This window comes from Mytilus galloprovincialis, chromosome 2 (genome assembly GCF_965363235.1).
Source record: "Mytilus galloprovincialis chromosome 2, xbMytGall1.hap1.1, whole genome shotgun sequence".
Taxonomy (NCBI): Eukaryota; Metazoa; Mollusca; class Bivalvia; order Mytilida; family Mytilidae; genus Mytilus; species Mytilus galloprovincialis.
The window spans coordinates 42,286,998-42,347,945 of NC_134839.1; the positions used below are offsets into that span (position 1 = coordinate 42,286,998).

Genomic DNA, 60,948 nt, shown 5'->3' on the forward strand with positions numbered 1-60,948 from the left:
TGATATTGTGAATTTTTACTTTTCAAAGTAAAATTGTCAAAACATAAAGTATTACGTAAAGTATTACATAACTTTAAACTATTTACAACATATAAAAGATAAGTGAAAAATGTTCTTAATTAACATAAGTAAATTACATTACAATAAAATTTTCCCATACCATTAGGTAGCATTAACTCTTGGCCTAGAATGGGGTCACATATGCCCCAGCTAAAGCAGAGTAGAAGCTCATAATAAACTATGAAGAGGAAAAAAATTAAAACTATACTAATAAGATAAAAACATTAAATAGTTACTGTGTAACGATATGTTACAATATCCTTATAACAACAAAATCATAATCAGAATAAGCACATGAAGTCTTAACTATGTTAAAACAAAAAAGAAGATAGGAAATGATGGGGAAGGAGGGCGGTAAAATCAGAGAGATCAACAATTACTTATTGATTACAAATAGTATCGATCCTCTTTCTGTCTAAATAATTGATTATGGAATATCAAAATATAGTTGACCAATCAAAACTCTTCGTCTTGGCTTAAAATAAGAGGCTCTCAAAAGGGTATCGGTAAAAATGGAAATTATATGCTAATCTAATTTATAAAAAGATTTCAACCGTCAGCATAAAAATAGTTATGTAAATAACTTGCCTTTATTCCCTCCTCCTGCAATCCACAACAGACGCTAAACTAAACCATCTCTTTAGAGTATAAGTAATTAAGTCATGAAAATAAAGGATAGCAAACACAGCAATGATAATGTGAATTTTTAATTTTCAAAGTAAAATTGTCAAAACATAAAGTATTACGTAAAGTATTACATAACTTTAAACTATTTGCAACATATAAAAGATAAGTGAAAAATGTTCTTAATTAACATAAGTTAATTACATAACAATAAAATTGTCACATACCATTATGTAACATAAACTCTTGGCCTAGAATGGGGACACATATGTCACCAGGAAAGATGATATGCAATAACATTTATCCTACCCCCACCTAGGCCAAACAATTGGAAACCATAAAAACAGAACTGACCCAAGCAAGTAGTACTGAAATTTTTCATATGAAGTTACAGTTCACTGTAAATACGCTATATTGAGGAATGGATCATTCATACCAAAAGTGAAAACTATAGTTCCAAAAATACATGTAATAAAAATTAAGATGTAACAACAAGGAAAACTATACGTAAAAAAAACCAACAAACATTGTCACTTTAGTTTAAAAACTTGAAACAAACAGATATGTAGCATACTAATGTTAAATGTAATGCTGAGTTCACACGTAATTCGAATTCGATTCGCATTAACTTATTCGAATTAGTTTAATTCGCATTCGAAACGTTTAACGCGTCAATTCTAATTCGAATTGCAATGCGCGTCAAATTCGCTTTACTGTCCTAACGACGTTAACCTTTAATTCGTATTAACAATAACGTATTGCTAATGCGAATTAGTTAATTCGAATTAGCCAATTCGAATCTATTCGAATTAAAAAAGAAGAGTGTGTGAACGCGATGAGCTAATTCGATTCGCATTCGATTCGAATTCAATTCGAATTAAATGTCCGTGTGAACGAAGCATAACTTAAAATTACCTAACGGCCCAAGCAGTTAAGTTTTACATAATAATAAACTCACCATACATCAAATTATACTTATTATTGATAGGTACTTTACAAATTGCTTTCAATTGAAAAAATTCTGTTAATTTGACGCCTTACAGCAATGTGTATAAATGTGTCAAAACATGTAATAGCATGTTAAAAGGATATAAGCATTGATACCAGCCCAAGCAAGTATCAATAACATTATGTTAATTGGTATGGGGTCTTATGTACTTTTGGAAAGCATTGGGTTTCCAACGACCCATTGTGCGAATTTGTGAATCAGACATGCATCGTTCAGCAGCATATGTAGCTGCTCCTATCCTAAAACTATGGCCTTTATATCTAGTGCTGTCTAAACCACACGATTGTAAACATTTGTGTAACATTTTTGTCAAAATATGAACGTTGTAAAGGGATGCTGGTAATAGAACAAAACATGGAGTGTCTAATGGGGTATGTGGTCTAACTTGTAGATAATTTACGATAGCTCCTACTGCTGATTCAATTGCAGGTCCATTTGAAAATTTAATGATTTTAAATAGGCCTTTAATATTATGTTTAAAATTACGAAAACACACTTCCACCTCTGTAGCTTTGATTTCAACATAAATTAACGATAGATCCCGTAATTGCAATACAGGCTCTTCTGCCACATTTTTTGTTAAAAATTAATTCTCCTATTCTAGCAAAGACTGAGAAGGCTAATAAAAAAATTGCTTTAAATAATATCCGTTCATATGAACTCATTAGCACAATAGAAATATTCAAAAGTAATTTATTCAGTACTGGAACTGTTTTTGGTAGCCGACTATCAACTGTACTAGATAATATAAATGTTCCTGTTATCAGCTTATCAACCAAGAAAGATTGAGTATTGTCTGGTAGAGCTAACATTTTATGTACATATGCTATTGCTGAAAGATATGTTGAATACGTTGATGGGGCAAATGATTTTTTAAACATATATGCAATGAATGATGATATAGTAGCCACAGATAATAGAGATGAATTGATAAGTTCATTTCTAAAAGGAAAAGTTCTAACTGTTTCCATGCCCGTTTGTAGGTGGCCTGAGTTGATGGTGCTAACGCTGCTTGTGTTCAAATGTTAATGTATTCCAGAATTTCTGTGGAAGGAACTGTTCTGGTACTGACGTTGGCATGCGTTAAGTACTCGGAGCAGACTTTAAGAAATGTTCTACCTGTAAACGAGAAAGGTAATCAGCCTGAATGTTCTTTTTCCCAGCAATGTGTTTTGCTTTAAAAAGAATGTTGTGTTGTAAGCATTTCAAAACCAAGAATCGCACCATTTTCATAACCATACATTCTTATGACAGTTCATTCGTTTTTGATGTGTTTTGTCATTTGATTTTGCCATATGATTATGGACTTTTCGATTAAATTTTCCTCTGAGTTCAGTATTTTTGTGATTTAACTTTTTTCTTAATGATAACATAAACAAGAGCTTCATTTTCTGTAAAAAATAAATTGAGTGGTTTTTCCATAGAGAACCCCATATTTGAATGGCCAAAATAATTGGATAAAACTCATAATGTTTAAAGTTTTCCATTCCTCTGGAAAGAATCCATAAAACCATTTTGAACTGCAAATGCCTGCATAACCTTTGGACTGTGCTGCATCAGTGTGTAATTTCAATGTATTGCTATATAGAAAATTTTCATTCAGGAATATAGAAATTCCATTGAAGTTGTCTAAGAAATGAAGCCTCAGCTTCATGTCATTTTTAACTTCCTTGTTCAAATGGATGGGCTGTTGCGACTCAGATACCTTCATAGTTAGATTAATCAATCTTCTTTAAAAGGGGCGACCAGGTTGCACAACTGAACATGCAAAATTCAAAAGACCTATTAAACTTTGAAGCACTCTAAAAGTACAAACGTCCATGTTCATAAACAGTTTATCAGTGAACACAGTCCTTTTCTGAATCTTGATATCTTTATCTTAAACGGGAAACTTAATACCAAAATTTATGATAAAAGAGATGATTTTTCATTTCCTATTGTTAATTATCCATTATTTCCAAGCTTTAAATCATTTTCCTTTGAACTTTCTAAAGGTGAATTATCTGGATCGTTAAGATCGAAATTGAAATCTGGTATCCCAGTGGATGGAATTAACTTTTATTTCAGCTATTCTATTTTTCACGAACACATTTAGTTCTTTCTTAGTAGAAATCCTCTCGAGAACGCACAGAGAATCACTCCATAAGTGCATTTCCTCAATGGAAATATTTAATTAACTTTTCATAAATATTAAACTCCTAACTATAATCAAGACGGCCATAAGCTCTAGTCGGGGTACACATCTCCTTCACTGGTGCTAATCTAGACTTTGATAATATGAGATCACTTCTAGAAGATTATTCACAAGTTTGATGAAGGTACACCACTGCTGAATAAGCTCTTGCAGATGCATCACAGAAACACAGAAGTTTGCAATTTTTAAATTTTAGTCTGAATGCAAATACACACATCTAAGAATTAAAACTTCAGAGACTCGTTTCAGCTCACCTTCTGATGTTAATCTAAGTTCTGCGTTTAGTTGTCTTTCTTGGACAAAATATAAATTTTGAAAGTTTCACTGCTACTTTATCATCGACGACATTCCAGATGTGATCCAGAATCCTTACTTGTAAAACATCGGTCTTATCACTGCCTTGCAATAACTCATTATAGAACTACTGTTTGATATGCATTCCCATAAATTCATTGCCGCTTCCTTAAAGATATATTTTGCCTCAGAAAAGAATTTCAATGATTCTTGAACTGATTCACATCCCGAAATGAGATTATCTACATATATATCATTCTTGATTTTATCTGCTTTTGGTATATTATACATATCAACATGATGTTCTATTGTTGCTTCCAATAGAAATGAACTGGAAATTATACCCAATGGCACTCTACAGAATCTGTATTTCTGTATATTTTTCCTCTCTACACACGAATTAACAAAATCTTTCAGTCACATGCATGAATCGTTCAACATCTCTATTAACTTCTTGTTATACTACTTGTAGGAACATTTTCTCTATGTCATCGACCATAGCAATCTTGTGTAGTCTGTATCTCATGATATCCCACATAAATTGTTCAGAAGAACGGGACCTCGGTATAAACATTCATTTAAACTTGGAATTTCCTTGTTGATTTTTGCCGATGCATCGTATACTATTCTAACTTTGGTTGTTGATTTCTGTGGGGTTATCACTTCATGATTTGGAATATAATGTTTTCTTCTGTCAGTCTTAAACTCATTCACTTCTTCAACAATACCTTTCTGTATCTGATCCTCTATGATAGTGTCATACTTTGTTCACAGGTCAGGTTTCACTCTCAATCGTGCTACACATGACTTCAATCTACCAAGAGCTAGTTCACGATTGTCTGGAAGTTCTGGCGTATTTTCCTTCCATAGCCATTTTACTTAATACCTACCATTTTTGAATTTTAATGTTTCTTTGAAATATTCCATGGCTTTCTTGTCACTAGATGCCTCCGTATTTTCAGTAATCTCTATTGTCTCGAGGTTCTATAAATCACATATACCGGTTTGGGCAACAAGACTGATCTGGGTTTTCAATGTCCGATATTTCGAACGAGCTAGTGTTGGAAAGAATAGGTTAAGTAATTTCCGATTTCTCTTCATATGTTTCACGAGTATTACCAGTTACAATCATCCCAATTTTGAAGCTAGAAGATAAGTCCTGGTTGAATTTTTACTGTGTTCGAAAGAATCAAATCAAGGTAATAGTCATTTTCAATTGAAAGTTCAATAGACGATGATTCATTCTGAAATGCAATTCATCTGCAAGTGCTACCTCTTTCACAAAGTGTTTTAATTGTTCCATTGCTGAAGCATCTAGACTTTTCCTATGTACACATCCACCTATCACTGAAACAATGTTCGCTACAAAACTGAAATTATTTCCGTTATTTAATTTCAGATTCAGCTTTGATGCAAGACTTTGGGAAATATAAGTTTTCTGTGATCCCAGGTCAAACAAAATTCTTGTCTACAGCATTTACTTATTCTTTGGATTGAACACATCTGTTTTTGTCGTTTGCAGAAGTACCATTTCACTTGATGAAACTAACATATTCTCTGTAGGGTCTTCATTACTTCCCATATTTACAAAATATCTTCCTGATTTGATTCGACTGTCATACAAGTGAGAGGTTTAGAGCTATAAAACCAGGTTTAATCCACCATTTTCTTCATTTGAAAATGCCTGTACCAAGTTAGGAATATGACATTCGTTTGATGCGTTTTATCATTTGATTTTGCCATTTGATTAGGGACTTTCCGTTTTCCTCAGAGTTCAGTATTTTTCTGATTTTACTTATTTTAGTAAAGGAAATGTTACCTTCTAATGATTCTTTTTCGTTATAATTTTTTAGTAATTTAGACGTGAAAGATGGCAATTCCCTTGATAAGTTTAATCTTTTAAGCCAGTCTTGTCTTTTGTAAAGTTTCTCATCTCATAAAATATGTTAGATTGTTTTAATGTTTCTTTTTGATTTTCTACTACAGTATTTTCATCAATAACTAGTTTTTTAGTACTTTTATTGACAAAGTTTTGTGTTTCTAAATTACAAAAGAAATAAGAATGCCTATCTCCTTCTTCAATTCATTGGATTCTTTGCCTAACATATTGACCATCAACCTTGTTTTGTCTTGACATTTTTTGACATTTCTATTTCACCAAGTGTGTCCTCTGTACTTACGCGAGAAGGAAGACGTAGACACTCTTTCCGAATGAATTAAGACTGTGAGATCGTTGATACAAATCAGAATGAAGAAACTGAATGGGTCTACCAATGTCCATGCTACGTCAATCTTTAAAGACCCAAATGTTGCAAAACACTTATCCTACCTCCATGACAAATATGCTGTTGTCCCCGCAGATAAAGCCCCAAACAACATCGTTTTTGTGTGTAAAACTCATTACATTAAATGCTTGATAAAAGAATTAGGTATTGACAATTCAATTGGAAACTTAACATATACCCTCACGACACTTACCAAAGAGGAAATCCTGGATAATCATTGGTCTGTTCTATGTTCCTTTGGAATTTCAACCAAAGATGAAGAACTGGATCTTCCATCACTGTATTGGATACCTAAACTACTTAAGTGTCCTTACAAACAACGGTTTATTGCTGGATTTTACAAGTGCTCCACGAAACCTCTTTCTAAATTATTAACATCTATTTTATCAGGAATTAAAGCTAGGCTTCAAAGTTATTGTGAAACTGCCTATTCTAGAGGTGGCGTGAATCAGATGTGGATACTAAAAAATTCCAAAGATCTTTTAGAGTACATACAATCTAACTCTCTGTCATCTTGCAATAGTAGTAAAACATTTGACTTTTCTACACTTTACACAAGTATTCCACATTTCAAACTAAAAGACAAATTGAAAGAGTTGGTATTGCTTTGTTTCATAAAAAAGAATGGCCAACGTAGATACAAGTATCTTGTCTTAGGGAGGGATAAATCGAACTTTGTAAAGGATCACTCTGGTTCAAACAAAAAATTCTCTGAAACTGACATTATCAAGAAGCTTGATTTCTTGATTGATAACATATTTGTTACGTTCGGAGGACGTGTTTTTCAAGAGACTGTCGGCATTCCAATGGGAACCAATTGTGCCCCTCTTTTTCCCCCTTTATTATCATGAGACTGACTTCATACAGGAACTTCTTATGAAGAAAGATAAGAAGTTGGCAATATCCTTTAACTTAACTTTCCGCTATATAGATGATGTTCTCTCACTAAATAATTCAAAATTTGGTGAGCGCATATATCCCATCGAACTAGAGATAAAGGATACAACAGATACAGTTAAGTCGGCCTCATATCTTGACCTACATCTAGAAATTGACAATGAAGGTCGGTTGAAAACAAAGCTTTACGACAAAAGAGATGATTTTAGCTTTCCAATTGTGAACTTTCTATTTCTGAGTACAGTGAGTAGCAACATTCCAGTAGCACCTGCATACGTGTTGTATATCTCCCAATTGATACGGTTTTCCCGTGCTTGTATTTCCTATCATGATTTTCTTGATAGAGGGTTGCTGCTCACAAGGAAGCTATTAAACCAAGAGTTCCAAATAGTGAAGTTGAAATCATACCTTCGTACAATTTACGGACGCCATCACGAGTTGGTTGACCGTCATGGAATAACCGTTTCACAGATGATATCGGATATGTTCCATACGTCATAACTACAATCCCCTTCCCTTTCATGAATGTGAACTACCGAATTAGACTATTTACCGGATTTGTTATAACATAAGCAACACGACGGGTGCCACATATGGAGCAGGATCTGCTTACCCTTCCGGAGCACCTGAGATCACCCCTAGTTTTTCAGGGGTTCGTCTTGCTTGTTCTTTAGTTTTCTATGTTGTGTCATGTGTACTATTGTTTGTCTGTTTGACTTTTTCATTTTTAGCCATGGCGTTGTCAGTCATTTTTGATTTATGAGTTTGACTGTCCCTCTGGTATCTTTCGTCCCTCTTTTGCCTTATTTTCTAAATTTTGTATCTCCTCAGTCAGCTGGATTTCCTGTTTTGTTCTTTCTCTTTTATAAATGCTGAATAAGAAATAGTCTTACCTCTAATCCCCAAAAAGGGTCTCAAAAATAATTATTCATTAATTGCAAATTCAATATGTAAATTATCAATACCACGTAAAGCATTCTCTCTATGCACTGGCATTACATGATGCGCAACTGTGTTAGTTATTTGTTGTGTTATTTGTTTTACATATTCGGGATCTTGAAGAAGAGAGTTATTGCATTTCTAGAGGCCTCTGCCTTATAAATTCATTTATTTTTTAAGTCAAATTCACCGGTGAATGATCTGACCTCTAGCTATTACCAATGTTTATTTCACAAATGTCATCTATAAGGCTTTCTGAAATCAAAAAGTAATCTAATCTAGATTGTTTAAAAGAGTTTTCCCTTCTCCATTGTAAATCGTTTAAGATCAGTTTATAATTCCCTGAACGGGTCGATGAGATTCTTATATTCTTTAATTTCTAAAATGTTCTCTCTAGATCTCTAGAACAAGATTAAAGTCCCCACAAATATTTTATTGATTTCCAAAGAGATCTATAATTTCTGGTATTTTGTCAAAAATATGTATTTTATAGTCAAAACTATTTTTAAACAGAATAGCAACTCCTCGTTTATTTGAACTAAACGAAGCCTTTCCATTGGTATGTTATCAAAACTTCATCTTGTTCTACAAAGTGTGTATCCTGGAGACAATATATATCTAAATCTTTTGAATAAAGATACTGAAAAAATATCTCCGCGTTTTTTCTTTCATGTGTCACGTATAGACAATATTGTGATGGTAAAGATATTTTTTCATTCTTGAATGTAATTATTATTGATTACCACTCAAGTTTCAATTGACGAAAAAGCGTAATTAAAGTGTTTTCTTTTGATGAAAAAGCGCATTTCAATGTGTACAACAACAGTTGACAATATGTTTGTATGTTAACTTCTTTAAATTTTTATTTTTCAGTCAATTGCCAAAACAATGAAAATAAACAGCTGCGCCACGAGCGCATGATACGCCCGTCGTCTTGTGTGTGAGGTTTTATGCGATAGTCATAAATCGTTTCTGAGATACGGCGCGATATGTGAAAACCCCCCTTTTTAATAAAAAAAATCAATAACTCTAAAATAAAATTTTGAATCATCACAAAAAGGTATACAGATCTTTAGATTGATATAATTAAGAAGTGTGTAAAGTTTTATGCAATAGTCATAAATGATTTTTGAGATACGGCGCGACATGTGACCCCCCTCTCTTTTCACAAAAAACTCAATAACTCTAAAATAAAATTTTGAATCATCACCAAAAAGTATACAGACCTTTAGATTAATATAACTAACAAGTGTGTAAAGTCTTAAGCAATAATCTTTAATCTTTTTTTAGATACGGCGCGACATTTGACCCACCCTCCCCATTTCTTTTTACAAAAAAAAAAAACCCAATAACTCTAAAACTTTGACTATCATAAGAAACAAGTTCTCAAGTTACAGTGCGGCATGTGGACGCCGGACAGACAGACGGACGCTGGACATTTGTATACCATAATACGTCCCGTCAAAATTTTGACGAGCGTATAAAAACATTTCATTCTTATAAATGATGTCATTATTGCTATATCATTTGCTGCTTCCGAAACTATCAATCTCAAGAAATAGGTGCAAAAACCATTTGTGTGGCAAGCTCAGCTAATCTTACCACAACAAGCGATATTGTGAGCTGCTCTTTCGCCAATTTACATAGTTTGAGAACTGACCACACATTTCGATTGAATTACTGCATTGTGTATTATATACATGTCAGTGGCTGATAATTATCATAAGGTGGGGACAATGTCTGTCAAAGACGGACGGACAGACAGACGGACGCCGGACATTTGTATACCCTAATACGTCCCGTCAAAATTTTGACGGGCGTATTAAATCATCTCATTCTTATGAATGATGTCATTATTGCCATATTGTTTGCTTCTTCCGAAACTATCAATCTCGGGGAAATAGATGCAAAACCATTTTTATGGTAAGCTCAGCTAATCTTATCACAACAAGCGATATTGTGATCTGCTCTTTCGTATTTTACATAGCTTGAGAACTGACCACATATTTCGATAGAATTACTGCATTGTGTATTATATACATGTCAGTGGCTGATCATTATCATAAGGTGGGGGCAATGACTGTCAAAGAGGGGACCCACTGGAAAACCCTATAAAACTACCACTGCATGTTACTGTAGCCGGTTTCAATCATTATAAATGCAAACGTTAGTCTGTGTGTTATAAATTATCCGCTGCAAGCATCTTTTTAGAATTGTACTAACATTACATTTGTAAATGAGAAGGCGTCAATTTGAACCAATTCCATGTCAAACCAAACTCTATTGTATTTGCTGCTTCTCCATGGCACCAAGCATGCGACTTTCTGGAATAAGAGCAAAGACTAGTCAGCTCGAAGTCAGAATAATGTGTCAAAATAAGGTTTTACTGTTGAATGTTTCATTGTGAACTACATAAAAATAAGAAAATGTGGTACGATTGCTACAACTCTCCGCCAGTGACCAAATTACGTAGAGGTTAACGATTAACTAAATGTCACCGAACGGCCTTCAACAATGAGCAAAAGCCATACCGCATAGTAAGCTCCAAAAGGTCCCAAAATAAAAAAACGTAAAAAATAATGGAAACGAGAAAACTAGTATATATAACGGCTAGATTCATGTTCAAAACAATAAATTACGAACATTAAATTAAACGACAACCACTGAAGTACATGTTCCTGACTTATAATAGGCATATACATGTACACTAGCACGTTAAAAATACAGATCAGCGTGTCGGTCAAGTACAAAGTGGAGTTAATATTCATATCGCACCAAGATGTTCTCGTCAAAAATATGTATTAAATATGCAACTGGACGTTAAACAGCTATCCATCATCATCATTGTGTCATCTCCAACTTATATGTCTTATGTACTAGTATATGATTAATGCATGCTTTATACGTCAGTTAAAGCATTGTAGTGTTAGACTGTTTTTTTTTTATTTTTCATTTCCTCAAAACAAATAGGTGTATTTGAAATAAATATGTCAGTCAGCAGATAATGTTGAAATACCTAAAATCAAGCCAAGCAAAAGATGAGTTTCTTCTAAGTTCACATATGTATGTGATCAGTTGTTACAAATATAATTCAGCAACTCTACTTACATAAGAGCAATCCTATGCCTTTTAACAAATGTTATAAGTCTCTACATAGCAATGGGTGGTTTTGCTTTTAAAGAGACAGGATTGCATACTGCCGATTTTGAAACTAGACAGCTAACCTCTTATGTGCGAGTAAAAAAAGAGTTAGATATGTACATGAAGCTAAAATAGACAAAAAGAAAAAGGTTTTAAGCACAAAGGCTTTAAACTTTGTATTGAACTTGATGATGGACTCAATTTTTTCTAAAACGTTCACGTAAATTAATGACGTCATGTGTTAAAACAGTTATTGGCCAATCAAATCGGTATATAGAATTTAATCTGCACGCGCTCAGGATGACCCTTTAACCCGAACTCCTACGTCGTTCGGGTTAATAAGGGTCACCTGAGCTGTGCAGATTAAATTCTATATACCGACTTGCTTGGTCAATAACTATAACATAATTGATGCAAGCTATACTTTATTGTAGTTTTAACACATGACATGGGTAAACTCTCTTTGTTCTTACTGTGCAAAAATCTAGATAATGCACAGCAATTAAGGTGTGCATTAACTACCTCATATATACTGCACAGTTCAAATCTATTTTTACCTTTAGGAGCGGTTCCTGGATTTTGAAAGGGGCGTTATTCTAAAAAAAAAAAAATATCACAGAGTGTAGCGAGACTAAAAACAATATTGACGATTTTATGCTAAAACACGATACTTTGTCCACTCCAAGGGTGAACGACCTATTCGCCCCCACCCCCGTATCCGCCATCTGCCTTAAAGTTACGACAAAGTTTAACTTTGTACAAACATCGTAGTTTCAAAATAGGAAAAAGAAAGGTTTAATTCTCATTCCTTTACTTTTTATCTAAGGCCACACCAATTTAATTTCTTGTTCTACGGATTTTTGGACTCCAAAATTTGGGGCGAGCGAGCGATTTGAAAATTTTAATAAAAAAATATTTAATTTGCAAATTTTTGAGGCGAAGCTTGAAAAGTAAAGGCGAGCGATTATATTTTTTTTTTGTAAACATAAAATAATAGGTTTTGACAATATTAAAACTTGATTTATCACTTGTACTTTGACATTTCTTTAATTTCTGAAGTATTTTTTCCCTGTTCACCAAGAAATAATTAAATATGGTCTATGTATGTGTGACTGACAATGAGACAATTCTCCATCCAAATCATAATCAGTTTGGGGGCAACCCCTTAATGTTATAAATATCCCTTTTACATGTTTTATGAGGGATCAATATAAGTTATAATATATTTGTTTGTACAAAAGGGCTCATATTTTCTCATAGAACTATATATCTATCTGGTATTTAAAAAAAAAATGGTCAAAACATGTCCAAGAATTTAGTAATATTCCTGGACTTTAACCATGTTAACACATTTACTTTAACAGTTTAATATTATTCAAAATAAGTGGACCCCTCTTTAGAAAAATTTGTTTAAAATATGATGTAACTCTCCTCTTTTTGAGTACAAAATTCTAAGTGTTCAAAGGTTTTGTATAGAAGAACTATACAAATCCTTGGTATTTCTATTTTCTTTTCTACATCAGTAAAATGACCCCTTGTCTGAGGGAGGCAGCAACCATTTGATTTTCTGGGGGGGGGGGGGGGGGGGGGGGGCTATGGTTTTTTTTGGAAAAAAAGTTTGTTTCCAGTTTTTGGAGAAAAAAATAATTTGTTTTTGATTCTGAGAAAAAAAAATTGTTTGTTTCACCCTCAGCTGCCACTATATATAATGCTAAAATCGAAAGAAAAAAATTGTTTTCGACTTGTCGCGAAAAAAATAGATTGTCCAGAAGAAAAAAAACCATAGCCCCCCCCCCCCCCCCCCCCCTTGCTGCCTTACACAGGGCTTTGATACAGACCAAACAGCAAGCTATAAAGGACCCCAAAATTATTAGCGTACACAATTCGAACAGGAAAACCAACGATCTAATTTATATATCCAAACGAAAAAATACCAATGAACAACATCAACAAACGATATAACTGCTGAACGACATGCTCCTGAATCAATCAGGACAGGTGCATAAACATGCAGCGGCTGTGGATAGTTTTGTTTCGCCAGCATACAATATAATTGCAGTTGAAGGCAAATCCTTCAGAAGTTCTTTGTACTTTATTCTAACAACGATCATTTTTTGATAGAAAATATAAGTAAGGGGGAAAGAAACCAATTTTTTGTTCTTCACGGAAATACCCGCTGTTAAAACTTTTTATCGGAGCACTCCAGGTTTCATGCTGAAACAAATATTCTCACAGATATTTACACAGTGTGGTGGGGTGCTTTTATGTTTAAAATCGTTATATACAGGTTAGATTGTGATAAATTTAACAAATGTTGATATCTTTTTATAATATTTACAAAAAAAAAACGGTGCGGGAAATGGACATGATTACAATTCCGGATGCGGGAAGCGGGAATATAAAAAAAATAAAAAAATTCTGTTTTGAAAAAAATAGGTGCGGGCGGGTCCGTCGAACAAGGGATCAAATTGGTGTGGCCTAAGCTGGGACATAAAATATTTCATCATATTTTGTGTACAACGTAAATCTTAAATTAGTGTTTTAAAGTCAGAAAGATAGTTAAAACATTTTTTTGTAATTTCTGGCAAAAAAGAAAGATATCCGAATAACAGAAATATGATTTGGATTAGTTTTAGACTCAATAGAATTTATAACGACTTTTTGAATATCTATTCATATAAAATGACTATTTTGGATCGAATTTAATGAGGATTATATTAAAAGTTTGTTTCAAGCGGGATTAGCTGGAGATAAATCAGACTTCATTTAGATGGACGTGTCTTAAAAATTAATACAGTAAATAAAAAGAACTTGGTGGGGTTGAGGAAGTAATAGATTGGAAAGAGAAATGTATTTTCTGTTTATTTAACATTTTGAATTTGGTTAATATAACATCTTCCTAGGTTCATCGTTCTCTAGGCATATCATTGAGAGGAAACAAATCGCTGAGCAATTAATCCAAACTCAATAACCCTTTCAGTTATGATTTTTCCATACACCGATTTGAAAGTAAACAATTTGTCAAAGTCTTAATCGTCTCTAATTAAATAAAAAGTGGGAATAAATTTAACAGAAACGATAAAAAAAAAATCTACCATTAAATCGCAATTTTAGAATAAGTCTGAAAAGTTATTAATTCAAAACTTACCAAAGTCGTATTTCCCCCTTTCTTTTCCGCCCTACAAGAAACTTTCCTAGGATTCGTGGATTGCGGAATACCGTCCTCATTTCTCAAACGTTCACGTAAATTGATTGCGTCATGTGTTAAAACAGTTATTGGCCAATCAAATCGGTATATAGGATTTAATTGCACGGCTCCTACGTCGTTCGGGTTAATTAGGGTCACACGAGCCGTGCAATTAAATTCTATATACCGACTTGCTTGTTCAATAACTATAACTTAACATGGGTAGACATCATATTCGTGATTATTTTTGCCCGAGCGATAGTGAGGGCTAAAATAACACGAATATAATGCCTATCCATGTTAAAACTACAATAAAGTATAGCTTGCATCAATTATTTCGATTTTGAATAGGACAATTGAGGTAATTTATATGTCCGATAAGTGTAAGTGTAAAAGCGTGTGTGTAGGCTCTTCCATGAACCTCACTGTTTTGTTTGTAAAGAAGCAAACGGCTGGCGCTGTGATTTTTCAGAGGGAGGTGTGTGAACAGCCAGCATGAACGGTTGTCGTATCTAGGTCAAATATGTCAATTTCGGAATGCAACACATTACAGTCATAATAAATGAATTAGTAACATTATGTGCACCGTTTAAGAGTTTGAAAGTGTTTTAAAGTTAAGGAAATATAGTAAGTGCATGATAATTTGATAATATTCATAATTCTGAAGAAGTCAATATACGCATGTGCAAACCAATTATATATGGGTTTGTTCACAAAGCGAAAGAAGCACGTCATATTAGAATTTCAATTTAGTCTTGTTTATATATATATATATATATATATATATATATATATATATATATATATATATATACATATAAAGTATTTCACTTTATCTTCTTTTGATTTGCAGAACGAGTTTGCATCAGTTTAAGTTGGAGATTCAACCTCTGTACACGTGGTTCAACACGAGACTTTTGCACCAAAATCATATAAAACAAGTGTTAGCGTTCATCCAAAAGTACCTACATCTACAAACACGGTTAACGAACTGGATAAAACAATTGAAGAATTAACAATTCAGAACAAAATATCGGAACTGGATCTGTTGTTGGCTGAACAAAACGCGAACCTTGTGGCTAAGAAAGCTTTCGGTGTCTGCACGCTTGTAAAAACAGCTTTATGTTTTTGTTTGTCTTTGAATAATAGATATGGAAAATCGGTACCTTTAATTTTGGCTTGGCCCTTATTCCTATCATCTGATTTATCACATGAAGTCTATACTATATATATATAATGCCTTGTTCACACGTATATTTAATTCGAATTGAATTTGAATCAATGTAGCAGTGTTTGAACACTTGAAGATTTGACTATCAAACACTTAAACGCTTGAATTCCATTCATGATATAATAATCCAGATTCATTTCAAGCTTTTGAACTGTGCTGGTATAATAACTTGCTCTGGAATCAAATGCATCTTGTACTTTTTCGCCTCAAACTTCTTCCGTATTTGGACTGAATAAATCCACATGCATGTACAGTTTGTCTTTCAATTGGAATACTTACTAAACATAAATGGTATTTTGACTAATTCTTCTCACCTAATCTATTCAAAATCACTACACAAATTAATATTATTATCATTTCTTTTCGGGAGTTCCTTACACGGACTGGTTGTGCAAGCCATTACGGTAAATAAACAAAAACCATCACATCAAATTTGAAACCGATAAATATGATATCCTAAAATGTATATCGTGAGAGGCTTGGTAAACAATTTAAGTAGGAGAATTTAATAAATTTTGAGACCTGATTTAAAAAAAAAAAAAAAAAAAAAATATATTTCCTTTCCTAAAATAATTGATGCCGTTAGATCTACGACAGTTGTCAAGGATCTAAACTTCTTTATGATATTGATTTATTGTTACACTATTGCACGTCTTAATTCAGGAGGGGAGGGCGCAGAAAAGTCCTTACTCGAGTCGAATCTGTAATTTTACCAAACAAATATGTGTTGCATCAGCGTGTCAGCCTTGTAAACCTTGATTTGATTGATAGTGTTGAAAAACTAAATAAAATTGTTCGCGTTTTGCGAAAAAAAAATCTGACTCGGACAAAAACAAACATAACTCAACCCCAACACCCCCCCCCCCCTTGAAGTTAAATGGTTGCTACTTAGTCGTATTATGTAATAGTATGAGTAAGGTGAGGCGCAAAAGAAATATTCAATTGAATTAACTGTTTTAATTGATAGTGTTAATTATATATATTCAATACATTTGTCATGATTTTTTCGAGAACAAAAACTATCACAGGGATGCTCTTGATTTTTTGTTTTTTCATTATTCTTTTTTTCTCGTCTTCTATAAACAGTTTATAAACCTGTTTAAATCGAAAACGGTTTCGCGATGCATTGTCTTTGAAAACCGTTCAATCATTTTTTATCCAAACATGTTACTATAGTACAGCCACCTTTATTATTAAATATACACTTCAACTGTATTGTTTTTTAGAATTGAAATGTTTGCTTAATTCCATATTTTTATTATTTTTAGAATTGAAATGTTTGCTTAATTTTGTATTTTTAAAGGCAGCATAATTATGTCAATTGTCCAGATTGCTTAAAGCGTCTGTAATAATATCAAACATGTTATCTATTAAATCCTGGTTATAACACACGATTTTCCCTCATCGAACCTCGTGATCCTAATACAATTAGTTGCAAGCTGTTCATTCATTATTTTATCAAAACGATAACCAGATGGACATCATGACCACCGTAAACGGAAATGAACATGTTAAGTAAGTACAGTATTTGAATTTTGAAATGGTTCACTAATACATAAAACTGCAATGTATAATATAAAATATGTCTAAAGATACAAATTGTCATGTTCCACATGTTCCACTTTGAGTGGAATGAATGCATTGAGAGAAAAAGATGTTGTTTACAAAAAAAAGCACCATTTACGTAACAGTTTCTGTAAATATTATATACTATTATATTAATGTGTGAATATTTAGGGAAATTAAATTTATTCTCGGGAAACCTATTTAGACGATAGTTGAATTAATTAACTACATATCGATAGACTACAGTAATTAGAGTTTTGTAGGGTGCTTTTAGATCCCATTTAAAGAACAGAAAATAATTGACAAAAATTTTCAACAATGACCAACAATGTACTTGTATTTATCACATATATGGTAAAGGAAACAATCGGTTGGGCAGTCAAAGCCTGAGGTATCTGGTCACCTCATTTTTATTTCGCTAGTTTAATATAATTTACATAGATCATTATTTCTGAATTTTGGTTTCGTATTTTCCATTTTTTGTAATGTTTTTTTTTTCAGTTTTATAAATTGCAATTACATATTTTGAAGAGTGTGTACATATTGGTTATTTGTCTGGAAATCCGGTACACATGTTTGTTTACAATTCAAGCTTTATTAGTAAACAACACTGAGTTTGACCAATCAAATACGAGATAAAAGGCAACACCTTCGATTTATGAAAACACGTGGCTATTCGATCGATTGTGTGATTGTAAATACAATTTTTTCCATGATTTCATCATACTTCTTATCCGGCTTCAGCCAGACTGAATAGTGTATGCAGGGGCTACATACAGGGTGTTTAAACAAAGGGGGAGATGTTTATTTTTTTAACGATCGTTTTGCATAAGAAATGTCCATCTGGCGTACAAAATGTACATGGTATCTATGCTGAGTTTATTCTTAACTTAGTTTAAACAGTATTAATTAGTGTAAAATTACATGAATAAAGTATTACAATGTTATATGAAGTTAAACATTCTTATCTTCTTGAACTTTCACTAAAAATGAGACAAATTATTTTGATACTTAAAAAGTTTGTCAAATCTATGCATGAGTGTCGATGATGTCTAAGTGATAAGTCATACATTTGCATAAGAATAACAAACACACCTATAGATGTCTATGATCAACCTTAAACAAGCAGAAAACAAAACAATAACATAATGATGATTGTCAACGCCAATTAGCATTTCATTTGCGTCTCATGGAATATTATATTTCGCCAATATTTGTTTAGGTATATCTTTGTTTATGCCAATAAAAAATATATGGACAAATGATCTGGTAAAAACTTGCAAAACATAAGACGTAAATACAATACATTTTTTTTATAATTTTATTGCCATATAAATCACAAGATTTGTGACAGTAACATACACATGACAAATATAACATATAAACATTACATGAATGAAAACATAACGTGACACAAATACAAAAACAAAGCCATAGTCATATCTCATAAAACATTCTTGGCTTGGGGGGGGGGGGGGGGGGGCGGGGCGGGGCGGCACTTCAATATTTTTTTGGTAGGGATGAGCAGCTGAGAGATCCAGTACCCCACCCTTTTCATATATTTTGCTTTTCACAAATATATACCTTGTCATATTAGATCAATTAACAAACAAACAAAAAACAGACCTATAGATATATTTGCATATTTTTCATCTTCTGGTACAGTTTAGCATAGAGATTTTTTTGGTCCCGCTCATCAGGTTTATGTTCAATAATCACAACTTGCTTTTCCCGGCCAATGAATTAGTCGCATCTTATTTATAAACAGTTTCCATTTGCCCCGTTAATAACTTTCATTATGAAGAGACAATAAACTATGTTTGGTCAGATAAATTTAATACCACATGCTCCCCCCCCCCCCCCCTTCCCCCGAGATTCTTGACTTTAAAACATTACTTTGTCTAGTGTAAAATGTAATTTAATGAAAGAAAATATCCTATATTCTCATTAAATCACCAAAATATATTACTACGATGATAAAAATTAAACATTTTCAATTTAATGCAAATTTTCTGTTCGGAAAACGTTCTACCACACGTTTCCAGTATTAAATTTCTTTATTAAAAGGTTTACAGTTATCTCTATCTATAATTAACTTGGTCAAAAAGATTCAGAGGAGAGGATTTTTGGTAAAAAAAATATAAATTGCGTTGCTTATGATCCGCTATCCTTAACATAAAAATACAGTTATTAAGCTGCTCAGATTGTAATATGTTCAACAGCAATTAAAACTCTAGACGTATATATCCGAGCATCACGAGACAGCATAATGTAAAAGTTAACGGACGACGACGACTGACAACGACTACTGTCTTGAGTGATGAGAAAAGCTCTCTTGATCCTTTGGGGCCTCGGAGCTAAAAAAAAGTAAAAAAGGGTGATTTTACAGTTTTTGGACAATATGTTTAAAGTGCTTTGAGGATTTTTCATGAAACTTTGGTGACTGCTTTATATAGATTATGTTAACCTTCATTTTATTTTTTTTTTTTTTTATAAATTTTTGATATGACATTGAGAAATTATTTATAGGCTTCATAACGAGTGAGAATGGATATCGCTTATTATCAACTCGAGTTATCTAATTTCAATATAATAATAAACGAGCCTCCGGCGAGTTTATTATTACTATTGGAATAAAATAACGAGAGGAAATTAGTTACTTACTTATCTATACTTACTTATTTGAATTAAATAACGAGAGTTGATATCTTGGAAGCGATATCCCATTCTCACAAGTTGTTAAACCTATTTGTCTAAAGTATGGTCAACTATCGTTGGTCTAGTATTTTGCACATGAATTGTACATCGTCGTAACCGTTGATGGTCATCAATGACCTAACGAATAGCCAATGGAAATGTCGAACGTTATGTCGTCCAATGATGCTGATTAAGCTACTATTTTGTATCACACTCCGTGCAGTGTGATATGAGAAATGTCTACATGGTCTATGCATGCAAGAAATATATAATAAGCCACAACCATAATAGAATGACATTTTCTTTGAAAACGCGACTGGCGTATATCATGCACCCATGGCGCAGCTGTTTAATTTAAAAAAAAAACGGAGTAAGAAACCTGCTGGCATGGACAGCAGAGAAGCATCAGAAAAATGCTATATTTAAAAAAAATATTCTACTAAAAGTGGTATACCTACCCCCACAAAAAAAATCATTAATAACAAAAAAACATTCACACACTTAATCCGACCAGGTTTTATTCCCATTGACAATACAATCTAAATTAAATTTCATATATACACTCCGCCATAAGTTAAGCACCACCCATTTTTTATCAATAAGAAATTTTCAAATCCCAAAATTCAGTAATTTTGAATAAGAGTTAATCGTGTTGACATTGGTTGAATAAAATGTAAATATTGTGCAGTATAAAAAAAATAAAAGGTAGGGTTTTTTATGCTTCCTGCTGTGTGAAGGGAACTTTCAATTTTACGTTAAAAACAACAAGTTAAAATCCCTATAAAATGTTTTAATTTGTTGATCATTTTCATTAATTTCAAATAATAATACAGTTTTGAACTTTTTGGAAAACAATCCAGTATACATTTACTGTCAATAAAGGTTCATAAAGTCAATATCGTGTATAGCTTCCGCGCTTCCGGTAGAGATTCAATACAGGTCTCCTCATTCCTGGCACAAGTCGTCGTAGCCTATGCTGTGGAAATATCTACCATTCCTGTACCAAAGTGACCCTCAACTCTGGTATTGTTACACATTTTGGTTATTGGGTTCATGTCAGGTGACATGGCCGGCCAAGGTAAAGTGTCTATTGATTCCGACGTCAGGTATGCGTTGACAATTCGTGCGCGATGAGGTCTCGCATTGTCATCTTGAAAGACCAGTCTATCAGCTAACGCGTGATTGTCAAAATGAGGCGATACAATGGTGTTCAGGATGTCACCCCGGTACCTTTGTCCATTCAGGGTATCGTGAAGAACATGCATATCAAGCATACAGTCATGGGAAAAACATCCCCATACTGTTACACCGCCGCCACCGAAAGCTGTTGTACCAAGAATGTTATTGTCCCGATATGCGGTGTTTCTTTCCCTCCAAACACGTGTTCTGCCGTCGACGGGCTTCAGCAAGAAACGACTTTCATAGGACCAGTGAATTATTCTCCAGCTGCGTAAAGCCCATCGGCGATGGTTCCTAGCCCACTGTTGTCTTGCTCTACGGTGTCTTAAGATTAATTCCGGGCGCTTTATTGGCCTCCGAGCCCTAAGACGGAAACTATGCAACCTACGTATCACAGTCCGCACACTTACTCTACCCCAATAGGCCAAAGTCTACGAAGCTGGTCAGCAGACGAGAAAGATTTCAATCATGCTTGCCGGGAAAGATTTCTGTCTTCTCTGGGAGTAGTTTTACGTGGTCTGCCTACTCTAGGGCGGTCTTCAACTGACCCTGTCTGTCGATATCTCTGCACGAGCCTGATAATCACAGTGTGGTTAACACCAAAATGGACCGCTATTCTACGGCAACTTAGACCTGTATTTGCCATACCTACAACTTTCCAGAATTCAGCAATACTCAGTTTTCGTCTTGCCATCTTAAAAGTTTGATATCAATGGCTAATTCAAGTGCGAAATGCACGTGCTAAAATCATTTGTGTTTAGTCAAAAACAGTAACAAAAGTAACGCGAAAAACACACAAGACAGGTTGTTAAAACGGGTTTTGAACAATCAAAATGTAATCGATTGACATTTTACCTGTATCCAAAAGTTACCTATTGTTTACAGGTTTTAATATATAGTATTTCTTTTATAAAAAAAATAATTAAGAAAATAATTATTTCCAAATTAAATTGGGTGGTGCTTAACTTATGGTGGAGTGTATAGTTAACAATGAAATAAATAATCACTCGCACTTGTCTCAGAAAAAAAATCATATCTCTATACCTGAAAGTTAGGCTAAGGTACATAGATATAATTATTTTTACCAAGAAAAGATCCTGTGTGATTGGTGAATAAATTACAGGGAATTCAACCTCACCATAAAAACTATTATATTGTAGTGTTATCAATATATCAATAAACTCTGGTTTGTTGTTATATATAATATTAATATTAATATTTGAATAACAGTTATATATAATGTTTATCCATTTGTATAATTCGTTTTTTTCTAATAGATTTGATTTGATTTGTTGCAAAAACTTTCTTGAGATATTCTTCTGCATGCTTTTACACAAAATTTCGGTATTCTTGATTTTCTGTCTGTCTGTCTGTCTGGCCGACCAGCCGGCCGACAAAATCAGTGTTCCAGACTGTTTTTCTTCATGCTTTTTTATATTGATTTGATATTTGGTGTATTATTTAATAATGACAAGTTACAGGTCAAGTTCCATTTTCACGATTTTAGCTTATCTCCTTGTTCAGTTAAAGCCCTTTCCTTAGAATTAAATTTTTTGATGAAATACATATTAATTACTTGATTTTTGTTCAAAGGGAAATAACTCAATTTTAACTCACCTGACCTGAAAGGTCAAGTGAGCTTTTCTCATCACTTGGCGTCCGTCGTCCGTCGTCTGTCGTCCGTAAACTTTTACGAAAATCTTCTCCTCTGAAACTACTAGGCTAAATTTAACCAAACTTGGCCACAATCATCATTGGGGTATCTAGTTTAAAAAATGTGTGGCGTGACCCAACCAAGACGGCCGCCATGGCTAAAAATAGAACATAGGGGTAAAATGTAGATTTTGGCTTATAACTCTGAAACCAAAGCATTTAGAGCAAATCTGACGCGGGGTAAAATTTGTTATTAGGTCAAGATCTATTTGCCCTGAAATTTGCAGACAAATCGGACAACCGGTTGTTGGGTTGCTGCCCCAAATTAGTAATTTTAAGGAAATTTTGCAGTTTTTAGTTATTATCTTGAATATTATTATAGATAGAGATAGACTGTAAACAGCAATATTGTTCAGCAAAGTAACATCTACAAATAAGTCAACATGACCAAAAATTGTCAAGTGACCCATTAAGGAGTTATTGCCCTTTATAGTAAAATTGAGAATGGAAATGGGGAATGTGCCAAAGAGACAACAACCCGACCATAGAAAAAAACACCAACAGGTCTTCAATGTAGCGAAAAATTCCCGCACCCGGAGGCGTCCTTCCGCTGGCCCCTAAACAAATATATACTAGTTCAGTGATAATGAACGCCATACTAATTTCCAAATTGTACACAAGAAACTAAAATTAAAATAATACAAGACTAACAAAGGCCAGAGGCTCCTGACTTGAAACAGGCGCAAAAATGCGGCGGGGTTAAACATGTTTATGAGATCTCAACCCTCCCCCTATACCTCTAGCCAATGTAGAAAAGTAAACGCATAACAATACGCAAATTAAAATTCAGTTCAAGAGAAGTCCGAGTCTGATGTCAGAAGATGTAACCAAAGAAAATAAACAAAGTGACAATAATACATAAATAACAACAGACTACTAGCAGTTAACTGACATGCCAGCTCCAGACTTTAATTAAACTTACTGAAAGATTATGATTTCACCATATGAACATCAGGCACAATCCTTCCCGTTAGGGGTTTAGTATCATACCATCATAACATATATGAGAAGAACACAACCCGTGTCATGCCAACAACTGGTTTTTGAGTAAAAATGTGTTTAGTTCCAATGCAAAGACCCTATAATCAATTTTTAACCATTTTTCTAAAATTAGTATTCTTTTAAAAAATCTTCTTCTCTGAAACTACCGAGCCAAATTTAACCAAACTTGGCCACAATCATCATTGGGGTATCTAGTTTAAAAAATGTGTGGCGTGACCCTGCCAACCAACCAAGATGGCCGCCATGGCTTATTATCGAACATAGAGGTAAAATGTAGATTTTGGCTTATAACTCTGAAACCAAAGCATTTAGAGCAAATCTGACGGGGTTAAATTGTATATCACATCAAGATCTAACTGCCCTGAAATTTTCAGACAAAACAGACAAACCGTTGTTGGGTTGCTGCCCCAGAATTAGTAATTTTAAGGAAATTTTGCAGTTTTTATACGACCGCAAAAATTGAAAAAATGTTGGTCGTATATTGGTATGACGTTGACGTCGTCGTCTGCGTCGTCGTCGTCGTCCGAATACTTTTAGTTTTCCCACTCTAACTTTAGTAAAAGTGAATAGCAATCTATGAAATTTTAACACAGGTTTATGACCACAAAAGGAAGGTGGGGATTGGTTTTTGGAGTTTTGGTCCCAGCATTTTAGGAGTTAGGGGCCAAAAAGAGCCCAAATAAGCATTTTCTTGGTTTTCGCACTATAACTTTAGTTTAAGTAAATAAAAATCTATGAAATTTTGACACAAGGTTTATGACCACAAAAGGAAGGTTGGGATTGATTTTGGGAGTTTTGGTTCCACCAGTTTAGGAATTAGGGGCCAAAAAAGGGCCCAAATAAGCATTATTCTGGGTTTTCGCACAATAACTTTAGCATATTAGTAAATAGAAATCAATGAAATTTAAACATAAAGTTTATGACCACAAAAGGAAGGTTGGGATTGATTTTGGGAGTTGAGGTCCGAACAGTTTAGGAGTTAGGGGCCAAAAAGGGGCCCAAATAAGCATTTTTCTTGGTTTTCGCACCATAACTTTAGTATAAGTAAATAGAAATCTATGAAATTTAAACACAAGGTTTATGACTATAAAAGGAAGGTTGGGATTGATTTTGGGAGTTTAGGAATAAGGGGCCCAAAGGGTCCAAAATCAGGGATGATTCCACTATATAGTTTAGGCCTGAAATCGGCTAGCGGCCCCCAAAAAATATTTGTGAATATAAATTCCCAATCTATGAAAAGAAAATAAAAATCGGTATTTCCGAAAAAGTTTAGGACTTTGTCTCACTGAATACGACAATGGACCAGTTCAATTTTAAATTCATTTTAATCAAGGTAAACTTATAAAGATGACCTGTTGAAAAAATACCAAATAGATGATTTTTTCATTGGTTTATATAGCAAGCCATTTTGCTATTTCATTTAATTTCAAGATATCTTGTATAGTTTATAAGATATTATATGAAATATCTTACAGATTAAATAAGATATCTTATAAAGTTTATGAAATTTGAAATTTTTAAAATAATTTCATGAAATATAAGAGATATCTAATAGTTGATATAACATATCTTATAGATTATATAAGATATCTTATAAACTATATGAGATATCTTATTAACTATATAAGATATTTTATAAACTATAATATGTATTGTTTTTAAGATATATCTTATATGAAAGATATCTTATTAACTATATAAGATATTTTATAAACTATATGTATTGTTTATAAGATATCTTATATGAAAGATATCTTAATTACTTTAGGAGATATCTTTAAAAGTATATGATATATCTTATAAAATTTAAGTTTATAAGATATCTTATATAATTTTCTTTACAAGATATCCAATAAACTATATAAGATATCTTAGAAACTATATGAGATGTCTTATCAACTATATAAGATATCTTGTAAGTTATGAAAGATATCTTGTAAATTATAAAAGATATCTTGTAAATTAGATATTTATAAGATCTCATATACTTTCAGAGATCTCTAATAAACTTATGAGATATTTTAAATAATATATAAGATATCTCATATAATATATAAGACATCTTATGTAAATGAAACTATAGAAGATATCTTATATATTAAATGGGATATCTTATATATTACACGAGATATCTTGACATTTGATTAAATAGTAAGACAGCTTGCCATAGATTAATGTTAGCTGGTATATTATGTTTATGTATATGTAATATGCTTAGGTTACTTCGAAGTAAGGCGTTGAAGAAAAAAATATATAATAGCCTTTCAAGACGTAATAATCATTTGTACTAGTGCATCATGTGCAGTGATATTCATGTAATACCACTTCCCTGGTCCAAATCCAATAACTTTCAAGTAATCTGGTGATCATATCTATGAGGTCAGAATCATATATATCATAATCAGTAGCCCATCCATAATTATTCAAAATGTTACAACTTCTTAAATCAGTGTAGTCTTAAGAGGTTAAACAAAATTCCCAATTTGATGTTCAAGGGACACCCATTTGAAAACACCTGGAATCATCCCTGAAAATTAAATTTTGTTTGATTTTATCAAAAATTAAATAATTGGGGTCCAAAGGGTCCAAAATTAAACTTAGTTTGATTTTAACAAAAATTGAATCCTTGGGGTTCTTTGATATGCTGAATCTAAAAATGTACTTAGATTTTTGACTATTGGCCCAGTTTTCAAGTTGGTCCAAATCGGGGTCCAAAATTAAACTTTGTTTGATTTCATCAAAAATTGAATAATTAGGGTTCTTTGATATGCCGAATCTAACTGTGTATGTAGATTCTTAATTTTTGGTCCCGTTTTCAAATTGGTCTACATTAAGGTCCAAAGGGTCTAAAATTAAACTTAGTTTGATTTTAACAAAAATTGAATCCTTGGGGTTCTTTGATATGCTGAATCTAAAAATGTACTCAGATTTTTTTATTATTGGCCCAGTTTTCAAGTTAGTCCAAATCGGGGTCCAAATTAAACTTTGTTTGATTTCATTAAAAAATGAATAATTGGGGTTCTTTGATATGCCAAATCTAACTGTGTATGTAGATTCTTAATTTTTGGTCCCGTTTTCAAATTGGTCTACATTAAAGTCCAAAGGGTCCAAAATTAAACTAAGTTTGATTTTAACAAAAATTGAATTCTTGGGCTTCTTTGATATGCTGAATCTAAACATGTACTTAGATTTTTGTTTATGGGCCCAGTTTTCAAGTTGGTCAAAATCAGGATCCAAAATTATCATATTAAGTATTGTGCAATAGCAAGAAATTTTCAATTGCACAGTATTCAGCAATAGCAAGAAATCTTCAATTGCACAGTATTGTGCAATAGCAAGAAATTTTCAATTGCACAGTATTGCGCAATAGCAAGAAATCTTCAATTGGACAGTATTGTGCAATGGCAAGTATTTTCAATTGCACAGTATTGAGCAATAGCAAGAAATATCTAATTGCACAATATTGCGCAACAGCAAGACATTTTCAATTGGAGTTATCTTTCTTTGTGCAGAATAGTATATATACAATGTATATTCACTTTTACTACCAACTGATAAATTAAAACAATCTTTACCATTCAGTGATAACAAGCACTTTTTTTACATTTTAATATTTTATGATGTATTTAAATGAGTAGTTATTGTTAGGGGTAATTAGAAATTTGAATTGAGATCAGTTTTGGAATAAGGGAAAGGGGGATGTGAAAAAAAAAGGGGGGGGGGCAATTTTTCTCATTTAAGATTTCATAAATAAAAAGAAAATTTCTTCAAACATTTTTTTGAGAGGATTAATATTCAACAGCATAGTGAATTGCTCAAAGGCAAAACAAAAAGTGTCAGAAACCTATGCTTTGTCAACTATTTAATCACAATCCAAATTTAGAACTGAATCCAGCTTGAATGTTGTGTCCATACTTGCCCCAACCGTCCAGGGTTCAACCTCTGTGGTCGTATAAAGCTGCGCCCTGTGGAGCATCTGGTTGGTTATTATCTTGAATATTATTATAGATACAGATAAACTGTAAACAGCAATAATGTTCAGCAAAATAAGATCTACAAATAAGTCAACATGACCAAAATTGTCAGTTAAGGAGTTATTGCCCTTTATAGTAATTTTTTTTAACAATTTTTGTAAATTTTTGTAAATTTTTAGAAAATATTTTCCACTGTAATTACTGTGCCAAGTTATAGATAGAGATAATTGTAGCAACAAGAATGTTCAGTAAAGTAAGATTTACAAACACATCACGATCACCAAAACACAATTTTGTCATGAATTTATCTGTGTCCATTGTTATCTTATCTTATCTTATCTTAATATGCACCAAGGTGAGCGACACAGGCTCTTGAGAGCCTCTAGTTTAACTTTCTCTAGAATTAAATTTTTTAATTATTAAATTTCTGTTCAAATGGAAATAATAAATTTTTAAAAAAGATATGTGAAAGATATTGTATAAAGATAAATGCCATTTTGATTTTCCCCCCTTTTCTTTAGTAAATTGTTTGAAGAATAAAGTGGTAGGTTTGTTTGTTATTTTATGTAGTGTACATCATGTACATAATGACAAGTTATAGATCAAGACACAATTTCTTTCCATTACAATGATTTTTAACCGGTAGTGAACTATGTAATGCCATGCAATACTCACAGAATGCTTGTTAATAAATACATTTCTCATGACAAAACATTTTCATATCAATTACCTAAATGAATGTTCTTAAAAATTATTTTCATTAATAGTTATTGATGAAATCATAATATAACAAGCGACAAGGAATGTTATTTTGCTCAAGTTATTTGGCACTCGATAATAACCGCGTAATTATACGAATTACTCGGTTATCAGTCAAAAACGCAAGTCACATGGGTAAAAATGGCTCTCAGCAACAACAAAAAACACCGGATTGCCTCACGATCATCCGCTGTAAACATTGGTGTTTGAATATAAATACCCATAAAAATAGGGTAATTGTATTTAACCAGGCAGGTTTGCATATATATCAAACATAAATTTTATTTCGATGTCATCACACATTTATTATGCTTAACCCTTAAGAATACATTTTAGTGCAATAATAAGGCTTATTGCGGGACAAAACATGTATAAAAAGATGAAAAGCCCAATTGAATTATCTTGTTTTCTTTTTGTCATTATCATTCAATAAGAAAGAACAACAAGCATTAGCCTTTCAAAAAGGGCTAGTCGACTCTTAGCTGATGAAATGGAAAGTGCTCTCGCTTTGTAGATTAATTCATTTACTAGAATAGCGACGTGCATCAATCAACAAATTTTACCACACACGTGAGGTCACACGTTATGAAGTAGTATATATATCGTTTAACGTTGTTGTTTACGAAACTCCAGAAGATTCGGCTATTTATAGATAAAAGTTACCTGTGTACCAATATCATGAATGTGCATGATTAATGACCAGGCAAAATCTAATTGCTAAAATAGAGAGGACAAATCCGATACTCTACGGGATTGAAGGACATTTACTAGGTTTGGATTGTCCTAACCAATCAATAAACTTTGATTATTCACGTCTCGTAATATCTTCCAATCAGGTAGCAAGAAAAATTCACGCACTAACTGTCCATCGTTCAATTCTTATTATCGACTCCTAGGAGTCGATAAAATAAGAAAGAAAAATGATACGGTAAGGAAAAGTACATAATACGTATTTACCTTATTTTTTCAGACACGGACTAGTCCCAATGAAAAACAGCAAACTTTTGCAGTTGAAAGTCGATCATCTATATCATATTGCTCTTGACACGGAACAACATGACCTGCAAACAATGTTTGGTGATGTTAAGGTATAGATAGTTTTCACTAAAAGAACTACTTTTTGAAGAAAAAGATTGATGTCAAGCCATTGCTCACATATTCCACCCGTTCACAACTGTATGCTCCAAGGTTCAGTTTGGCTTACAGGGATTATTGAATACATAAATAAAAAAACGATGTTCAGGTTTTAAGATTGGATTGTGATTTTCTATGTTCTGATGACACATTTTATCTATAATAAGTACAAAATGTATGCCATAAGATAATAGAACGGTGACTAGTAAAGTAAATTCAAAAGTTTAATGGAACGAAATACCTAACGGCCTTTGACTAAGGCATGTTATAGAGTGCAAAAGTGGTGCAGATTTTTGAAAACTGCGGTTAAAGTCAAATGAGGTGATTTTCAAAAATCGCAACTTTTGGATATTTTGCACAACTTCTTGGTATCCCTCATGCTAACTGAGATTTTTTTACTATGTAAGCATGCTCTTGGAATGCTCCACGAACTCGGCTTGTCATATTTATGACTGTCACTGATAGCCAGATATTAATGATGTATAACTTCGCTTCCAACATGGAAGAAAATGGAAAAAACAAACTTTAATTATGGAAATTATCGATTTGATATTTAGCTATGCAACATATTATGTTTGTTTTAACATACAATCCAGCCTTTACTAACCTTTCACGTTTGATCCATGCCAATTGGCAGAGTATTAACAAAACCAAAAATTATCCAAAATCTTTCCCAAACCTAATGTTTTAGCTTTTTGCAGACCAGCAAGTCTAAAAACCTTATTTGTGAGAGATGACTCTAACAAAAGCTGTTTAACTGCGGGATGGTACAAGTCGTGTGGTAACAGACGATGTCTGACTTGCCAACAAATACTGAATACTCAAATATTTACTTGTCACTCCACTAGCTCTGTGTACACTGTAACTTGCAAAACCCAGAATGTTGTATACCTTCTTCAGTGTTGATGTGTCATGCAGTATGTTGGCGAGACAGAACAACCGTTCAACAAATACATGAATGGTCATCGAAGTGACTTCACCTATAGTTCAGACAATCGTCGGCTCGGAGACAAACCGGCTAAAACATTTTGGTCTACCAATTTAATATAATAGCAAAGATATAAGATAGATACATCACATTCATTTTGTGTATGTGATCTTAATGTCATGTTTTATGCACATTTCACCAAAAAATGTACCTCTTTAGTTTTTATCCTTAACTTTTAAAAAGAGTATAATAAATTTTTGAAGAAGTCTCGCTCTTTACTCGGTAGTCTTCAGCGATAACATTCATTATAGTTGACCGTTTTGCAACGATGGACCATTTTTTCTATAAATACTCAATACTATTTAAAAAGTAAGTAAACAATTTCAAAAAAAGTAATTTGTAGATTACTGAGGTAGATTATATTTACAAATTATTGTGAAACCACTGATTCAAAGGACAAGGTTCACTTATTGCCCAAAATGGCATTAAATATACTTTATACCATAAAACTCCAAAAAGTTCTCAATTTGGTTCGTAAATGGGTCTGTTTCAAAAGTCTTAATGCTCAATAAATCAGTTCTTTTCATAAAAGTACATTTTATGTTCCAAATTAAGCCCATTTTGAACATTTTGTCAAAATGTGATGATTTTGGGCAATTTTCAGACCTGAAAGCTTTAGGAATAAAGATTTGACCGCCACCTACGATCCAAAATGTTTTGTAACTAAAAGAATCCAAATCTGATATATAATTCATCAATATAAAAACTTTTGGATCTTGGATGCATCCAAGGTTAATTATGCCAAAAACAATTAAAGTTTTGGACAAAACAGACCTAAAATACAAATAATGTATAATCAACCTATAGCTGTACAATGTAACCTATGAGAATGAAACAAGAGTATAAATCTCAATAACCGAAAATTATACCATAGTTATCTTTGGTATAATTTTCACAATTATACCATGGTTTTGTTGTGTATGATTTTCGGAAAGAAAAATAAAGATGGCAAGACCTGAACGAGGCTGCCTGATTATTTTAAGTGACATATGAACAACAGAGTCAGTGTGGGGCCACTAAGCTAAACTGCCCGCTTTGCACCAGCCAATATAAATGAATGCCTAGGGTGGGAATCGAACCCACATACACCAACTCCGTTGTCCCTATATGTTTAAATGTATAAAAAATTGTCAGAACAAATTTAAAAAAAATGTATAAACAATGATTAATGTGTTGAAATTTAATTATCAAATTATACATGAAAATACAAGTTGATTTTCGGTGATGCAGATGTCTACTTAGATTGTAGTCCCATAGGCTCCACTGTACAGTTACATGAATATACAGCGTAAAGGGGTTTCAAATTGCCGAGGCAGATTTTTTTAGGGAAGGCACGTCCTTTTCAAGGAGCTTCATGTATGGTAAATGTGTAGTCCTTTTTTTATATAGTTTTACCCCAAATGTTGACTTGCTAGACCCCTCCACTTTAAAAATCCTAGATTCTCATCCGATTTGATATAAATCTAAACTGTTAACGAGGTTGCTGAAGTACATTTTTGTAATAACAATTATGTTTGAGAATTAAAAATAGATAGGTTCCTTTAAATGTAGCCGATTCAAGTAAATTGAGTAACATTATGTCCACATAAGTTTCAGATTCAATATTTAAACCCACATTGACAGAAACAAGTGCCTGTGTACCGACTATGCCACTATCTAGTCCAAATAATTATGACGTCTGTGACGAAGTAAGGCGTCAAAGAAAAAAATTATAATAGCCTTTCAAGACGTCATAATTATTTGGACTAGCCGAAGTAAGGCGTCAAAGAAAAAAATTATAATAGCCTTTCAAGACGTCATAATTATTTGGACTAGCCAAGTAAGGCGTCAAAGAAAAAAATTATAATAGCCTTTCAAGACGTCATAATTATTTGGACTAGCCGAAGTAAGGCGTCAAAGAAAAAAATTATAATAGCCTTTCAAGACGTCATAATTATTTGGACTAGCCGAAGTAAGGCGTCAAAGAAAAAAATTATAATAGCCTTTCAAGACGTCATAATTATTTGGACTAGCCACTATCATGCATTGTCAGGTATTCCTAGAGGATTGATTTTATTATATGTTGTTCCTATGGCTATTATCTACAAAAGGGTGTCTCAGATTTCAGATAGAATGTATAGAACAAATTTTACACCTAATTAAACATTATCTTCTTTTATGTGGTTAGAATGTTCACACTAATTAGAGATTTATGAGAGAATGAAATACCGTAGGGACAATTTGAGACACCCTTTTGAAGCCCATGGTGTGTTGATTAAGATTTCGTTAAAACTTTCTGTATAGTTAAAGAGATGAAAGAGCTAAATTCGTTCAAGTGAACTGACCGAGATTTTGCCACTAATTACATAATAATTGATTACATAATGATTTAATATTTTGTATGCATTTATAAGAAAGTTACAGCATTTTAAAGGTTAGGGATTGGAAGTAAAAAAATCTTTGTTTTGCGCATTGTAGTTGTTAACAATATTTATAATATTGTTGACAGCTGACCTTAATTTAGACATCTCAAAAGGCTAGTACAAGAAATAAATCATATATTTTATTTCGCCCGACATAATAATGCATATATTATGTGGGGTTAAACAAAGGGAATTGTTTAATAATGCATTAAGTTGAATATCATACGAAATGATCCAGTATCACGAAACACATTTTTCAGGAGAAAAAAGAGTTATAGTTCAAGTTGTCTTTAAAAACAACCTAATATGTTTTAGTGGACAAAACCATAAGTCTCCCCTCCATTTAAAACTTTTTCCGTTAAAGGAAGGATTTAGGGGTTTAATTATGAACATTTGTTTATATATTTGAACAATTATGTTATGATATGAGAGGGTCGATGTAAGTCTTCAAGAAACAAAACCGTTAGTGCATTGTAAAGGTTATATGTGGTTATTAGGTCTTTCCACTTTTCTCTGGAAAGACATATAGTATTTGTTCTGATTATTATTTTTCTTCTTCCTCAAAAACCCTTTTCTTGCGGTATAAAGTTGTTTATTATCATGATTATATTGAACAGTTATTGCGCTTTTTAAACTCATCTTGTTAAGCCGAAGACTTTTTTTATTGTGAGAGTTATCTCCCCCAAACACTGTTTTTTCTTGTTAGTGTATCTCCTACGTAACCAAAACAGATAACAAATTTTTTTTTTAATTTTTGTTCGTTATATCGTCAGGAATTTTGGGGTGATTTAAATCGAAGCGATCTTGTGAAATATTTAAGGAATATTTATATGAATGTAACTCATGAACCGTAAGTGAAAGAAAGTTAGGGTATCTTGATTTGAGGTCTTAATTAAAAAAAGAAAAAAAATAACTGAAAGGTTAAGGTCAAACTTTAAGGTCAAGGTCATATTCTAAATCAAGTTTTTGGTTTATTCTCAAATCTTTTTAGAAGCATAAAAGATACTGACAACATGTTCTATTAAATTGTCATTTGTGACACGGCGTAGTTCACAAATTTTGATTGAAAGAATGTGTAGACATTAAATAGGAGTTTTGCCCCTCTTATAAAGTGTTGAGAATTGTGTGTAAAATGATATAACTCATTAACCATGCATATAACAGATATATATTATGGTCTTTTTGATTTGAGGTTCTTGGTTTATGACCTTGAAATTGATGTCAAGTTCATACGTAAATTTGATGTTCTATATTTTAACCTTTGCTTAAAATTCATTTTTATGCATCATATAGCCATAGGACTTATGCATTAGTTTGAAAACCATATGACCTTGAAAAATCAAACCAGAAGTGACCCTGTTTAAACCGGAAGTAGCTATGTTTTGTACTTATTTTCATGTAAAATTATATAGAACTATATTTTTTTTGAAAGCAAAAACAAATACCTAACTTATTTCAAACAAAATTGATTAGAAACCGTATATTTTTAAAATCCGCAATCATTTGATACTAGAACTTACATTTTAAACCAACTTTTGATATTTTGATATCAAAATATATCGTTAGAGGTGGAAATACCTTCAATTGTTGCCTGAATTCTTATCAAACTTCTTAAATTAAAAAAAAAATAATTTTGAAGTCAAAATTTTAGCTGAATGAAAACAACCGTTTGCATAATTTGGGTCGGAGCTCTTAGTTTTATTCCATTTTTTTCTCTGTTTTCTTGGCGTAAGAATGTTTTCTGCAGCCCTGGATGTTTGAATATTTATGACGGATTCAATAATATTCTCGTATATATTACAAGTAAGCCCCAGAGATAGTAATGATAAACAACGTTTGCCTTCTCCGTAGCTGAAAATGTCGGAGCCCCGCTTGACAGTCTCCCAATGGTATAACAGTTTAATATTGTATTAGCATATTTATTATCGACTTTTAGTTGTTTTTATTTCGACTTATGACATCGTAACTGTTAGGTCTATCCTGATACCATCATAAGACACCTACTTCTCTATCCCAACTTTAGGACCAAATTTATGACATATATTATTTTAGGAGAACTTCGTTAACCTGACTTAGGACTAAGATGTGCCCTAAGACCATCCAAAGACACGTCCTAGTTCTAGCACAGCTTCGCTGACACTGCACATGATTATTTGTTCACATATGTAATTAGTTTAAAAACGTACTTTGGATTTTTTCAATTTTTATGTGTCGTAATTGAGAATCCAAGTCTAAAATATTAACATGATATCAAGCACGTACATGCTTTTGCTTTATCTGAAGAAAATAACGCGTGGTGAATAAAAATCAACATTAAAAAGTGATTCAAATTAGTTTCAACACCCATTTTTATTACAGTTTGTTTGCTTTGGTGGACAGGTTTCTCGTATGGAAAGGTTTACAAGTTTTGTTATTCAGGAATTAGGATTACAGCCGGGCACGGGCGATACACCTACAAATTATGCAGCTGGGACTGATCGATATGCCCTTTACAAAGCTGGACCGGTTCTGGCTGTCAGCGTAAGTATAGTGTATTTACATAAATTAAACAATAAACAATTGAACAATAAACGGTTTTACCGATCTCTTGCAAGATCAAATCCAATTTACCGTAAGCCTTTCCCGGTCAGTTGTTGCATTTAGTGATATCACGAATATAAAACGTATAAAAACTGATGAGAAGATGTTCGCTAACTTCAATTTAAAGTCATGCCCATGCATTTACGACGTACGTTATTTTTTGTTGTAAAAGTAAACTCATCATAGATACCAGGATTGAAATTTTGGTTTTGCGCCAGACGCTATAAAGATTGATTTAATAACTTGTTCAGACGAGTGATTGTCTATTTATTTTTTTCAATTCAATTCAAATCTTTATTGCCATAAAACTACATATTTATAGTATGTAACACAACATAACAAAATGAAAATAAAAAATAACAACAAGATCATTAATATACACAATAAAAGTAAATATTTTAAGAGTCCCCTGTCCTCAGTTCAATAGACTGTTCCTAGCTTAATTACCTGAATTTGTGAAATTGGGTTGAGTATATATGTTATTTTATCTATGTCATTTAAATTTATAAAGTGGATATTCTCATTTATCAGAAAATCAAAATAAACTTTTCTATTATTAAGGTTTCTATTACAATATAAAAAGAAATGAATTTCATCTTCAATTTGTTTACAGTTTTTGCATAATCTTTCTTCTCTTGGTTTAATAAACAGTTAAAATAAAAAGGTCGTGACATTTCTACAATTTATGTGCAGAGCGGCCATAATTGAAGAAAAGAAAATCATTTGCAATATAGTACATGACATATGTACTAGAACATGTCTTTAAAGCTAAACAATTTATTAGAAAAATGATCTGGGATGACACTATACTCCAAAACGTAAACTTAAGTTTGCGTTTTATGGAAATGTTTTTGTCATTTCGAATCTTTCTCATTTGCTGCACATCAAAGTCCGAAATCGACCAATTCTAGCTTGCTAGCACAAATAATATGATCTATTATATAGTTACATTTCTTACGCTTAGTCATTACATTTTACAGATGCCATTGAAATAGAAACTCTACAAGGTGGATACGTAGCAGTGTTAAAATAAGTATGTTTGATCGAATTTGTAGTTGTTCTATATTAGGAAGATTTATTTTCAGCATGGAATTGGAATCCCTTCCTTATCGGTGGTATTCAATGAAATATTAAAGCTTGTACATTATGCTAAATGTACTGATGTCACATTCTTTAGAATAGGAACTTGTGGCGGAGTAGGTAAGTATACTATGTGGAGTAGATTTGTGTTTTATTTGAAATTTAAACTTTACAATATGCTGAATCTAATAAGCTGAATCTAATAATGTTTTTAGAGTTCGGATTTTCGGTTCAATTTTCAAATTCAATTTTGTCCACATCAGGGTCCAAAATTAATCTTTTTTTTTTTATTTCAACAAAAATTGTATACATGACTTTGTACTCGGGGTTTTTGTTATCCTGAATTGCTTATATATTAGGCATTTTTTGGTTCAAAAATTATATTTAGATATTTAGATTGAATTAGATAGTGAAAGCTTGTGTAGTTGTATTTTATTTGCGAAAGAATACTATTATAAATGGAAACAATGATAATGTTATTACACTGTCCCCTCTCCGCACAACGCATTGCGGGTGATATAGAAACGCTGGGCGTTCGTCTGTTCGTCAGTATGCCAGGGCTTGTTTTAGCACTCACACGTGTACAATTCTAGCCAGATTTTATAAAACCTATATCATTGGTTTATATCAGCAATGTATTTGACAAGTTCGAACATCAGTGATTATCATTTATTTTTAAAAGTTACAATGTATGTCCCTAAGAAACATTAGTATATGGGAAATTACATTGTTTCCTATCTCGTGTGTACAACATTTTATGAAACTTAAATCATAAGTTTAAACTAGTAATGTCTTTGCCAAGTCTGAAAATCAATGACGATCAATAATTTCGAAAAGAGGTAAGCCGCTTGGAAATATTGATTATATCATGGAAAATTGCATTGTGCTAGCGTTCTCACGTGTACAATAACTGACCGAATTTGATGAAACTTTAAGTTATATTTATATCAGCACGTCCTTAAATAAGTGTTAAACAAATCTATTAATGAGACATGCCCTTGGGAATCTATAATACTAAAATTACGAGGTCCAATTTGTCAGCCGTCATCACGTAAAAACGATGAATCAAAGAATTCAACTTTATATATAACTGATATAGTACAATGGTGTTGATTAAAAATTACACCACTCTAGGCCCATTTGTTTTCCACGTAATTAATATTGCCAATAATTATGAAGTTCTGGATCGAGTCCGACACCGATACCAATAGTATATTCACCTGTTACCTATTACCTTATCTGTACGTTCCGCATCAGACAGGCGCACCACCTAACAGTGTATTTAGAATTTTGCTGTATACTGTTATTACCAATAATTGATAGGTTCCAGGTCGACGGGTTCAAACAGAAAGATTTTGAAAGCAGAGAAAACTGTGCACCTTATACATGTTATAATCGGCATGACTTTATCAGATGACAATACCAATACTAAAATAAGGCATACGCATAGTTATATATCAGTCACGGACCAGCGATATCACGGGTGTGTTCTAGTATGTATTATAATCGAAATCACATGGCATTAATTTTTGCTCTGTATATTAAAAAGAAGATGTGGAATGATTGCCAATGACACAACTCTCCAAAAGAGACCAAATGACATACAAAAATAAACAACTATAGGTCACTGTATGGCCTTCAGTAACAAACAAAGCCCATACAGCATAGTCCGCTATAAAATGACAAATGTAAAACAATTCAAACGAGAAAAACTAACGGCTAAATTAATGTACAAAATAATAAACTAAAATCAAATATGTAACGCAGCAACAAACGACAACTACTGAATTACAAGAGCCTTATTTGGGACAGCACATACAGAATGTTACGGTGTTAAACATGTAAGTGGGCGCCCCTAACCCGAAACAGTGACGCAACAGTTCAAAAATAAGAATCAATTGAAGCCTTCATTTCTCTACGATATTATTTTAATATATGCAAGGTATTTTGTTTACATTAGGAGTTACCTCCTTTACAATATTTTAGCTAATCATTTATGTCATATGTGATATATCCAAAAAAGAAGCTGTCAATTTATTTTCAAATGTTACTAAGAATACTTTTTCTGATCCAGATATATAAATTTTTAGTGATTATTGTTCATGCATTGTTCTATTTAGCTCACCGGACCTGAGAGGTCGGGGTCCGCTCGACAGTCCGACAGTTCTATAGTCCGACGGTTTAATAGTCCGACAGTTCTATAGTCCGACGGTCCTATAGTCCGACATATATACAACCAGATATGATATAGACTAATCACAGACACAAGACCACGGGTGTCATTCGGTTTAACAAGAGAAATTATCGTGAAAGAATATCTAACGGTGGTCAAGTATTGCGAGACGATCGTGAAAGCTCTGGTACCGGATCGTGAAAGACATTTAATCGAGGAGACATATGAAAGGTCATTAAATAATCTAATTTGATTAATTACACAGACAATTTTACAACAAAATAAAACTGTTTGTCAAAATGGTTCAACATCATGATCAGTATGTGAGAAAATCAAGTTTTAAAAGTACATAGTTTTTACAAAGCAACAAAAGGCAGATTGCTTCTCGACATTTCAATGACATAAAAATGTAAACAAACATGATTTTTTCCTAATTTGAATAAAATAAACGACTTTTCTCCAAATAAGGGCATTCCATTTGAATGAATCAAATAGTTCTCATAGTTATTTTGTATCAACATAATCTAAAACTTGTTAAAAAAAGAAATATTTACACAAAATTGATTTTTCGGATCGTGAAAGATCAAGTACCGCATTTTGGGGAAAGACGGCTTGAAGCCGTCAATCCCCTATGTGGTTGGCCAGACTGACAAGCCTTCACGTCAATCATTTTGTTTTTATAGCTTGGAAAACCCCCAATTTTTTTTTACTGAGATTGATGAGAAGGACACACAAAAATGAATAGATTGAATTTAAACACTTTGCACACATTTCCCTTCTGTTTCTTGTGAAATTGTCGTATTTTGAGGTCTCCTTAACACTATTTACGTTTCTTTTACAATCCGGAAAACTCTATATTTAGAAATGTTCTAAATATATCCAACCTATATTGTAATGACGTCAGTGTTGGAATGTCCCACTAAGAAGAAGCAGGGATATCCTTTACTGATTATTAAAATCCTTCTCAGAATTCGTGCACTAATTTAAAATCGGTATTTGTTTAAACGTAATTGTTTGCTGTAGATGACTCAAACATCAACATGATGCAATGATTTAATTTCTAGTTCTTTCTGTAAAGTCTGTTTTGATAATCTTCCTCCAATACAGGAGCACCTCAATTGATGAGTAATTAACCACTAAAATGTACCAACATAATCATTGTAATGGTGAAAAATAAAAGAAATTAAAAATGTTTCATTTTGTAGTTTTAACTTCACACAGCCTATATCAATCATTTTGGTTTTTAGAAGTACATAGGTATAGGAAGATGTGGTATGAGTGCCAATGAATCAACTCTCCATCCAAATAACAATTTATAAAAGTAAACCATTATAGGTCAAGGTACGGCCTTCAACACGGAGCCTTGACTCACACAGAACAACAAGCTATAAAGGGCCCCAAAATTACAAGTGTAAAACCATTCAAACGGGAAAACCAACGGTCTAATCTATATAAAAAAACGGGAAACGAGAAACATGTATAAACTACACAAACAAACGACAATTACTGTACATCAGATTCCTGACTTAAGACAGGTGCAAACATTTGCAGCGGGATTAAACGTTTTAATGGAACCAAACCTTCTCCCTTTTACTGAGACAATATAGTATTACATCATAACATAGAAAACACACGATAAAATATCAATTGGAAGGCTTAACTCAATCAAAAAACGTAAATCAACACACTATGCACGAATAAATTTGAGATGCGATACCTGAATGCATATACATAGTGTATCCCTGTGTCCCTGTGATGAAAGTTGTAACTGGGAACTTTATCAATGGAAATTTTAAAACTGAATAGATTTTTCAATCCTCACTTTCTTCAGAAAAAAATATTGTCAACCTTTCTACATGTTCTAGCTGTTCTTTTGTTCATTCTTTGAATGTAGACTCAAAAGATACCCCCCCCCCCCCCAAAAAAAAAAAAAAAAAAAAAGAAGAAACAATGGCCGTCTTTCCCATCAGAGCTCTTCATCTCTTTGATAGAAGATCGTGAAAGGGATCGTGAAAGATCCGTTGCTACGAAGACGTTCAAATTATTTTCAATTATATATATTTTTTATTGGTATTGAGAAAAACTAGATTGGTCAAGATCCTCAATAAATTTGAGCATTTTAAAGTATTAATATTATCAGAAAATGAAAATAAAAAGAAATAACAACTACGGCAATAAGAAAAGACAATGGTCAACAAAACGCCGAAAAAAAATCCATACAATAGTTTATTCTCTATCTAAAGACCAGCAGAATTCGCTCATCTTTATATTTTTAAATGAATCAGTTATCAAAATAAATCTTACCTGTAATGATAAATCGGTGCCACGCAACTTCTGATATAACTGTAGGACTTAGTGCAGTCGCCAAAAAAGTAGATTTTATTTTATCCACCAATGTATGTATATTGTTATTACCCCGCAATTTACATCCGGCACTTGAAACTTTTGTTTAAGCATGAATCTCAAAGAGGAACCAAAAGTGAACTGTTACGCAAAAAGACAATCCATATTATCGCTTGCTCAAGATATAAATGGGTTACAGGAGATTTTATTTGTATAGGTACAAATTATACAAACAAATTATTATTTGTGCATTTGTGAACATGTTATTTGTATAATAGTTGGCTGATTGTAGGATGAAGGTTTTCATTACAATGTGAAGTACTTACTTATCACGAGTTATAGGATAACTACATTTTGTATATTGAAACCTATAATCTACATGTCCATCAGACAGGATTCACCCGACCTCGACTTTGCATCATTTCATGGATGAAGGTTTAGTTTAGTGGTCACTGCCGTCCGTATCGCGGATTCGTTAAGCTATATGATAACTGTCTGTTATTATGTGTAGATTTTCGACTTCTGCAAGGTTTCAAATAACATTGACCTCATTATCATGCATCATTTGGCAATGTTCGTTTTATGTTGTTTTGCCTTTTGTTTATATAAATGTATGATATAGCGCCACTGTATTTGGTGTATGGTGTACATGTCTGTCTGCATGTTTCATATATGACGTCAATTGAATTTGATATATTGAATGATAGCAAGATTTATTTGTCTGGCTGTCGGTCAGGGTTCATATACATTCGACCTTATGTTCCAAATTAATTGGCCAAACATAACTTTTATCCGGTACCAGAGCTTTCACAATCGTCTCGCAATACTTGACCACCGTTAGATATTCTTTCACGATCATTTCTCTCGTTAAACCGAATGACAACCGTGAACACCCTGCGAACAAGATAACCGCCACAATCAAACTTAGTTTAATGTCACACATTAGTGTATAGCTCCGACGTACGCCAGGAATGGTAAAAAATCATGTACGCTGCCAATATGCTAGTAATTTTGGATGCATTCAACCTGTCAATCACATCTGGATCGTGTGCACAACGAGCGTGTATTGGACTTACGTGAAGCGTACCTAAGCGTTTATCGGGCTTTATTAATTAATTGACCAAACATAACTTTTACATTTGTCAGTTTCTAAGGTACTGTAAGGATCGGAACACCTTTATTTGGTGTACGGGATGTTTGTAGAGATCTGTAAGGCATGTTTCATCTGACCTTGACCTCTTTTTATGAACCATGCGTATATGACACTTTTAGTAAAACCTTTAATATTACAGACGTTACAAAAATACACTATAATAAGTAAAGCAGAAGAGACATTTCAGCATTTGCGCTCTGGTATTCTTTAGTCTATAGTTATCTCATTGGAAATCAATCCACATCTGATACGTTGTATATAAGGATACATTGAACTCAAGAAAGTACTGTTGAACAAAATGTTGGTTATCGTTCAATCTCAAATTTTATGAAAGATGCTGTTTTTGGAAAGATTAGAACTTGTTCTAAATCTTTACTTAGGCACCAGCCTCCCTAACAACAGGACAGGTTAGCTACTGTTACTAAATGTATTCACACTGAAATATAGTTCCCTATGGTTCTGATATATGTGCACATAATACACATATAAACTGAAAAAAACTGGGTATATTATTGGAGCAGTTCATTCAAGAATGTATGTCATTAAGGTGTGTTGATGTGCTTTTAAAAAACATTTTGATTAGGTAACTGGGTATTGATTCAACTAGTATGATTGACAACTGTCATTATCACTAAACAATCAGAGACGAGGTGAACCTTTAATTACAATGCCCCCCCCCCCCCCCCCCCACCTCCTAAACTGCCAATCAAATTGACCACATTACCTATCAACCTCAGTCTTACATAATTATACAGACCACTCAATATAATTCTTAATACACAAGTATTTGACCTCATAATTGAATACACAAATGTGTATATTAGATGTTTGATATTTATAAGGATGATAGATTTATTTATTGCCAATTACTTTTGATCTACATTACATAAAGTGATTCTGTAAATTATATCTGAAAGATAAATGATTAATTGATTAACAAGATCTTAAAAAAATGAAATATGAATATAAATATGAATAAATAAAAGGTATTCAAGTAAAGCCTATAATTTACTTGATAAATTTCCAATAATCATCTGTAATTAATCAACAATTAAATAAGGACACTTTTTTTTATCAGGAATTGGCTTGAAACAGTTTAAAAATTTTAAAACTTTTAATTATAACAAACCATTGTTTATTAGTTTATTTCCCATCAATCATTATGTCTATTTTAGTCATTTGAATTTTTATTAGAAGTGAATACATATGTTTGCAATCAAGAAAGAATCCACATTTCAATAAGATAAGTTTTTTAATTGGTTACGTTGAAAAAGTATATTTTCAATGCCCTGTGTTGAAAAATACTTTAAAAATTCATCAAAAGGCACTCTAAAACTTTTAATCTTCAATGCCCTATAACCTCTGTTTCAACTTATAAAATGCCCCATAACAACATTTTTCAATTTTGTTTGTTGACACTTTAAAGAACTTTTTAAGATGTTGGTCTAGATTTATGTCTTACAAGGATAGTTGGTAACATTTACTAGAAGAATTTTTGCATTTTTTTGTTTTTTTGAAACATGTTCAGAACCGGCAACATATGATAAGATATAAACAGCAGTTTAAATAAAATTGTGCAAATTAAGAGACCCATATTATTTAATTTGAGCTCATTTTATAGATCTTCATACTGGAAAAGCAAGTTTCCTTCTAAAGACCTGCTGTAAATGAAATTTTCAGCAATAGTGCTTTATAAATGTTCATTTTTCCCCACCATACCTTAATATGAAATAATTCAAACTACTCTTCTAATCTTTCCATGAGTGATTTCCATCACTTTGATTGCTATAAGTTTTTGGTTGATGGTTAACATTTTGGTTTAAACATTACATACCCATTGGCTTAATAGTGGTGGTCTGCCTGAATTGCACTAGATTGATTCTCAGAGCTGATTTTTTCACACTGACTTTGGCACGTTTTTAGTTTTGTTTTTTTATAACTTTCGAAGTAAAGTGTGTTGGATGTGTTGTTTAATAACTTTCGACGTAAAGTGTGTTGAAAGTGTTTTTTAATCACTTTCAACTTAAAGTGTAACAGTTGACGTCGCGTACGGTGTTGGTGTTAGTTTTGGTAACGTTAGTTTGACGTTATTTTTCATGCATTGTATAAATAACGTCGTACTTTTTTCATTTCGTGCAGCTCAATCATACAGCATAATTTATATAAGCGGTTTGCTTGACTTGCTACGTATAGAACCGAAATGCAAAAGCGGCACATATTTTTAAGTACAGTTAAATTAAAACAGAAAATAATATTCATTTTAATTAGTATCCCCTTGGAGCAAAGATATTTTCTCATTCTTTTGATTGAAACAGGATATTTAAAAAAAAAGTTTAAACCACTGTCTTTTCTGTTGCTTTTTCTTTTAGTTTAAACATATTTATTTATAGTGGATTGGGGAAACAAGTTATTACAACCGTTTCCACTTTGAGGGTGCGAGTGCTTCCATGTAGCCTTAGCCTGTGCTCTTTTCGAAATCTAAAAGGGTGACTTTTACGTGCAAGAGATGTTGCTCTCTCTTAACACGGGTCAGTCATTTATCGCCCCCTTCCGACGGACTATCATTGTTTCACAAGACCATCATACTTGCAAATGGTGTCAAGGGCTTATTCTTCATGTATTGAATTTTAAAAGAATCAACAGTTGAAAGCAAATGCAAAATTAACCACAATAAAATTAATTTAATCAAATTTGCCAATTTCATCAACAAAAACTACTAGGGGACATTTTAACGCAGACATTAGAGCCCATTTTAGCGCAGGATTAATCCGTTCAGCTGTATTTTCGATAGCCCATTTTAGCGAAAACTTTCCTAGTTGAATAATATTAAAACCGTGAGCATTAATTTATGCTGGCTTCATATTAAAGTTGTATGTATATGTTCACTTTGGTTCATCAAAGAAATAAAAGTAGTTCTATAGTTGTCACTCAGCTATTTACGTTTGTCTTAATACTATCATCTAATTGCAAACAACAACGTATATAAAAATACAATGTATAGACGAATGTGCACCACAATCTAGACATGATGAAGAGAAAAATCAGTTCCTACTGCAACTTTATGAACAGTATTGTACAGGGGGTTCAAGGCTAGAACGGACTTTTAAAATTTGATTTTAAAATTTTAATGTTATATTTTAATGGACATGATATTTTTTAAATTGTGCTGTCATGCTTCTATTTAAAAAAAAATATTTTTCATTAATCATTAATCATAAAATGGATTAAATCATTACTCTAAAATGGGCATTGATAATTTCCATTTTCGCTCGAATGGGTTAAAAATCTTGGGCTAAAATGGGCTTTACTTTGGCGCTATAAAACGTTAGATTTTTTTCTCTAAAATGTCCTACCAAGGCGCTAAAATATCCTCCGCCGAAACAGATATAGATATTAATTTTAATTAGATTCGATAAGAATCTGTTAAGATATTGTATCAAAAAAAAAATATATATATAAAAAAAGTTATGGTTTTGCATGATTAAATATTTGCTACAGAAGTCTTTGAGGGCCATGCACTTTTTTCAATTTGATATAACAAATAAATTGTAATATAACAGATTATCAATTTGATATAACAAATTATGATAATTTGAAATAAAAATTTATAAATTTGATTTATCAGATCCCTTTTGCACTGATTGTGCATGGGTTTTCCCTTCTAGATTTCGCGCATGGGTCTTTGTTTTAAATAAAAAGTGTGAAAACAAACTAAATGTTGAAATAAATATATAAAAAATGCAAGGATGAACTTAATTATGTTTCATAAATCCTTGTATGTGCCCATCGAAATTGATAAAGAAGCATGCCAGGATTTTGAGGAAGGGGAAGCATTTTTTATCCTTGCATGTTCCTATGTCCCTAGAAACACACTATCCATTCTTTCTGATTTGAAAATGTGCAATATAAATTGATCCTTTTTCTATTATAATGGTTCGTTCTAAGACACCAGGTCCCATGTACTGTATGGAGAACGTTCAAACTAGTCCCCCAAACTGCCTCAAAATAATAGATAAAAGGGGAGGGAGAGGGTTTCAGAAAAATTTAACCTGTTAAGAAAGTTTTAAATAAGCATTCAATGACATATTTGTCGCTGGACGTCAGATAAACAATGAATCAATACACAAATAAATGCGCCAATATGGGTTACGCAATGTTTCAATCAATCTAATTATTATACATGTAATTAAATTATGCTATTGGTAGAGAAATTGACAATTTGTTATATCAAATTGACACTTTGTTATATCAAATTGACAATTTGTTATATCAAATTGACAATTTGTTATGTCTAATTGATCATTTGTTATATCAAATTGATAATCTGTTATATCGAATTCATAATTTGTTATACCAAATTGATAATCTGTTATATCAAGTTGATAATTTGTTATATCAAATTCATTATCTGTTATATCAAATTGGAAAAAGTTAATTAGCATGGCACGTATTTAGGCTTCCGTAATTTGCGACGTTAGGCACTACATTTCAAGTTTTACAGAACGTAACGTCAAAACAAGTAAAAACGCATGGTGTGACATTATGACTAGACAAAAGTAGTCGCTGACTGTGTCATTAATACTTCCGACATGTGATCGAAAATGGACTAAAAAAAATCCCTGAACAGTAGATTATGTTATATAGTATTTTTTTGTGCTATTATAATTTCAAATCTTCCCCCTCCAAAACTGTATAATATGACTTATCATACTTGTAACAAAAATGTAAAAAACGGCGTTTTGTGACATTTTGACTAGACAAAAACAAAAAGATCGCGTTTATTTTTTTTTCAATATTTTCTCTTAAAACTTCGACACAATGTTTTGTCATACACTTAAAAAAAATGTTTTCACGTTTGAATAAAATTTCATATCGTAGAAAAGACTGCAAATGCCTATTACTTTTCATAAGACACTTAACAAATACGCCACAACGTCAGAAAACGGCGAGTGTGACATTTCAACGGATTTAATAAAATGAACAATTTAGGACATAATTTAAACAATACTTACTAATTGAAGACATGAAAAGTTGTATATTTATTGTACAATTTTGACACAGGAAGGGTGAATATGTAAATTCTGGTTTGAATCTGCAGCATTCGTTCGAATTTTGAAGAGCTCCAAAAAAAAATGTGAGATTTGGGTTTTGTGACAGAAACACAAATTTCAAAAAATCATTAATTCTGCCACGATCTTTTGAAATGTTGTAACAAAACTTTTTATTTTTTTTCCTTAATATATACGGAATAAAAAGATATATCATTTTCGGAATAATCTATTTGAATTACCTTTTAAAATCACTCTTAACTTCACCCCTATCCATATTTTTTTTCTGTTTTCGGCATGACCACAAAACAAAGTGAACTTTTCGTCCTGGTCAGACGCGTCCAGTTAACGATGATGTCATAAATAAAACATACACCATTAACACCAAAGACTACTCTTGCTAGGAGTACAACTTTTTTTTAATAAGTTTAAAAAAGGACAAGAATAACTTCAAAGCAACGCTGATCATATGTCGCGGTGTTACTTGTCTACACGTTCAAAATCAGTGTTATTAGGGATCATTCGAGTAACAAAATGAAAAAAAAGTATTGATTTTAAGGCATATTCCATTTCTACTTTTAATTACGCACATTTTGATATATACATTTATACAGTTATCAATTCCGAAACTTCTAACAAATGCAATAAAGGCGAACTGGAAAGCAAAACCCTCATTATCACCAACACCGTACGCGACGTTGTTGAATTTAAAAAAAAATGATAGCTTTAATATGTTCAGTTTTATCAAAATAGTTGCAGGCTTCAACCAGTTGCAGGTATATCAAGTGGTAAAAGAAATATTGATTTCTGAATACTAGTATTAAGTCTGGTCACGCATTTCTTCCACGATCAAAATAATGCGTTGTTTGATCTTTCACGATCAAGTTTGATGAAAATTCAACAAAATTCAAGTTTTTCATAAACACATTAACTGTTTTAAGGGAAGAGCATACTTTTATTTTACTGTACTATCAAATACACCACAGATTAAATTTCAAATATGTCTTGATATATTGAAATATGACCATTATAGGTACAAATAATGTGATTTTTAAAATTAATTCCATAGACATGCATTGCGCCTTTTGTGTTTTGTTCATAAAGTACTGCATATTTTCTTTATCTTATCGCACAGTAATGTCGAGGAAGTTGAACCATTTTGACAGACATGTTTTTTTGTTTGGATTTGTTCCGCGTTTTGAAAATTAAGCGATTTTTTCACAGATTCTGGACTATAATTTACATTAAATATCTTTCACGATCCGGTACCAGAGCTTTCACGATAGTCTCGCAATACTTGACCACCGTTAGATATTCTTTCACGATCATTTCTCTCGTTAAACCGAATGACATCCGTGAACACCCTGCGAACAAGATAGCCGCCACAATCAAACTTAGTTTAATACCGGCGTCACACATTAGTGTATAGCTCCGACGTACGCCAGGAATGGTAAAAAATCATGTACGCTGCCAATACGCTAGTAATTTTGGATGCATTCAACCTGTCAATCACATCTGGATCGTGTGCACAACGAGCGTGTATTGGACTTAGGTGAAGCGTATCTAAGCGTTTATCGGGCGTTGAAGTAACGTATGTTGGCGTATATCAGGCGTTTGTCTAACGTAGATGGAATGCACGCTACGAAGGAAAAAAAGTATCTTGAACGTATTTGAGACGCGTCCCGGTCGTATTCGTAAACATTCTAAATAATTTATGTCAATAAAAATTGAATTAATCTAATATTCGAATTTGAGTCGAATCGGAGAACATGAACTTTACAGCTAGCGCCCTGTTAATTCATTGTGTGAAACTGCTTATTAATTCTTTCAACTATTCTGTGACCTATTGTATTTTTTCTGATTATTTTTTCTTCTTCAGCCACATTTGTTTCGTGCCGTTTTGTTGTTTCGCAAGACTGTCACTTAGATTTTTGCATAAGAAATCGAACAGTTATTGCGCTTTTGAGACTGACCCTGTTTAGTTGAAGACTTTTTCGCTCACCTGACCTGAAGGTCATGTGAGCTTTTCTCATCACTTGGCGTCCGTCGTCCGTCGTCCGTCGTCTGTAAACTTTTACAAAAATCTTCTGCTCTGAAACTACAGGGCCAAACTTAACCAAACTTGGCCACAATCATCCTTGGGGTATCTAGTTTAAAAGATGTGTCCGGTGACCTGGCCATCAAACCAAGATGGCCGCCATGGCTAAAAATAGAACACAGGGGTAAAATGTATATTTTGGCTTATATCTTTGAAACCAAAGCATTTAGAGCAAATCTGACATAGGGGTAAAATTGTTGATCAGGTCAAGACAATTTCAGACGATTCGGACAACCTGTTGTTGGGTTGCTGCCCCTGAATTGGTAATTTTAAGTAAATTTTGCAGCTTTTGGTTATTATTTTGAATACTATTATAGATAGAGATAAACTGTAAACAACAATAATGTTCAGCCAAGTAAGACCTACAAATAAGTGAACATGACCAAAATTGTCAGTCAACCCCTTAAGGAGTTATTGCCCTTTATAGTCAATTTTTAACAACTTTTCGTCATTTTTTGTAACTTGTACAAAAATCTTCTTCTCTGAAACTACTAAGCCAAATTTAACTAAACTTGGCCACAAATAGTTTTTAAAAATGTGTCCGATGACACCGCCTACCAAACAAAATGGCCGACATGGCTAAAATTAGAACATAGTGGTAAAATGCTGTGTTTGCTATATATCTTTAAAACTAAGACATTAAGAGCAAATCTTAGATTTAAATGTCCATCAGAATAAGAAATATCCCCTCACAAATTTTCAGATGAATCCCACAACCCGTTGTTGGGTTGCTGCCCTAAAATTGGTAATTTAAAGGAAATTTTGCAGTTTTTGGTTATTATCGTGAATACCATTATAGATAGAGATAAACTGTAAACAGCAATAATGTTCAGCAAAGTAAGATCTACAAATAAGTCAAATGACCAAAATTGTCAGAGGACCCCTTAAGGAGTTATTGCCCTTTATAGTCAATTTTTAACAACTTTTCGTCATTTTTGTAACTTGTACAAAAATCTTCTTTTTTAAAACTGGGCCAAATTAAACCAAACTTGGCCACAATCATTACTAGGTTATCTATTTTAAAAAAATTGTCTAATGACCCCGCCTACCAACCAAGATGGCCGACATCAGTAACTACAGTAACAGGTGAGCGACACAGGCTCTTGAGAGCCTCTAGTTATTGTTATCTCCCTAAACACTGTTTTCTTTGTCATGAGATCTCCTCCGTAACTGTAAAAGTAAGCGACAAATTTATTTTACCAAACTGTTTGCTACACCTCAGGGTTTTTTGTCTTATTTTGACGGAAGCGATACAAAAACTCCTTATGAGATTTATTTCCTCTTCTGTATTTGAAATAAGGAATATATAAATGTATAGCATGAATGGTAAGTGATAGAGACCTAAGGTATATTGATTTGATGTCCTTGGTTCATTAAAATCAAAATTGATGCCAAGGTCAAAGGTCAAGGTCATATTCTAAATTGTGACTCTTTCTTGTTACATAATCTCTGTCACTTTAAATGAAAGAACGAATGAAAAAGTTTGCCTAATTGAGATTAAGATGGGATACATTAGTTTGAAATAAACCCAATAACATCTTTTTGGAGTTATTGTCCCTGAAATGATTCTATTTGAGGTAAATGGATTATTACTTCAAATTTGTACATGATAAAGCCATCGGGTCTTTTGCAAACTGTTGATTGACATATGACCTTGAAATGTCAACCGGAAGTTACCTTGAATAAACAGGAAGTAGCCATATTTGCACTTTTTTCTTAACAACTATATAAATATTTTTTTATGCATACATAAACCTATCATTGAGACCAGAAGTACCTATAATCTTCTTCAAATATTGCAGGCAAAAGTATATAGAAACCATATATATTAAGAATCAATGTGAATAAAGCTGTCCTGTGAGACCGTAAGTGACATTTTTTAAACCGGAAAATGACTATTATCTCCCTTATTTTAGGAATAAATATATCGAAACATTTATTCAATAAATCAGTATGAAGAAAACTATGCTTGGACGCCAATATTGTGACTTTGAGTAAACCAGAAGTTTCTTCTCATCACTAATTTTGAAAAAAAAATATGTGGACAAGTTGTCGGTGCCATAGATCTACAGTTTTACGGCCTTGTCCGTCGTTCCGTCATTCCACAACAAACCATTATACGGTCTTTTTTTTATAAACGCCTTCAGATATTGGGTTGATTTTTGGTATGCGAGTTAACCATGATTAGTTAAAGATTAAGATTAAGTTTCATTGCGCTCCGCTGATTTTTGCCGAAATCAATAAGGGTTTAAAGACTTTAAAAATTGTTGAAAGTCACAGTTATATGCACTTTTTTCTATACGGCTTCAGATTTTGAGCTGATTTTCACATGTGTTGTTGAAATTTTAGATTTTTTCAACATTTTGAGACGGGGCCACTCGTGTCGTTTCGACACATCTGGTTAATTTTTATTTTGTAAATCTTTAATTATCATGATTTATGATAAATAATAATACCTTCGATATCGTCTTTTTTTATGACGCGACATCCAGAAGGGTCATACCTTATGAAGAATTAAGTATTAAGAGTTCACTTGTTAATTACCCCGACCCCATGAGTATATACCCATACGGTCATGACCATACATGTATGGTCCAAATACTCATATGGTCCGGAACATACATATGTATATATAATTCGTCTAAATAGCAGCTTCTCTTATCCCAGGCATAAATTACCTTAGCCGTATTTGGCACAACTTTTTTGAATTTTGGATTCTCAATGCTCTTCAACTTTGTACTTGTTTGGCTTTATAACTATTTTGATATGAGCGTCACTGATGAGTCATGTAGACGAAACGCGCGTTTGGCGAATTAAATTATAATCCTGGTACTTTTGATAATTATTAACAATGTTAGATCTAAATTTGCGTAAGAAAATTTTTGTTCATCCCTGGTTGTGATTCGAACTCATGCTACTGCGATATCGTGGCACCAAATCGCCTTGCACTATTTCCGGCGCGCTAGACCACTCGACCACTTAGGCACGATAAAAATCGAGCTTTCGGTGGCCGGGTTTTACCTAGGCTTTCCTTGTCATTTATCTAGCGTCGTAACACAGTACATGCATGATATATAAGAAGTAAAGATGGAATAATACAGTTCAGCTGAATTGTCTATCGTAGAGGATCTAAAAACTAATATAGGATGCAGTCATAGAAATAGTTATACTCTGTACCAGTGACAACTCTACGACAGATTTTATTCATCACAATATGTTTAAAATGGTAGATCCTAATTAGATTAACCTCTCACTTGTATGACGGTCGCATAAAATTCCATTATATTGACACGATTGTGTGAGTAAAACAAACAGACATTATGGGTAAAAATCGCGAAAAAATGGGGTACAGCAGTCAGTGACCAAGGGATAATAATGACATATTTTAGAACAAACAGAGTTTGAGTGAATTGTTGATTTTGTTTCAGGTTTAGAACCAGGAACAGTTGTACTGACAGAAAAAGCAGTCGATGGAGCATTCCAGCCATTCTTATCCACGGTACTTAATTTACATACTTGTTTTAGGAGTCTAATGTTCGGTCGAAACTCTTTATGTGATATTCAAGCTGAAGTATGATACACGTAGTTATATATGCTGTACAGTGTAAGGGTTTAGTTGCTTAAGTTCGATGATTTTGTTTTTCAACGATGTTTCAGTCCGTTCAGTGATAGTATGAGCAACTTAAATAAGTTGTGACCTATGCTATATAATAAATAAAAATTCAATCATTCAAACTGGAATAAGAATACAAAGACCGTTCGTCCCTATGAAAGAATTTTAACTAAGAAGTAGATAAAAACAAGTAGTAATATCCGCATTGTATGATGTGATTTAGAATTCTATTGGCAAACTGATTGCGATCAGCCGAGGCTTGGGTTCTAAATATAAATAAGTAAGAATTAAATTTTTAGCTGGTAAACACAAATTCGGTCTCCTGGTATAACAAAGATACGATGCGCTGTACCATAATAGTGCTAAAGCCATGACTAAAAATAGAACATTGGAATATTGGCTTATATCTCAAAAACATAATGAGCAAATCTGACATGGGGTAAACGTGTTCATTATTGAAGTTATATCAGCCCTGAAATTTTCAGATGAATCTAATAACCCATTGTTGGGTTTCTGCCACTAAATTTGTAATTTTAAGAAAATTTTGCAGTTTTTAACCTGATTTTCGAAGGAAATATCCGTCATTAGTCCCCAACCGACGAGGTCCGTTTGTCTGTCTTTAAGCATGAATATAATTGGTCTGTCTTTCGTCAGTCCGACAAATCAATTTTCCAAACTTTTTTTCTTCATGCTTAAAGACATTGATTTGATATTTAATGTATAATAATTTGTTTAATCATGACAAGTTATAGATCAATTTCAAATTTGATGATTTTGTGCAATGGTCCTTGGATTTTGAAACAATCACTTAATTAGAATATAGCAAAGTGCTCTCGACCAATGAAACTGTAGGATTTGGTGTCTCTTAATTGTGAAGAATGAATGTAAATCATGTTCCTAGTAAAGCACGGTTAACTCACTTGTCCATGCATAGAGTCGATGATATAGAAAATAATTTAGAGTCTTTGATGAAAAGGAGCACTGAAATGGAAACGAGCGCTGAAAACATGGGTCACTTAATGCACAAAGTGGTGGATAGGTGTAAAGAAAACATTTCAAACATAACAAGTTTGAAAACTGCAGAATTGCGATAGAAAGATCGTAATGACAACGTAGATTTCAGATTGAGTAACACTGAAGATGATGTTATCGGGCTAAAGTGGCTCTCAATGAAAACCATCCTAATCTTTACTGGAATTCAATTTCACTCGGAAGAAAACAAAGAAGATACACTTAATTCCTTTATTAAATAAAAGTTTAAAATTGACAAAAAAATCAACTTCGTTACAGTTCACAGATTCGGGAAAAGAGGTCGCTGAGGTAATCGTCCGATTTTGGCAAAATTCATTTCAACTAAGGACAAAGAAATTGTATTAAAAAATGGATTCAAATTAAAGGGGACACATTTTGGAATACAAGAACAATTTCCAAAAAAAATAGAACAAAAAAGAAAAATATTATACCCGGTGGTAAAACAGGCCAGAAGAGAAAAGAGGAAAGTGCTATTGGTTAGAGACAAGCTGTATATCGATTGTAATTTTTCAAACCGAATATGGAAACATCTAGATCTGGAAACGGAAAACTACAATACGCATGTGCCGATAGTATCGTGCATCTGCAAAATATACAACAATACTGTCACAAAAGGCTAACACCAAATCATGAATCTGAATCTTCACACCTCTTAACTAACATGTGCTGTACATGAAAGCAAGTTATTCAATTCAAAAATGAAATGGAAACATAATTTCGTCAAAATATTACTTTGCTATCAAACTTTTTATTTTATAGACAATCCGGTACATATTTAAATATTTATATGTAAACCTCGTGTTTCACAGTTGTGACTGAGGGTAACTTTGTTGTTATTATTTTCTGTATAAGGTTATCGGAATAAACTTAGCTTTAGTAAGGGATTATCCTATTATTTGGATCTATTTACAGTTCAAAACAAAGAGTTACTATAAATGAGTTACAATTGTCCCAAAGCACATTTATCAGATTGAAAGGATTTATATCAGTGATTGAATCTGACTAAAAGTTGTCTTGTAAAACCAACAAAAAAATCTAAATAAGTTATAAGTTGAAGTTTACTGGTGCAGTAAAACTTATACCTCGAATGTCATTATGAATAAATTATTAACTTCAAATTACTAAAACAAATATACAATTTCAACAGCAATGCCAGAACCCCCCCCCCCCCGGACCCCCACCCCCCAAAAAAAAATAATAATTTAAACTACAAATCCACTTTGATCTTTAGCTTTCCAAAACTTTAATTACTGAATAGTTGGGAAGAATAGTTAACTTCCATTATTCCGATGAAATAATAATAAAAAAAGGATTTGGATATATTTTTTAGAGTCATTTTATTATATTTCCTTATTTACTTATGTTACTTTAAACGCTGCTTTAACTATTCAACATATATTTTAGACTATTCTCGGTAAGAAAGTGCAAAGACCTGCATATGTTGAGAAACCTCTTTTAGAAGAACTGCTTAGCTGTTCAGAAATTACAGACGACTTTAAAACTGTCACCGGTACAACGATGTGCACTGATGATTTTTATGAAGGTATGCATACTTCATGAGGTACTTTATATATTCCTAGGAAACGTAGATTTTATGAAGGTATTAACGGATCATTTTACATCAATAGCATTTCCTATCATGATTTTCTTGATAGAGGGTTACTGCTCACAAGGAAGATATTAAACCAAGAGTTCCAAATGGTGAAGTTGAAATCATCCCTTCGTAAATTTTACGGACGCCATCACAAGTTGGTTGATCGTTATGGAATAACCGTTTCACAAATGATATCGGATATGTTCCTTACGTCGTAACTACAATCCCCTTCCCTTTCATGAATGTGACCTACCGAATTAGACTATTTGCCGGATTTGTAATCACAAAAGCAACACGACGGGTGCCACATGTGGAGCAGGATCTGCTTACCCTTCCGGAGCCCCTGAGATCACCCCTAGTTTTTGGTGGGGTTCGTGTTGTTTATTCTTTAGTTTTCTATGTTGTGTCATGTGTACTATTGTTTTTCTGTTTGTCTTTTTCATTTTTAGCCATGGCATTGTCAGTTTGTTTTAGATTTATGACTTTGACTGTCCCTTTGGTATCTTTCGTCCCTCTTTCAATAGATTTTATTGAGAATATTTTAAGACCTGGTCTAGGGATAAATATTAAGAAAGGTATTGCTTTAGGAAAAATCGTTTAAATAATTAAACGCATTGAAAGCCCTTTACTCTGAAATATAGTATCATCTAGTATACTATTTTGAAAAAAAGAAACAAACAGTAAAAGGAAAAGGGTTTATATTGTATTTCTATCAACTAAATAGTTACTATAAACTTTTCACAATTGACGAATAGGTCTCGGTCATCACAGCATTTGTATTTGATATCAGTAACTTACTTTAAATGTAATATTTTACAATATAGGTTAATTTATTTAAAAGATTCATTCAAATATGATATCGAATTTTGATTTTACATTGATATCAAACAGGACAAGCCAGATTAGATGGAGCTTTTTGTGACTATGACGAAGACGATAAAATGAAATTTCTGAATAACGTGAAAGCAAAAGGCGTTTGTAATATTGAAATGGAATCTCTTGGATTTCTTGCCATGTGTAATCATGCAGGAGTACCAGGTAAATATCGTATACCATTTATCGTTCTAGAGGATAAATTCTATACTTTTATTTGATATTAGAATCTTTAAGAAAGATTAAACATATACCCTATGTCATAAGATCGTTTTTAATAAACCAACATGATTGATATATGTTTGATATACGCATAGAGACGAATATTTCAGGTATATATTCAAGACTTAACAGGTTACACATCAAAACAATACATTAACGTTTAGTGCAGTGGATGAAAGAACCAAAATTCATTTCCTTGTACAACTGGAAAAAAAGAAGATTAAAACATATCAGTGCAATCAATATGAAAGAAGATCATGAAATGGATATATTTTTTCAAAACTGTGATGGTCACATGGCAGCTGATTTCTTCAAGTTTGAAGTGCAAAAGTTCTTTAAATGAAGCATGATTTGCCTTTGTTGAATAGGATTAATAGATGAAATGAGTGTCGAGTTTCCATTTTTATTAACATCTGATTTCTTATATTGCAGGAGCAGTTGCATGTGTAACTTTACTTGACAGACTTAAAGGCGACTTCGTCAGTACGGATTTCAGTCTTCTAAAATCCTGGCAACATAGGGCACAAAAACTCGTACTAAGATTCATCAAGCGACGGATAACTCAACAAAACAGACACAAAAATGGTTAAATCCTCTCTGTTGTGAAATATCAACAAACTTCCAATTTAAAAGATAAAAGAAGACAGTATTAAGCTCTGACAAGATATTTCTATTGTTTGAAATCTTAATATTTCAAGTAGATTCCTCTAATGAAAGCCAAAAACGTTCACATATTTCTTGACTATTACCTGTTATGAATTAGTTATATATTTTGTACACACATATGTATACTCTAGTTTATATATATATATATATATATAATTGTAAGTACGTCTTAGTCAGTTACAACTCTACAATAGATTTATCCATCGGATCATCAGTAATGATGGAGATACATGGCTGTGTACATTATGTATATACAACTCGTCTAAACATCAACCCAACAATGTTAGATCTGTAAATTTGCTTTCGCAAATTGTTTGTTCTTCCCTCGCCGGGATTCGAACCCATGATATATCGTGACACCAAATCGCCTGCATTGTAGCCGTCCCGCTAGACCACACGACCACCTAGGCTTCACAAAAATAAAGCTTTCGGTGGCCGTGTGTTACCTTTCCTCGTCAGTTTAAATCTAGCGTCGTACTACAGTACATGATATATAAGGCATGGATATGTTATTGGTACAGATCAGCTCAATTATCTATAGTAAAGGATCCTACAAATTAATGCAAGATACAGTCACAGAAAATAATTATATTTATAAGTACGTCTACGTCAGTGACAACTCTACAACAGATTTATCCATCGGATAATATAATTATTTTCTGTGACTGTATCTTGCATTAATTTGTAGGATCCTTTACTATAGATTATTGAGCTGATCTGTAACAATAACATCTCCATGCCTTATATATCATGTACCGTAGTTAACCATGTTGTCTTAACAATCGGGATAAGCGAGAAAGGTTTCGAATAATTTTGGCGGGAACAGGCTCGCGAGGGTAAAAAAGGAATATCCAAAATGGCATATACCATGGTATTTTAGGCAAATTCACCGGCAGTGGCGAAAAAAAGACAAATTATTTTGAAATGAGGAAAAAAAGTTAGAAGGTGCAACAAATACACTGGTTCTGAACCAATCAAAATGCAGCATTCTTACATAAGGTGTAATTATATTATATATAGAGGTAAACTGTAAACAGCAATAATGTTCAGCAAAGTAAGATCTACAAATAAGTCAACATAACCAAAATTGTCAGTTGACCCCTTAAGGAGTTATTGCCCTTTATTAGCTCACCAACGCCCGAAGGGCCCAATGTAAGCTTATGCCATCACTTGGCGTCCGTCGTCGTCTTCTGTCGTAAACTATTTAAAAAATCTTCTCCTCTGAAACTACTGGGCCAAATACCTTCAAATTTAAATAAATGTTCCTTAGGGTATCTAGTTTATAAACTGTATCCGAAATTTTTATCCATCGTCAAACATAGCCGCCATGCCTAAAAATAGAACATAGGGGTCAAATGCAGTTTTTGGCTTATATCTCAAAAACTAAAGCTTTAAGAGCAAATCTGACATGGGGTAAAATTGTTCAGTTGGTCAAAATGTATCAGCCCTGAATTTTTCAGACGAATCGAACAACCCTTAGTTTGGTTGCTGCCACTAAATTTTAAGTTTTAAGGAAATTTTGCAGTTTTTTGTTATCTTGAATATTAGTATAGAGATATATAAACTGTAAACAGCAAAAATGTTCAGCAAAGTAAAATCTTCCAAAAAGTTCATAAGATCAAAATTGTCAATTGACCTCTTCAGGAGTTATTGCCCTTTAAAGACAATTTTACACAATTTGTTCATCAAGTTTGCTAACATTTAAAAATCTTCTCCTCTAAAACTACGTAGCCAAATACCTTCAAACTTTAAAAATGTGCCTTAGGGTATCTAGTTTATAAATTTTATCCGGAGTTTTGATCCATGGACAAACATGGCTGCCATGTCTAAAAAAAGAACATAGAGGTCCAATGCAGTTTTTGGCTTAAATCTCAAAAACTAAAGCTTTTACAGCAAATCTTACATGGGGGTTAAATTTTTCAATTGGGTAAGATCTATTAGCCCTGAAATTTTCAGACGAATCGAACGACCCATTGATGGGTTGCTGCCACTAAATTGTTAGTTTTAAGGACATTTTGCAGTTTTTTGTTATTATTTAGAATATTATTATAGATAGATATAAACTGTAATCAGCAATAATGTTCAGCAAAGTAGGATCTGCAAACAAGTTAATATGACCAACATTGTCAATTAACCCCTTAAGGAGTTTTTGCCCTTTAAAGACAATTTTTCACAATTTGTTCATCAAGTTTGCTGACATTTAAAAACGTTCATCTTTGAAAATCAGGTGAGCGATTCGATTCAGGCTCTTGAGAGCCTCTTGTAATTAATATGTCGTAAATTTTTGTGAACTTTTACAAAAATCTTCATCTCTGAAACTACTAAGATAAATTTAACCAAACTTTTCCCCAATCATCATTAGGGTATCTTGTTTTAAAAATGTGTCCGATGACCCTACCCGCGAACCAAAATGGCTGACATGGCTAAAAATAGGACATAGGGTAACCGATGTCTCATATCTCTGAAACCAAAGTATTTAGAGCAAATATGTTAAAGGTAAAATTGTTTATTAGTTCAAGATCTATCTGTCCTGAAATTTCAGACCAATCGGGCAACCCGTTGTTGGGTTGCTATCTCTGAATTGGTAATTTTAAGAAAATTTTGCTGTTTTTGGTTATTATCTTCAATATTATAGATTTATCATAGAGAAATTTTAAACGGCAATAATGTACAGAAAAGTAAGATCTACAAATAAGTCAACATAACCAAATTGGTCAATTGACCCCTTAAGGAGTTATTGGCCTTTATATGTAATTTTTAACAATTTTCATAAATTTGTAAATTTTGTAAATGTTTACAAATATTTTCCTCTGAAACTACTGGGTCAAACAGCAAGTACGTTCAGAAAAGTAAGACCTACAAACACATCACATAACTCCGAAACACAATTGTGTCATGAATCCATCTGTGTTCTTTGTTTGATATGCTCATAGACCAAAGTGAGCGACACAGGCTATTTGGGGCCTTAACTTTTGTCATTTTTCTTTTTAATTAGATAAACTATGACCGGGAAAAAATATTGCCTATTCCAAGAAAAAAACATTTCAATGCTAGTTCTGTTCGCTCTTTTATAAAGTTTTTCCTCCTTTCCGTTGAAAGACCTATTGGCTTTGTTCAAATTATTAGGTCTTTCCACTTTTCCGTAGACAGACCTTTTGGTTTTTTTCTGATTATTAGGTCTTTCCACTTTTCTGTGAA

At 32.8% G+C, this 60,948-nt stretch overlaps 1 protein-coding gene across 1 annotated transcript; it reads left to right on the top strand.

Moving 5' to 3' along the window:
• The first annotated feature begins 17,251 nt into the window (after window positions 1-17,251).
• Window positions 17,252-57,814, top strand: LOC143063630 (uridine phosphorylase 1-like). Its single transcript, XM_076235876.1, has 8 exons — window positions 17,252-17,376; window positions 29,722-29,839; window positions 35,634-35,795; window positions 36,941-37,055; window positions 53,179-53,249; window positions 55,800-55,938; window positions 56,881-57,027; window positions 57,517-57,814. Exons 1-8 carry the CDS (start codon window positions 17,336-17,338, stop codon window positions 57,672-57,674), a joined length of 951 nt encoding a protein of 316 aa, XP_076091991.1. The 5' UTR covers window positions 17,252-17,335; the 3' UTR covers window positions 57,675-57,814.
• The last annotated feature ends 3,134 nt before the right edge of the window (window positions 57,815-60,948 follow it).

What these genes read in the sequence shown, in the direction of transcription:
- LOC143063630 (XM_076235876.1), top strand. Translation starts at nt 17,336, where the DNA reads ATGGACATCATGACCACCGTAAACGGAAATGAACATGTTAA. An exon ending in AACGGAAATGAACATGTTAA is followed by an intron (nt 17,377 to 29,721) that starts GTAAGTACAGTA and finishes TTATTTTTTCAG; the next exon opens with ACACGGACTAGTCCCAATGA. An exon ending in AGGAACTTGTGGCGGAGTAG is followed by an intron (nt 37,056 to 53,178) that starts GTAAGTATACTA and finishes ATTTTGTTTCAG; the next exon opens with GTTTAGAACCAGGAACAGTT.